The 72089-nt window shown below is 44.5% G+C and overlaps 1 protein-coding gene across 2 annotated transcripts; it reads left to right on the plus strand.

The window, feature by feature from the left end:
- Positions 1 to 21042: 21042 nt before the first annotated feature.
- LOC111068919 lies at positions 21043 to 53066 on the plus strand. Of its 2 annotated transcripts, XM_022358711.2 has the most exons (11): positions 21043 to 22081; positions 25987 to 26714; positions 43681 to 43809; positions 43905 to 44257; positions 46790 to 47006; positions 48112 to 48261; positions 48360 to 48503; positions 48685 to 48990; positions 49469 to 49749; positions 49815 to 50073; positions 50164 to 53066. In XM_022358711.2, the coding sequence occupies exons 2-11, from the start codon at positions 26579 to 26581 to the stop codon at positions 50547 to 50549; spliced, it is 2361 nt and encodes a 786-aa protein (XP_022214403.2). In that variant the 5' UTR covers positions 21043 to 22081; positions 25987 to 26578; the 3' UTR covers positions 50550 to 53066. The 2 variants fall into 2 exon arrangements, with proteins under 2 accessions (XP_022214403.2, XP_022214404.2); XM_022358712.2 differs by lacking the exons at positions 21043 to 22081; positions 25987 to 26714 and adding an exon at positions 38037 to 38439.
- Positions 53067 to 72089: the final 19023 nt, after the last annotated feature.

Raw genomic sequence — 72089 nt, forward strand, 5'->3', positions numbered from 1 at the left:
AGGAAGAAGGAAGGCCCTTTAAAAGCAACACTCTGTTGAACAAACAATCAACCAATTTATTTTAGTTTAATAATAATAATAATAAATGGCAAAAATGAATTGAAGTGCAAGGAAACTGAACCCCCAGCTCCCCAGGACCCTCACAACGTTCAGAAGTCCCTCCAGCTGCAATCGTCTTCAATGGAGAACGGTACTTGCTCTCATTGGCCTGGCCAATTATGGAAAACACTGCACATATGTGTACATATACGGTACGAATGTGCACATACACACTACATATACACTTAGTATACCCTTTGGTTCCTAGGAAATACTGTAGTTTATTAAAATGTGCGCAAACACCAAAAAGGGCAACACAAGGACTCAACTCTCAATTCGATTTGAAGTTAATAAAAATTTTAACGCAGAATTGATTCTTATTTGCAAACTTCCGCACTCAGAGAACCCGGAGCAGTACCTCGACCATTGTGTGCCTTGCAAATTATTCGAATCACTGGATAAAGGGCTGCGGATTGATTGGGTTTCGAATTGGCTGTCAGCTTGGGAGAGCTACTTTTATGACACCATACAAAGACATTCCTCAATTTGGTACCCAGTACTTGATGCGGAAAAGGGTACAGGTATATTTCACTCGTGTATTTTCTTGATCTTGATCATCATCGTTAGCCAAATCGATAAATCATGCCTGTCTGGCTGTTTGTATTTCACACTTTATCTCGGTGTATACCCAGAACATGTTTTCCACAGTCCCATAATAACTATCCCCACATCCGATACGATCAGTCCCTCGGACAAAGAGACAAATAAATGCATTTTTAATTAAAACTTTTGTAAACATACTCGAACATACATACATACGAGTATACGTATGTGGGGGAATCAGGTGCCATGTATATGTATGTGTGTGTATAAGACACAATTTATTTTCGTCGCTTAGCATTTTTCTATGCCACTTGCGATGCCTCTCGAGCGATTTCGATCTAAATTTACACATGCCCACTGGTATTCGTTAGTATGTACTGCTAGACACAAATGAATTGACACAGCTGGCCCCATAGTAGATTCGCGAATAATCGACTTAATGCTTACACTCGTATGGCATGAAAATTGTACTGAAATTCCCACTCAGTCGAACAAAGAAGAGTCGATCTCAAAAGAGGCTATTCAAAGTGAATACCTCTCAGCACGCTTGATACGCTTATTATGCGAGTATTCCATCGCTGGGTATTACAAAACTTGCCTGCCGGGCTCATTCGTACACATGTACATCCGTATGTACAATGTACATACAAAGAGGTGGTTTCTTGCTCATTCACATGCACATACTCGCACTCGTTTATCCAGCTTGATGCTATTAAAAGTTCTTATCTATTGTTGCAGCCATTTTGAATAATTGAAAAGGGCCCATCAGTTCCTTGCGTTTTTTCTGTTTCTTTCGTTCTTTGAAAGGGAGTTCTGGCCCTTCAAACCCTTCAGAGTAGACAGATTGTTGTTGGCAGCTGGCTGGCTCCTTCCTGCCTTCCGTTGCCGTTGCCTCTGGCTGAGCTCAAGAATGTGCACTTACACGGTCAGGAGCGCTTGGAAAAGGAAAAGTTTGCATCAGGAGGCGTGTAATAATTAACTTAAAGTTGCTGGGGCTCTAGCCGAGTAATTAACTCGAATTGAGATTCCGCTATTGCGAATATTCCGCCATTTTGGGGTTAGTGGCGACCCACTTGCCACATCTTCTATCTCATCTAGCACGATAAGCCAGCGATAATTTAATTATACGCGCAACGCCAATCTGAAGTTGCCAACAAACCCGGCTGCGAATTTGGTGCTGGGGGAAGTGGGAAGTGGGAATGGGGGTGTGGATGGGGATGGGGATGGGGAAGACAGAGACTGTGACAAGACTGAGAGTGCTTCGAGCGCCACAGAAGGCTGAGACAGAGCCGAAGGCGGAGGCGGAGGCTGCGGTTGTCCCTGCTGCCGTCGATGTAAGTGGCACAAATGTAAATTACGCGTATTAATATCAATTTATAATCCGAATCCGAAACCAAAAAAATGCTTCTGCACAGTCAGGATGGTTGACGATGATGCGGCAAATCCCTGATAAATCCTTAAAAATTACTTTTAATTTCGTGACGGAAACGCCAAAGCCTTGAGCTGATGCGGACGCCGGTCACATCTTCGGTCCTCAGACGCCGTCTCCACTCCCAACCAGAACTGACTGCACTGTATTCAGAGGTCGGTGGCAGAGACGGCGGAGCGTGGATTGTGCCTCTCACATCCAGCTGACTTTGCCAGCTATGCTGCCTCAATCTTGTGCTTCTCGGAGGGCAGCATCTAGATTAAAGTAAGTCAAGCGATGAAAATAGATTAGGCGTATATTGCGAATGCTGCGGCCAGACCAGACCCCATTCCGCAGCGCCCAACTGCCAGCCATCCCAAGGCCCAACCCAACCCCGAGCGATAAAGCACGGGCAGAGCAACGCAGGCGCCATCCTGGTAGTCGCCGGCAGCAGAGGCGTGAAAAAAATGCCCCCAATTTAATTTGAGTTCTGCGCCGTCCGTGCGTCTATTTGTTTGATTAGTCGATTTTGTGGACTTTGCCGGTAATTGTGCGCCCCCCCTTCTCCACACGCAGTGGGCTGCTGCCGCTGTGCCATGTACTATACATATATTGATGCACATGTGTACATATGTACGTATGCGCATATCTACATACATACATATATGTACATATATGAAGGTACAAGAGTATGTGTGTATTGACCAGGAACAGGAATAAAAATATGAGAGCAGAGCCGGGCTCTGGGCCAGAGCCAGAGCCGGAGCCGAGCACCGCCTCCGTTTATGCTAATGAATTCGAGTTGGCAACGGGCGAACCACATTCGCGGACACAGGCCGGACCGGACCCTCCTCGCACCATGAAATCTCACTCGCACTCGAACACACTGTTGCCGTTATTTTTGCAATATTTGCATAATTGCTTTTGTTGCTTTCATTTGGTTGGCTTTGGCTTTCGATGGCATGGCGCTCAGCGCTCGGCACGGGCAAATATTTGCACAGCCTCCGCCTCAGCCTCAGCCTGCGCTCAATTTTTGGCCAATTTCACAAGCTGCATTCGCCGCCTCGGCGCTCAGTCACACAGATGCACACACGTAAACGAGAACAGGCAGGAAAATTAACGTATTCTAATTAGCACGTTGCCGCTGGCCGAGCTGTAAATTTATGTGCATTGGGCACAGAATTCGCGTATAACTGTGGCGTTGGCAGAAGCTTGAACTGCAACTGGAACAGAAACAGAAACGGAAACGAGCGCAGGCAACGAGACGAGACAAAGACACCGCTGCGCGATCATTGGAAGCTCTACGGACGGATTCGGTGCTCTACTTTTTCAAATTCGCGCGACCGCAACGGCTTCAACGACTGCTTGCCGAGGGAGGCGACTCTTGACGCGGGTATGGCCTTCCAAAGTGTCAACAGCATTTGCGGTGATGCTGATGTCACGCCGACGGCGATGGCCACCGACGGAGACAGACAGAGAGACGCAAGAGACACAAACACAGAGCGAACACAGGAACAACTCACAAGTCGAACGAACGGTTGGGATTGAGATTTTTTCCGACTCTTCTCGACTCGACTCCGCGGCTGCGATGTTAACGTATCCACTGGGCCCGATAGAGTGTCGGAAAATGTTTGCTCATGTTCATTTCCTTCTAGTTTCCTGCAGCTGCGCTTTCCATCGCTCACTCTCTCTCTCATACACACTCTCTCTCTCTCTTTTTCCTCGTGTAGAAGTTAGACGCTCTCTCGTTTCCCTTGCTCGTGTGCACTTCGGGTTTCTACCACTCGTGGTATATTTTGAATATTTTTTTATTTTTAGAATTTTTATTCATTATATTTTGTAATATTTTATGAATATTTTCTGCCTTTGTATGTGAGTTTCTTATTGCTAATATTTTATGTTTGATTCGTTTTGTTTGTTTACATTGTGCATTCATTGGGTTTCTTTTATTTTACCTTATTTATTTATTTATTTTCTACTTAATTCTTCGTTTTATTTATCTTGTTAAATTGTTTTATGTACATACATATGTATTTTATTCAACAATTTTTTTATTAACTTTAGCTAGTGTGGGACACTATTGCACTTGCAACGCACTGCAACGCAGTCCAAATTGCACGCTTTTGCAAGTTATTTGGGAGAGCGTGTACTGGACCGCATACCCCACACGCGAGTGCGCAACACATGGGCCATGGACTGGCAGCGCGCTTTCGTCCACTCTTTGATGCCGAAATTGCTGCTCTGAAGACCTAATTTGAATCTAATTTATGTAACTATTGACATCAGCTGAGTGCGGACAAGCACTTGTGACCGCTTTTTGTTTTGGGAAATTGCTAGCCATCGTCCCGATGCACATACGATTCCGTATACATACTATCTATAAACATAAGTATGACCACTGGTATAATTTCGGAAGTGCCTGGTCCTCGCTGGTAAAAAGTTTTTATAAATCAAAAAGTACCTATAGGCCAGCCATCATTAAAAAATAATAAATATCCAATACACTTACCTCCAATTTTTATTAAATTTGATTTAATTTGATTCACATTTCAGATCCCGAATGGAAATCATTACAGAGCAGGTACTACTATCCTACAAATCCCCTACAAAACCCTACAAATCCTTAATATTGTTGCCATAAAAATATTCCAATCTGACGACTACTTAACATGGTAACAAAAATTACAGAAAAATAGATATGATCATATGGAAACGTTTTTGGGGATATTTTCAGAATTCTTTGACAATAGAAGATGCTTAACCCTGCTTAACGAATCCAGGCTGTTCGTCTGGGATGTGATTTGGTTTTCAGAAGGCTGCCTTGCCATCTTTTACTTCATTGGAATGTACTTGGTGCCGTATGTATGACTAAAACTTTAAATGAAATGAAATGAAATGAATTACTATGTGGATTAAAGCAGCTGAAAATCAGATTGAGATTCCATATGCCACGGACCATTTTACTCAGCAATCAATTTGAAACACTTTCCACTTGCTGAAATCCAACAAGGATACTTCAAGTGATATATTATTAGCACATAAGCTCGTATTTGTTCGACATTCTTCTTTCAATGCTCTGCAATTCCAAGGGCTGCTTACGAGTGGGGCATAAGTACATACGTAATCGAGGATCAGACAGTTTCTTGTGTGTGCTTCGAGCAGTGTTAGGTGTATAAATAAACTCTATTTGGCTGACAGTCGAGAGTTTAGTACTTGCTTTTGGTCTGAAGCCAGAAAGAATTCTCAACATGAAACGAAATCATGCTTAAGCACCAGATTCCATGACAATCAACAGCCAGGGGCATTTGCATAAAACGAAGATAAATACATATGTACATCGCACACAGGGAAGGTCGGAGCGGGAGAGTCAGGCAACCACAGGTCGACCGGTTAAAGGTTAACACACTGAAACATGCATGCGTTGAGGTGGATGTGGGTCCTGCCATGGAGGAATGGAGGTCCCCATTCTGGTTGATTATTGCACCCACCCCACGTCACCCCACGCCACCCCACCCATCGCCGAGACATCGAATGAATCGATTTCGACGATGTTTGCCTGATTGAAGTTATCCCATCCGGAAAACGAGCGAAAAGCCACTTGCGGTTTCATGATTTGCAATGGCTGGCGTTTGGTTTGTGTTTGAATTTTAATTGCAATCGAAAGTCCTGGTTTGATTGATGCATACATAATAAATGCAATGGCACCGAAGGATTCGAACGATTCGGGGGAAAGGCTGCAACGGAACCATGCCAATCCGTCCTTTCTACCCTTTGCCACGGCCTGGTTGAGCAGCTGCCTGTGCCATCAAGTTACACCCTAATGGGCGAATGGGAACGTCGATTTCAATTGGACACAGATGCATATTGAATGGCAGGCCTCTATTTAAATATTGATTCCAGATAAATTATGCCCTGTAAACTGCCGCACGTGGACCACACACTCAACATTCACAGGCAGTGGGAGCTGTTGCTGTTGCTGTCGCTGACGCTGTCACTGTCGTTGTTGCTGTTGCTGTTGCTGTCGCTTTCGCTAGAGTCGTTTATCTTGGTGGAGCGGAAATTGCGGTTGGGTTCGCGGCTGAAACTTTGCGAACTGATTATCGCTGACATGCCGCGAGAGATCAGGCCCAAAGGACGCGGAGTGGCGGCAACAACAAGTTTCCAGCGTACAATTTTACACATGGAAAGCACATTGCATGGCCGTGGCATGGGCTGGGCGGGGCGGGGCCATACCATTTTCGACTTGTTGTCTGCTGTCACAGGCTAGCGAAATCAGGCGCGCAACTCTTTATCCGAGTCGTCAGTCCGACAGCTCAGCGACAATTAATCACGACCATCTGCAGGCACTGGGCGTAAAAATGAAATGTCACAATAAAGCCATTTGTGTGAGAGAAGTGTCCTTTCTGGGAAATGCCCCATTCCATGGTTCTCGACGTGCCACGGACCCAAGTGTGCCTTTGGGCCAATCCTGCAGACACACCATACACCCCATACACACTAGCGACAATTAGCTTTTCTGACAAATGGATTAGTCAAACGCCTCAATCATTCCTTTACAAAACTCCCAGGAGACCCCAGGAGACCCCCGGAGAGGTACGGCGAATGAATGGCAGGAACTTGGACTGGGTTGGGTGTGTACACTTCCGTATAAAAGTCGCATGAGCTCTGCTATCACATAGATTTAGTTCAGTAATTATGAAATGGGCGGTACATTCGGGCGGTTGGTCATTGGGAAATGATGAATCCCTCATACCCCGCGAACTTCAGCCGCATAGACCGCTGGTTGTACGACACTTGTAAAATTGTCACAACATTAATCAAATCGAGCACACAACCAAATGCGTGCCATAAATTTTCAGTCGCGCTTGGTGGCCAGATGCCAGCTGTGGCCTGGAGTACGAGTGACGTGACCGCCCCTGTGGCCTGCCAGTGAAAGTGTCGGTGAAAGTGCGGCGTGACAAGCCAGGGACCCCAGGCCGAGCCCGGAGCTCTTACCAACAAATATGTATGTACAATGTACATATATGTATGTACGTTTGTATGTACATTTTTAGCACTGCTACTGTTCGAGTAGTCCTGTACGGACGTATGATTGTGTACGCAAATTCTGTTTAACCAGGCGACTGTAATCACAGACACGCGCCTGAAATATTTCCGCTTTCTCCGAATGCCCCTAATGCCAATCGCTGGTGCAGTGGCGCAGCATCGCGACACACATATGTATGCACATCTGCATATATGTACTATAGTGTATTGGCGCACTGACTTGGGCAATGCCGATGACTGGGATGACGATGTTACAAGAGAGTACGGGAAGAGCACTGCTGGTACAAGCTTCGGACACGTCAAAGCTGTAGTTTGGATCTAGGATGGAAATTGTTCTGTCTGTTCTACTACTCTAGCCAGCAAGCGGGTAGAGTACACAACGAATAATGGCAGCCAAATATACTTGAGACAGGAAACGGAGTTCCCTTCTGAGGGGGAGTGACTGTGTGACGAATCGCCGAGGGGGGTCTGAAATCAGCGGTGTCGAAATCAAAACGAAAGTGAGCCCCGACAGTCAGATGAGATACCGGAAGGAAAGATCCCACTGGCTGATTGACACACTCGACAAATAAATCATGCTTATTCAGTGGCTTAGCGCACGCCGATTTTTTCCTTGGTGCGTGAACAAATTGGTTGCAGCTGGAATCTCAAAATACACTCAGAGAAGTGTGTACATATACATACATACATATGTATATACAATCCCTTATACAAGAATCCCTATCCAAATGGTTGGGTGCTAATTTGAATGTACGGGGTACCGGTACCGTGGTTACATAATTATAAAAAAAAGCTTTAATGGTGGATGATGTAGAACCATATGTGGTGTTAATAAATTATTGCAGCTCAGTAGATTCCACGAAAAGTAGATGCAGATTCCAGGAAAATCATTCAAAACACTGGTGCATAGGCGTAGGCACCCTTCGCCCTTAGTACAGCATTATTATCGTTCATTCGACATATGTAACTAAAAGTTAAAATTACACATACTTAAATGTACATACATACATATGTATATCGATAAGTGTGATACACATATGTTTGTTGGACAGCGACTATAATGACTGAGGATTATAATAAGCTGCCTGCTGAAAATTAACCTGGAAGATCAGCAACCTTGTCGTTAAAGGCATGAACGAATTTAAATGAAGTGAAAAAAATTTAGTCTGAAATGAGTTCAAGTTAATTATTCGAATTTCGTAGTCCAGCGGGATTAATAATTAAATTTAAACCTTTCGTTTTAGCACGATATATATATTTATATCCGAGAATGTATGTACATATTAGGGTTTATATTATATTATTATCCTTTTAAGACTTTTTACAAATTTACCCTAATGTTCATTCCCGTTTAGATAATATGTACATAAAAAACATAAACTGAGCGGTTCCAGCCACCAGATTCAATGGAGGAAATTTCTATAGAGGAAATAATCTGTTGTCACAAACATTATTTATCTGCATTTAAAATGTTGACATATATATGAACATACCTACAAATACATAAATATTTTCATTATAATGCGAAATTGCATCGACGGCGAATTATTATCAATTTTTGGATCAACATGATCTTCTAATTGCCAAGACTGTTTACATTAATAAATCGCTTTTGCGAATCTCCTACACGTTGTCACTGCTTGCAAAGATAAACCTACTTAGGAGATCTGTGAGATACATATGTACCGTGAGCCTGTATACTCTGTTCATCCGACACAACGGGGCGAAGCCTGTCAGCGGTGTCTACCTATCCGGCCTGCACCCTGTTTACATCTGTTTATCTGTATAAAAATCTCGTATACTCGTACTGGTACCCCCACATGTGCTCCGTAAATTGGTTATGATTATGACATTGACATTGTGACTCGTTGACATCGTTTGCTCTGGACTTGCGGCTGACGTTGGGAAGAGAAGCGCTGAAATTCCGCTGCAAGTGATTTCGCTTTGATCCAGGTTAAACACTTAACACGCTGTAAGCCATCGCGAATCTCGGCAAATCCACTCATGTGGAATACACTCAATTCCAGCGCATGTTAACGCAAACACACAAGCACCGCCAATAGCTACAGGGTACAGTGTCGTGTCCATGCGCCACGCGGTAAGCCTGGGAGCATTGCGGCGCGGCAGGAGCTGGCTTCCAGTCTCTCCTTATCTCTGCACAAGTGCCCCAAAAATAAATTACACGGCTCAAACAGACACACATTTTGCACATGCTTGTGTACGAACATACATATTTACCATGTATGTTGCATGCCCTTCCAGGACGAATCCTGCCGATCGACATGGCGCCGGATGCCGGCAAACTCCACCGCGCCTCGACATGGCTGCTGTCAGTTGGCTCTGCCTGCGCCGAAGCCTCCCTCATGTCGCCTAATTTGAGTTCCTCGCCGCCTGAGTTTTCCCCATTTTCATCACAACATCCAGTACTCGTAGACTGCATTCGCATGTAACGTATACATATGGAAAAGAAGTGTTTCTATCCCATAATAATATATTTTCGTGTATATTCTTGGCCAGCGAGTAGAGATACTACGAGATCCTAAGAGTTTGAGAAAACTATGCAACGCTTTGTGTGTATGTAGGTATTATCCACCTATCCGACCCACCTATAATAATCAGATTCAGATTAAAGAAAACAATTAAATAAGAAGAATATTGATTTTTTAGTGGTATAGCTGTAAATGTACACATGGAATATAGTCCGATTGGCAACTGTTACACCGTCTCTTATTTTATCTGCTCTGATGCCTGTTGATGGGGCGTCACTTGGGGAACCGTGATCCATCTTGAGGCTGCAACATGTCGGGTAGTTTTTCATTCAAAACAACAAACCTTTCGAACAAAAAGAAACTTTCCATATGTATGTACATATATGTATAGACGTGAGTATCCCTCCTACCCTACACACAAAAGGGAGCACTTTCACTATACTTAGCGCTGAACACTAGGCGGCGACTTGCCGACAGTCCTTGTATTCTATTCTTTGCTTCGACGGAGTGTCGTGTGTCTTTTCGGGATTTCCTCTTTTCGTTGTTGCCCCTTGCGCCGCGTGCGACAAACCTTCCACTTCCCCATCCATTTCCTGGCCTGCCACACGTGCGGCTGCGGTTAGTTTTCTGTCTCTGGATGACACCACGGCGTCACTGTCGCGTCGCCGCCTCTAAGTAACCCCCGGGTGTCTATACGAGTGCTTCGGGTGTGGGTGCAATACCATACCCGACTGACTGCCGGGGTCTGCCGGGGAGTGCCGGGGAGTGTCGGGGAGTGCAGTGCGGTTTCTTTGTCGCCCCAGCAAATGCGGTTGCACATTGGCGGAACAGATTGGTTTCGATGTGGTTTGCTTCGCGCTGGTCTCGTATCGTCAGTTCTGTCGGAGCGAGTTGTGTGGACAGTGGAAGGGAGTTTCAGGATTCAAAAGAAATTATACTCGGTTCACAAGCATTGTAATTTATTCCCACAATTGGCTGTTTAAATGCGAAGCTACTGGCTTGAAAATTCACATGACTTACCAGAGAATGCACAATGCTCATATTTAAAAGGCGAAATTTTTTAATGAACATCGTATCAGAAAAGAGCAAGCGGAGCTCTTCCGTTTCTTGCTGTCAGATTTCATTAATGTTTTATTGATCTCAAAGCCACAGAATTCGTCAAAAATCAGCCAAACGGTCGGCCAATTAGCATGCTGAGGCGTCTCTGTCACCCGTTCTTTGGTCTTAATACTACAGAGGGTGCAGTATTTTTCTGCGCTGGGTGGTGGGTGACTCTTTGGAGAGAGATCTGCTTATTATAGTCATTGTGTCCGGTGAAGAACGATCCCCAGCTGGGCCCCACAACAAGGGACAGAAGCCCCAATGCCTCATTGTGCCAGTGTCGCATAACATCTTCTGCTCTTCATTATGGTCTGACTTCAACAGGGGCCCGGGACCCACTCCCAGCCTCCTGGGCCCACGTGGCGGCAGCCACCCGATGGGGCTTACGTCACGCAGCGAAAGTGGCGAATGGTTGTGTACTCGTGTACTCCTACTCGCACACGAGCTGTGTATGTTGGTATGTATGTGCCAAGGCGGGTGTGGTGTGCACTCTAAGTGTGAGGACATGTTTGTGCTCCTGGTCTGGATGTTCACTCAGTCATTAGGAGCATGTAACGAATAAATTGCGTCTAATAGCCTTCTGCATTTAAATGTGGCGCTGGAACAATATCTCGTCGTCTCTTTTCTGGCGCAGTGGCTCTTGGGCAGGAAGCAAACGCCTAATTTTCTTATTTTCTGTCAGGCGAGTTGTGACTGAGCGCATGACTGAAATAACCATAAAACATAACACTGTCCCTATAAAACAGTCCTCGGCACCAGCTAGCTCGAAGACCATATAATGCGTACGAAAACTTAGCAGCCCGTAATCGGTAGAGATTTTCTTGTTATACCCTAGCAGAGGGTATCATGTTTTGGGTCGGATTTTAGCAATGCACAACCATAAAAAAAAGAATGTGGATTCTATCATTGGAATGATCGGGCGAAGATCAATTCTTTGGGAAAAAAAATTGTTTGCCTCCGAAGGTAATTCAAAGAATTGCCGGAAATTTCTGCTTGAATCTTTGCCATGTGATTATGATTGAATAAAAATCGAATGAAAATATATTTAGTGCAGCAATAGAGCCGAATCAGGTTGTACTAGATTTTTCCCAAGAGCAAGGACTATAGTTTAAAATATAAATTGTGCGGGAATCCTAATTGGGGAATTTTACAAAATGTCTTCTCTTATCATATTATTTTTTCCTATTTTGAATTCATTTGTTGCTTCGCCCTGCAGACTTATTCGAATTTATATTTATTTCAATCTAATACACATACCAGGAGTACACATACATATGTATGCACAATTTACTCCTAAGGATGTGCTGGTGTTTTTTTTTTGTTGAAAATATATACATTCGTTTTTTCCCTATTTACATACGTATGCAATACACCCGCATTCTGAAGGGAGGCCTCGTTGCTTTCATCTGACTTGTATCTCCCAGATCGCCTAATGCTCTAGTTAATTCTTTGCATCCAACGAATCTGCTCCCTCATGGATAGTCACTGTGAATGGGAATGCAACCCCAGGGCGACACCGCTCGAATTCAACCTTTCGGCGTAGTACACCTTGATGAAACATACATATGCATGTATGTATGTGTGTATATACAATTTTGTATGCTCATGTGCTTATGGGTACGAGTATATGTATATGAGTATGTAAGTATGAGTAGATACATACATATGGATCCGTAGGAAAGTGCAAATGCTGGGGCTGGCAGGAACTGAAGCCCGCCTAAGGGTTCAGGATGATTGCGGGCTATTTTTGTTTTTGTTTTTCCCCACTGGTGTTAAATTGGATTTATCGCTTGACCAACATGATTTTCCGCCTTTGCTGTTCCGGCTAGGCTGCCTTAATTAAATTTCACAATTTAGTTTATTTTTAAACGAAGTTGACAACGAAAACAGGTCATTAGGAGCATTATCGCATCATAATTCTGTCAGGGCGATAACAAAGCTCTCAATTCAATTTAACTTCCTCGCTGGGGCCCACAGGCGTCCGACGAGTGCTGCTCTGCTCCCCGTGTGGACTTTGGGGCCGTTATTTCTATCTAGGAAAGAGTGTGGCAACGAAAGGGATGGGAGCGTACTATACACGTGTCCCTGGTCGGGTGTCCCTGCTTCTACTGGGCGAGATTTGTTGTATCTGTACTACAAAGGCTGTTTTCCTCTGGGAATGTTGTGCGGTGCGGTGCGGTGCGGTGCGGCGGGGCTATTGGGGGAGTGGAAGTCCGCATTTAAATGCAGGCACAAAACGATATTGTGTCATGCTGGGACTGGGACCTTGCCTGGCGTTGGCACTGTTGCTATTGCTGTTGCAATGTTAACAGAAACTGAATCAAACATCTGTCAAGTGTTTTACTAAATTGGGGTTTTTGTTTGCATTTTTATCATCGTTGCCATAAATGAACCCTCCCGGACTGGCGAATATGTTTCCTCGCATACTCGCACCCGTACTCGTAAATGGCAACTTTTGAATATATTAGTGGCATCGTTGGGAGCAATCAGTGTTGCGGCTGCCACTCTCAGTGTCTGTCTGCCCGTCTGTCTGTGTGTCCGCCTAGCCCCCCATTGTCCACGGCCCCTGTCTGTCTCTCCCTGTCACTTGCTTGTCTCCTTGCCGTCCTTGTCCGATTTCTGGTTCGTTTGCAGCGTTCACATTTCAAATGTAAACTGCCAAGTAGGCATTCGGTCCTAGGAATTTGCATAATTTACTTACGAGTATGTCGCCCCGCCCCGCCTCTCCGCCCCCTGCAGATGGCAACACCACTGAGCTCGATTCACTTTCAAGTTGTTTTCGAGGGTGTCTGCGGCGGCCACTCTGCTGATGAAGTTGTCAAACTTAAAGTTTCGTTCTAGCCGCCGAAATCGGGTCGCCCTTCTATTCCCCCCGAAAAACCTTTAGATTTATTCGGTATCCATTCCCTAAATATCCAATTGTGCAGGACAGTTTTTATATGTACCTACAAATATGAAATATTAGATAGTATGCATAAAGAATCAAAGTTACTGTGACTCTATTGCCATTTCCTTTGCACTAAGTGAATGCTCGAAAGTTGTTTAAGAAACAAATCTCAGAGACAGGTATAGTATAGTCGGAAGGTCGACGAGAGCGCTCTCACTTGCTGGAATTCCCATTAAGCGTGTCAATGCTCCGCCTGCCCCCTGCTGCTTCAACCAATGGTTTTTCAGGGAAAGGGAGCTGGGGTAGTAAGTAATCATTGTGTGTGCTGTCGTGTGTCATATTAGGCTACATTGTCAGGAATTGTCTGCTTTGTTTTTGGACAGTGCAACAATTGATTGCTACTTTTAGACACGTTGCGAACGGTCTGTCCCTGACAATGGGCGGTCTGGCTCGTTTGCCTTGATATATTTACTCTAATTACCTTCCTAATAACAAATCAATTCCGTTTCTCCGTTCTCTGTCAGCAGATTGTGAAATGTGTACGTTTGAAGGTGTTTAGCCCTTCCAGTTATTGATTATCATCAATTTGCCTATGTTCATAATAGGTGCATCAACAGCTGTCGTCTGTGCCACATTTTAATAGTATTTAATCCTCTTAGTTACAACTCTAAGCAAATTAACATCGCAAGGACCCAGTTATCCGGCTTTATTAGACCGGACTCAATTTGGTTTATCTTTATTGGTTTCATTTCTAGTGAGCCGAGCTCGTGGGGCAGGTCGCCAGCTTCCCAATTGTAGCGTGTAGTGTTAATGCATTAGTTGCCTCAACGGATTGCTTTACTTTCTTGGCTTTGTTTGTCGTTTTAATGTGAGCTTCTTATGGGCTGGTTCTCTAGTTTATATTTCAATTTAATTCGGCCCGAGTTTTGACAGTCTGTATGCGTTGATTTATGCCTCCACAGGAACACACCATCTGCCATCTGCCATCTTCCATCGACCGTCCCTAATTGCTGGGGACATTCTTCATGGCCTGGTGTTTGTCTGATGTTCCCGCCTTTGGAGTACACCCCAGCTCGTGTGCGAACGCTTCCTGGGCTCGCCTCGCACTCAGATCAGTGATTGATTTTATGGACTTGAGTGGCGTTGACGCTCGCACGTTCCCCTCTTCTGCTATTTCGCTTCCCGGAATATTTGTTTTCATGACACTTATTTCCAGTATGCGACCCCCTCCCCTCCCGCATGGGCTACCTGGTGCCTTTGAATAATTTGAAAATGAAGCGTACCTAGAATTTCAAGCGATATGGATTGGAGGGAAGTTCTGTTCCTAGAGGAAGAAGCTATCCTATTCCCTTCTCCACTCCGGCCCGCATATGTGCGTAGTCAATAAAAGCGGTGTCATTGCTGTTGCTGGCGACTCATACCATTCGGATGTGGGAGCAGCACTACGACGAAGTGCTATGCGGCATTTTCCGTCCGTCTGTGTTTGCAGCACGTGAGCAGAGTCATTGTCACCATGGAACGCACGGCGCCAGGCAAGCCCATAAATATTATGCAAGGCAACCGGAGACACGTGTAAATGAGGGGACGCGACTAGTCGTGCAAGGGGAGATGCAAATTTTATCTTTGAATGTTCTGAACTCCATTCTAAAAGGTCGAACAAAGCAGCTTGCGCATTTCTTAATAATTAAAAGTCCCCCCGTTTTCACATGATGAATTCAAAGAAACTAAAATCGAAATAGGACTAGCTTGTATTCTGCTTGAATGGTGTTATTGAGTCCAGTTTTATGCTCAGTTCTCGAACCATTCGCAATATAAATTGTACCCATGATTGTATTATATTGTAGCAGCACTCTTCGTATGTTCGTCACTCTAGAATGGATTTGGAAAACTTTAAAGGTAAAAAGTTAAGTAAATAAGGAAAAGTTTTTTTTTCCTTCCACCCGCTACAAACTAAGAACATTGTGTGGTATCCCGAAGATATGCAGCTCCTCTATAATTTATGATATTTATATTTATTTACTTATATAATAGTAATTAGTAATTCAAGTAAATCAAGGAATTCGTTCTTTATTGTTCAGCTTCGTGTTGACAGAAGTTGTTATGGCCATCGAAAATCTGAACTGTTTTGGGTCACCTTTCTTTAAGTTATTCGATACACTACCCCATACATATAAACATAAATGACTCCTTAATGAGCTCGACGCGTGACCATTGAGTGCCCCACATCAGCTATTTCAGGTCCGCTGTTTTGGACTTCTCAGCCAAGTACTAACAGTGTCTTTGGGAAGTTTCTGCAGGATAACAGAAAAGCTTTCCTGTTCGGTTCTACTTACAGTACAGTACTTTTAAGCTTTGAAGCTCTCCATAGCTTTTCATCAGTTTAAATAACGGCAAAATTGAGCAGATTTCACCACCACCCACACATAAAGCTAACCAACAAATTGGGATTCAGGATAGCCATATTGGTACACCTGAAGAAATTAACTATTGTGGTCGTCGAAATGCAAATTCTTTTATATGGAGTACCCACCGGAATAATACACCGGAAATAGAAATGACTTTTTTCTGCTATTAAATTTATATTTTCTACCGAAAAATATTCTTATGATTATTCGATCCTGTTAAATTTTAATTTAAATTAATATCCCAATATAAAAAAAATGTAACTTAGCGACCATAAAGAAGTATTTCTTTGTTGTTGTTGGTATAGTTGTTGAGCTACTGAGATTATTCAGTAGCGTTCAGTAGGCGGGCCGAATCACTCGTTCCCTTAGCGAGACTTCGGCTAGAGCGCGAAAGGACGAGATAGCGTTGGAAAAAGAAAGAATAAAGGCGTGAGATGAAGCCGCGAGGGAGCGGCAGCATATGATGCTGCCATGAATGAACAACAGATGACAAAATGGTACAGTGGGAACTATGATCTACGGATTAAAGGCGAATATTGAGCTGCGTAACCAGACAATATGTTTTAAACAGGATTAAGATATATTAAATGCCTTCGTTATTTAAATAAATAAACTTGTAGGTTCCAGAAATATTTACTTTTTCAGTACAGGAGCTAAACCGACATGCCTATATCGACATACATACATACATATGTATGTATGTAGATATGTAGCCAAAAGGTCGGTAATGTTTCCTAATGGCTGTTATGTAGATCTGAACGAGTCTTTTATTCACCTTTACTCGCGCTAATATGTACTTCTACATATGTAAACTCTACACTTCAATATTGGGTTAAATTATTTCGTAAATGGTAAAAATACATTAAAGAGTCCTTGTTTTTCCCTTAAAACACTTTGCATTATTATACACTAATGAACTTTTGATATGAGATACGATTTGAAGATTCAAAAATTATTCAACGATGGATTTGAGTAAATCATGTATATCTCACCAGTATTTTTGTGGACATATTGAAGCCCAAATGCATTAACGACAGAGAGCCCGCCGATAATCCAAACGAACGTTGACGACATAGTTCTGCCAGAAATTTTTTAAAGGGGTATGATTTAACCGTTTTGATGTCCACCTTTAAATTATATACTTCTATTATTACTCTTCTTGAACAGCCAAATGGCAGGTCTACTCCGTTCGACAGTGACTGAAGAAATGAGCAACTGCACCAGCTTTCCATGGCTGCCCTGTCAAACGCTCTTAGGAGAGTACCGACCTGTATGTTTGCGTGCCGGCACCTGCAGCTATCTTCGTGTCCGCATTTGTGTGAAAGGACAATTGCCCCCGTGATTCGTTCGTCTAGACGAGACCAAGAGGGCCACAGAAGGTTGTCCAACCATGGTAATGGGTGCACACGTGAGCTTTTGCATATGTTTCAAGAGTCTGGTCCTGGTCTGCCACACAACTCCCCTTTTAAATGTCCGAGTCATCAAAGGATACGGCGATTTCGCAGTCGTGAAACGGCAAAGAGTGACAGGAAAAGGTGCAGCAAATTTCGGCCTTTCAATCCCCAGTCTCTAACAAACAAGCCCATATTTTTCAACAAAGGTTATTTTTCCTGTTTAAACCCAAATGAACCGTTTTTCACCACTTGGGTCCCACGAGTTTCATCCCGATAATTACGTATGTATATTTGTGCTGGCAATCACTCTTGTTCGTTACGCCTTGCCTTTGGATTCTGTTCAGATTTATAGGCCCTTCTTTCAATATGCTGGCCTTGGCCTAGCAATAGCTTAAGCAATACAGGCGTGCAAAAAAATGTTTGCGTATTTTATATATAGAAGATCGATTGAGGTGCAATGGCTGCACCATCAAGTGGCTCAAGCGACAAAAATTCGAAGCTTTTCAGAAGGGTTTCTGCGTACCTCCGGCCCAGCAACGCATGGAATAATTAGCCTTATTGAAATTCATTAGGGCATTTAAAGGTTTATTAAATTATTTACAGCATAATGACAAAAATTTTTTTATGTCGGCTCGCAAGTTTGATTGTAATTAATTTGGTAATTTATAAAGAGTGTAAAAAGTACTCCAGAGGTGACTTGAATCCATAATCAAACTAAGCTATGAAGTGTGTGATTCAACTTTTTTATAAAATATTATCGATTGGGTATTTTCCTCGTGATGAATTCAATTGTGGGTCTTGGATGGGAAATAGTAGTAGTACTAATAAACGCCAACAAATACGTGACTGTATCCCGGCGACCTTTGCTGTCTCTTTTGCTTACACAAGTCCAAAGATGTACCGCTCTGTAGGTTCGACTTTCGAGCAAGCGTATTGCGAAAACTATCGTTTCAGATGGACATGCCAAATACTTTAAGCACGTTCAATGCTACGTTGGCCAGGATGCCTTTACCCTTTTCAAGTGTCAAAGTGACAACTCTCTACTTTTTATAATGAGGCGCATATTGGAAGCAAATGTCCAGACGAATAAAAAATGTTTAGAGTACAGCAGACCAGCTGGATCACGATCGGTTGCGGTGGTTTCACTTGTAAGCAGACGATGTCGAGATGCCTCTCAAAAAAATAAATGAAATTTTGAATTAACTATTGGATATTTACTACAGTTAGTACATTTAAATGGACCATCGGCAAATATGATAAATAAAGCATAAATATGTACTTTGGGGATAAAAGAAATCACCCACAGAACTATTTTCCCATGTCAACCAATATATTTGTAAAAAGAGTTTCCAATTTTGGAATAAATTGGTTATTAATTCATTCTTGGTTGATTCTGGATTTGTGGTGTCTGAATATGTCTGAGGGTGCGCGGTTATTGATTAAGTGTGATGTTACAGGAGCCTGCACACACATTCTGGTAAATTTAACTCCTATACTTTCCCTTTGAGACTTAAGCGTAAAACGTGGCTACATTTATGGAATAGGCAATGGATTTATTGTGGCTGTAACATACATTTACACGTATTTATTATTATACCTCAGCACTCCATGAGTTGCTGTTTTTCTGTTCAGTCTGTTTCGGTGTTAGAGTTAAGATTTATCTAATAATTATAATTGATAGAAACTTCTTTTCTTTATATATTGTGTACCAATTTACTTTAATGACTACCCTGTCGTGACCAAAGTGACGGCGCATTGGTAGATAAAATACCAGGATGTAAAAAACAAGATTTGAAGGAAATGAATGGACGCTAACAGGTTTTCGCAGCTAAAATAAATAGACAGAGAAGGACACGAGTATTATTATCATAATCTAAGCAAAGATTCAATAAACACTATACATCGTCAGTTAAATTTCAATTAATTATTGTATGAAGATGATTTCGTTGATGGTAAACTGATTGATTGACAGATTCACTGAACTCAATAAATGATATGTTGATGTGCAAAAAAATACTATGATCGGATTCTTATATTTAAACTAGAGCTTTCGAGGATTTTGAGTTATTTATAAGCAATTAATATTGACAGTTCAATTACCATTAGTCTGGGTGAAAAGCAACCGTTTGCTTAAGTGATTTATGCTGCCTCCCACACTGCCACTGCCAACCCCCATTCGCGATGGCCTTCTTGTAGGCGGCAAAGTATCAAAACGCAATATATTATCTTTGGTCGACCAAAACCTAATCTTGGGCCACGGGAGCAGCTTGCCTTGGGCAGTCAAGTCGATTGTAGGGAGCCTCAAACAATGATGGGGAATCTCAGCAAAGGAGCCGTCGCCGTCATCGCAAATAAAAAATAAACTGTTATTCATGTTATTTTATCTGAGAGGCGAAAAGCGATTTCCCACGCTCTCAGTGATGCCTCGAAGCGGCGCGGCGGTTGCTGTCATTTGCTGTCGGCGGGGAGACGTACGACGAACAGAAAGAAGCCTTGGAACTCCGGGTGTTTCAGGTGGCAGCCCACGGGGAGCTCAAACTCCAGTGCCTATCATTGTCGTCAAATTTGTGTTGCCCCAGTCCAATTATGTTGATTAGGGCTTCGTGCTCGAAATCCGTCATCAATTAAGATATCACGTCAAAATGGCGTCGTGGGGCAACAATAAAAGCGACAGCCCAGTTGATTGTGGTGCGTTTACACCTCCATCCCCCAATGACTATGCCGATGCAACCGCTGCTAATAATTGTGAACTTCTTGGGCGATTCCACTACTTAGAAAATCCAACCTCGTCCGCATATACCGCACTAGCACATACCTACATATGTGCATTTCTATGTAAATATGTACATGTTAGTCACAAGTTATTCCGGAAGAACTTGTTCCTTTACCGTCAGACAATAAAACTTTTGACCAATTGGCCAATTGCCTAAGCTACTTTAAGACCCGACCAACATTTCTGGTCAGAGTTATGCTGCGATTCCTATATCAACATTACCTGAGCAGAGGTGAGAGTTTCTCTGGCTTTGGCCGCGACGTGCACACTTGACTCGGAACGTTGCAAGTTGCTAAGATTTACGCTTACCTGCCCAGGCTTAGGCGACTATTAATGTGACAATTTAACAGATCGCTCCTGCTAATGGGAATAAGTAAATATATGCTACATTACATTACATTTCAAATAGGTGTCTATGCAAGGAACTGTGGGTTGTACTACATACATATCTTCGTTAAACCATAGCTGTGAGTGAAAGTTTGAATGGGGATTCATTTCTTCAAGCTAAATAAAACTGAACGCATCGGGAATAAGTGAGTAGCAGTCCTGAATCGAATATAACCCATGCGTAATTCAAACAAAAGCAACGGTTTGCAGAAAGCGTTTTCAAAAGAGCGCGCTCTCGCTTTGGACATAGGGTCGCACCGCTCTAATCCTCGCTGATTTCAATGAATCCCGTTAGAGCAGTGCGACACTACGACAATAATTGTGCAGAAAAAGCCCTAACGGTAGCTTTGTGTTTCTCTTAAAAGCTTCAACTCCGACACAGCATCTCTCTCTCCAGCATCCATCCCTTCGGGTCCGACATCCCTTCGGGTACTTTCGACGTGCGTAGCCTGACTCAATGCCTAGACTCTGCGATTAGTTAGTTAGTCCAGCATCGTACGGCCCCGCAGCCAGAGCAGACCGCAATCAATTGCAATCCTAAAGAGCCGTACACCATAGTCAACCGAATCCGTAATATTGTCGAGAAATCAAAGTTACAAGCGGAGAGAACGACACCGAACCGAGAACGTACCCATGGTTCCGTTCATGGGTGCGATTAATTGTAGTCGGCTCTAAATTAAACTTACCTATAGACGGGCGATTGTCATCAGCGGGTCGTGCCCACCCTGGTGAACATTACAACGCGATTAATTTGCTCCAATTAAGGCAAATTCACATTATCAGGATTCGACAAACGACTCCAGTGTAAATGGCCACCTAGTGAAAGTGGAAAAGTATTCTACTCAGGGCGATTTAAAAGTGTAATAATCTCCCATGTGTAATTAATAAAACAGAATAAAATAACAGCCTGTGGAAAAAGAATGTTTATCAAATCCGAATTTCCCCCGACACCCACCCTAGTTATCAACGAAGCTTATCAACAAAGCTACATGCAGATGAAAATGTGAAAATTGCTTATGGAATAACTTTCCTCAAAAACAAGCATCGAACTAAATTTGTGTCGCGGCTACATTGCTTGGCGACGATTCAGCACTTTTGTGTCGACTATTTGTATTTGGGGGCAACTCTACCCTTAAATCGTGCCAACCAAGCCACTTGGCTGGAATGGCCAGTGAAAAAGGATAAGGCGACATTGTTCTGAGCGAAAAGAAAAGTGAGTCAAGACAAGCAGACGTGCTCGTGTCTGTGTAAAATTTTTGCGTCGACTTGTTTAGCAATATTCAAACAGAATCGTATACCCAGTGCACAGCGAATCTGTAAATCCTCTAAAGTGATGGAAAATGCCGTGACGGTGACGGGTTTGGATGTTGGATTTGTGAATTTTGGCCCTTAAAAGCGACAGTTTGACAGTGAAGTAAGGGAAAATGAGCACAGTGTTTTCTTTGGAATAAATTCAATTAAAATAAATTGATTGCGAGTAGCAAAATCTGGGCATTGCGGATAATCGTTTCCCCTCCTTTGGATTATACTAACAAACGAACTTTGAATGGTAATAAAAACTCAAACTTTTTGCTTGTATTTTAAATTATTATAAATGCATTTGTATAATTGAATTGGAGATAATGTCATCCGGACCTTTCTTACTTACTGAAATTCATTGATATACGTATTGGATATTATTTGATATTAGAAGATTAATTAAGTTTGTTGCTGCTACCCCCAAGTTAGATTTATTTTTGGACCAAAGCGAAGTGAGTTAGTTGAAACTATTAAAATAATTGGAATTCAACAAAAGCAGTCCCTTGGCTACAGCGCATAGGATGTTTACTTATAATATTAGAAGCAACTTATTAGCCATGGTATTGAATTGTATCCGAGGCTAATACTTTTATTATTCAGCAGATATATAAAAGATTATTTCTGTAGGATAGTGTTATTACACTCCCTGCTGAAATGGGTCATTTATGGTCAGTTTTTGTAACATAGTATGAAATAATATTGAAATTACTGTATGAAAAATACATATACTTGTATGTAAATCAGGTTTGGGCTCCCCTTTTTGCTTTTGGTAGCAGTCCAACAACAATAAGACACTTCCTCTTCATGCATTGCATGTATTATGTTTTTGCTTGCTCGGGTCCGAAAAGCGTTGTCACCCGTTGCCGAAAAATAAATCTCGGAGCAACGGGAGCATGAAATGATTGATCTGCAATCTGTTGATCTATTGTAGCACTCGGTTTCTGCACCTCCAAAAGACGCCATGATATCTGGTAGGGATTCGTTCCGTAAGGATGGTTTGTCCCCAAAAAGTACATACATGTATGTATGTGGGTGAAGTTGTGTGTTCCATCAACCCTAATAGACAAGTAGTTTTTCGCATGCCCGTCTTTACGTCTGACTGAATGTTACCTGCACCCAAAAAGATAATTAGAGATGCCATTTTTTAATCTCAACGATCCTTTTTTTGATTATTTAAACCACATATCCTTATAAACTCCCTGCTGTTCATATTTACTCGTAGTATGTTGCGGCAACAAGTCAAACATTTTATTTGTATAATCCCTTAACGCAGAGAACGAAAAGTATCTGACATATACGGTACATGCATACATATGTACATACATATATGTATGTATATACTATTTTTTCGTTACATCCATAATATCCGTCAGTTTTAAAGCTATCCGGTTGACTTTAAGCAAAGACCAAACTTTTTGCTGAAAATGATTCGGAACCCACTAGATAAGCTTTCATATGATCAATAAACAGGAACATATTTTCCTTCGTTTTGTTTTTGAAAACATTAATCAGCAAAGCTTATGAATGCAACTATTAATAGGTTTTTAAGACTTTTTAGCTGAAGCTTACCTTCTGAGGAATGTTAGACTTACAAATGCAATAATAATTATGCCCTGCGTAATGTTTTGTATCGAAAAAATCACCTTAAAATCAAATGAATAGTCGAAGAAAAATTAAATTCTTGCAACATCCGTTCCTCTGCCACAGTATATTTTTCTTTCCTTGTAAAAGAACCGTTTTGTTTATACTTATTTTGTATTTTCAACGTACTGAACGGAAGTATATGCATTTGGGAAGTTTGTTCAAGTAGCTGCAGCCTATCCGTTTTACAAAATAATATTAGCTTTAACCGTTTTAAACGATTGATAGTTGCACTCATTAGCTTTTCAAAATCGTAAAGTTCAACACTTGGTGTAGAATACACAAGTTACATTATGTGTATATGTATAGATATATATATATTTTTTCCTACACCAACACAAACCATAAGAAATTAGTAAAAGCTCATTTGAAATAGTTCTTTGACGATCTACTTGTTTATTATGAGCTAAAGTTGAATTTTTTATTATTTTTATGGTCATGTTTTCTTTTATTTTTATTTACCATATGAAAGACTATTTTTGATCATATTTGTTCACCAAAGAACATAAAATAAAGAAAATAAAATTCGTATCGTAACGCCAGTAACGTACATATGTATGTAAGTTGCCCCCACGGACTTAATACATATAAACAGAAAAAGATTTACTCTCAATATATAATATATTAGTACACAAAATGTTATACAGACAGTCCTACCCGATTTTCAGAGTTTTGCAATTTATTAAAACAAGCTTAAAAACCACATCTGTTTTTGGTTATGCAATGTCAGTTCATATTTTAATTGATATCTATATAAAACCAGTACGTTCGATTATTGCAATTTTTTTTGAATATGGGGCTACTTAATTTCATTAATTTTTTGGTCTATAGAAATAAAACTTGTTTTATAATTTAAATTTTAAATTTCTTTTAACATGACCATATGAAACGCAAGCTTAAATCTGAAGAACTCATTGAAAACATTTTTTTTAATTAAAACGAGTAGAAACGTGTGATTCGCTGACTCTACTTTTATACCCGTACTCAGTCAGCTGCCCAGGACCATAGGACCGAAAAATAAAATGTTCATAATCATCGTATTTTTTGTGCATACTTATAACAGAAATGTCAAAATTTGCATAATACAATGGTTCCAAAGCATATCTCATTTGTTTTCAAGGGGAAATTTGTCTGAAAATAAAAAAATGTGATTTCCCCACTAGCTACTTTTAAAGGCATTTTTATTTTTAATTATTTCACATGAAAAATATGTTATATTTGTTATGTTTGCATATCACAACGGGCCGAGACCGGCCTAAGTATGTCGGGTTCCTGACGATCCCGACAGCCGCCGCAACCTAACCTAACCTATGTTTGCACTCTGCACTCTGAAGAGAAAAATACAAAGAGACCGAAAAAAAGTTCTATTAACAGTTAACTAAAAGTTTCAGTTTTCAGTTCGCGACCGAAAACATGATTTTATTGTAATTGCTTCGCATTGAATGCAATACGGTTGCTGAAACTACATGTGCTAAGTAAGTTTGGTGTAACTAATTTAATTATAAAAAACTTTTGGGTTACGATTAATTTTAATTTTAATTTTGATTTTCAAAGTAGCGTATGTTTGCAACCGTAATTGTTTTTATACCCGTACTCAAAAAGTGTTAAGGGGTATATAAGATTCGTGGTAAAAGTGGATGTGTGTAACGCAGAGAAGGAAACGTTTCCGACCCCATAAAGTATATATATTCTTGATCAGCATCAATAGCCGAGTCGATAGAGCCATGTCTGTCTGTCAGTCTGTCCGTCCGTCCGTCTTGTTTGACGCCTGGATCTCAGAGACTATAAAGCTGGAGCAACCATATTTTGTTTTCAGACTCATGTGATATCACACTTTCGCCCCGCTCCCTTCCGACCAGACAAAGGACGAAAGTCTGTTACAGGCCCATCTACCAGATTGTCGAATCTGAATCAAACTAACAAAGCGATGCACGGAAGTCAAAAGAATTGCCCGAAAAAGCAGAGAGAATGAAGATTTTCTATTCTTGTTATAAATGTTATTACACACATAAAATTGAGTAATACGTTGTTTTTAAGTAAATATGAAGTGATTCATGGGAAAACGTGAGGAGGAACGTTCGCGACCGGTAAATTATTCAATTAAAAAAAAAAAAACTAAGGATAATTTTATGTAAATATACTTTTTAGAAATCTACGGTAATCCTCTTAAAAATAAATTTATCGCTTTAAAATATTCTGTTCCGATTCGCAGATTTTTGCATTTGACTAGATTAAGCCAAAGTCGACTTCTGCTTTTCGTACGTTCGCGACCGCATGTTTTTTGCAATTATTATGAAAACTAAAACTCTGACACTTTATATCAGAGCACCTTTTTTTAACGCTGCTCTGATTTTGTACGAGGATGTATCGTGTGAGATTCTAAAAATTATTACAAAGTAGTATTGGTTGTGTTTTGTTGTTAGCCAACACACAACACTAAAGACATGGTTGCCAATTGATATTCAGATGGCATGCAAAAGCACTCAATTAATATATTTTTTACTTGTATTCTAGGTACATCCGGACATTTTTACTTAACAAGCGAATGAAAGTTTGATCTGTAAAGCAGAAACGAAAAGAATGTTCAACGACTCGTAAAGAGCCTAACAGAAGCAGCATGTATCCCCAATTCCCCTTAATTTGAGAAAAGGAATTTGTGCAAAGTGCAAACTGGAGAGGAGAATTCCTTTCGTAGTATTTGAACCACAATTACTCAGTAGGCGTGGGAATAGCTGTGGGGCCAAGTTGTAGCTTCCTGAGACGACCGCAACGTGTCACCGTATGACACGCTTATTTGGGCTCCTTGCTAAAGTAAAATCTTTATATTCCTCACCGCAATTGTTGGCTGATATTGGGTAGCGAAGCGTGAGGAAAACACTGCCGAAGAGGACGACAATTCCAAGAGCAGAGCTCATTCGAGCAGAAGCCTCATCCCACGTCTAATTGCCAATGAAAGCGGCGACTGCGTAAACCACAACGAATCGTGAATAAACGGAAAAATCACTGTGCGAGTGCGAGTAATAGAGGAATCCTTTGCCTGACTAGAGGATATAGAGCCACCTCGCTCTCGCTGGCCACTTCTGTGTCCCTCGGCGGCAGCTTTGCGATGGAGCCGCGCCAGAGCTGGAGGCGACAGCGCTCTCGCTCCAGCTCCCGTCCCGTGCATCTTGGAGCGGCAGTTCTTGCGTTAGCCTTGGTGTGGACACAGTCACCCAGCTCCGTGCTCTGTGGCGAGAAGTTGGGTAAGTGGCTATATCGCTCTTCTTATTTACAGCTCGTTCCATATTGCCCTCTGCCTTGACGAAGCCCAGCGTAAATGCTCTTCTCGTTCCTTCGGTGCCAATGCCCCTGCCTTTGTTTGACTGTTGGCTTCATGGCTCTTATCTTTTATTTATTCGAGTTGTTATTTGACATTTTCTCCGCCGCTGATTCCTTCGTCGCTAGAGGGAGGAGTTCATTAAGATGGTTCCCCATTTGCATTTTCTGCCAAATCGATGAAAATGCGAAATGTTGACTTTCCAAATTACCGTTCGCTCTTTTCCTACGCAGTAGCAGAATAGGACATTACGGCTGGTCTACCTGCTCGACGTGAAGCATCGACACAGAGCTGTATGGGTTTTAGAATATCCCATACTCATTCAAACCATCTACCCTTAGAGGCTGAGTTAAGAGATGGCCTGCCCTAAAATGCACACAAAAAATCAATTAAACAGCAATCTAGTAATTACAACTCGTTCGCTTGCATAGGAATTTAGCTGACACAAGGATATTCTTTCAGGCATCCAAAGAGCATCCATCGGTTCTATCAGTTCTATCGGTTCTATCGGTTCAGGCTGGAGACCTGCTTTGGCACGAGCGCACAAGGCATTTGGCATCCCATCTGTATAGAATGTTATTGACACACGCAAGTTGGTAAATAAAAATGGAAAATGTTCAGCCTTACTGTATGTCCTTGTCGTACTGAAGAGGTTTCCGTTTCCATCACTGTCTTCCATTTCATCTTCCCGAAGTTCGATTTTACACTCTGCCTTTGCCAGTCCGCTTTATTAATTGGTTCGGTTTGAGTTATATACCTTAACTGTTAGTGCTAGTAATGAGAATAGCAGAGTGGCTTAACGTAAGCCAGTAACCACTTTAGTTCAGTAATATTTTCGCAGGAAGAGTCCTCCTTTAAATTAAAATTAGGCGATTCTTCGGACATGATGCAGCCATGTAGTATACTCTCTTTGTAAGTATGTACAGAGTACATACATATTGTACATATTTATTTGTGTATGCGAGTATTTCAGTGAGTGGTTGGACGTGTGAGCTGGAGCGATTGAGGGGATCAAATTTAATAAAAATAATCGTGACACTCACAACGTTAGCGTTTCCCCAAAAAACGCGCTCGTGATTGCTGTGTGCGGCGGCATTAGATAAAACCACCATTTGAATGTACACATGTAAATACATATACATATGTACATATGTATGAATGCAGTATGTTTATATGTATGCTGAAGTCAATAGCGGACTGAAGACGACACTCACCTTTTACACAACATGCTGAACCACACATACAAGCATACATACATACAGACAGAAAGCAGGCAAGCATTTTTGAAGCTGAGGAGTTAGCATAAGTGCGTGCATTACATACGCACACGGGATGGGATGGGGGATGGGGCTTCCGGGGCGAACTGGAAGTGGAAATCATGAACCCGCGCCAAGGCTATGAATAAACATGTTTCCTTAGATATTTGTATGTATACTATACATGTATTACCATACGATGATGAGTGTACCCACTTTTTGTCAACCCGCAATGACCCACAATATTCACAGGGTAGATGGGCATACTGTACTGGTGTACCAATATGCAACGTACTTCATCTGAAATACGGAAATGTAGGAGTCAAAATAAGTAGGAGTAGCATTTTGTGGGATAATAGAAATATTGGAACGGAGATTCTGATCACTAGAATATATCTTATATATAGATTGAGCATTTGTAAAATTGATGTTGTTCCTTTTTTTTTTACTATTTCGCTCTTCAGCCGCAGCAAATTAAAAATCTATTTTATGGTCGGAATATCGAGTGAAAAATGTATATTTTATTTTTTTTTGACGCGAGATGAGCCTGCCTGTATTAAAAAGTTATGTGCGTTAATAAAAGCAGACACAATGGAGATGCCGGCGCCCCCAAATTCTCAACTCGGCGATTGACAGAAAGACTCCTGGCCATTCGGGAAGCATTCATACTGAGAACAGAACACACCCGCACATAGCAATTCAAATTCGATTCTCTTTTTCGTTTTCTCGAGCTGGCACAGCGACCTGACTGCCACACATTTAACTAATACTAATTGTATAATATCATTGTATCGTCTGAAACGGTCGCCAATATTTGGGGCAAAAAACAATCTTATTTACTGCAAGCCCTTTCACGATATAAAAGCGCAAACCGAAGCATAATTTTCTGTTTTTTAAGTAATTTTTGTGTAATATAAAATATAAAATGATTTGGTTATCCTTTGGTGACATTCTTGTCGCTACAAGAAGCAGATTGGAAAGGAGATACTAATATTCTTTAGCAAGATATTCAGAGTTTAATGGTGAATTTCTAAATTCCACTGTGTTTTTCAATCGCTTGGTAATACATCTGTTGGGATTGTGCTGTGTTATGGGTCTTTTGGAATACCGCATGGTATGTGCACAGCCCATGCAGTCGGCCCTACTCCAAAAGCACCTGTTGAAGATCTTAGTGAAGCAGCTGGATTTAAGTTTGGAACTTTTTTAAGCCCACCCTCTTTTCCCGAAAGCTATTCTGGGAAATTGTATTGGCGTTTCCATGCTACACTAATGTATTAGTTTCAAATGAAAAACTCATCAGTGTAAAAATAAACAAATACCGCCCCTCCATCTGCAATTAGTTGGCATTTTGACAGGCCATTTTCAATGAATCATCGCCGAACATCTAATCTGCTCCGACCCGACAGACCTCAACATAACACGCCACGAGAGGGGAATGCATGCACACGAGGCATTAACAAATTTTGAGGTCTTTGACTTGACAATACATAATGTCAATGTCGCCCTACGCGCTCAGCGCACAGTGATCCGTGCTCAGCTGGGAAATACACTAGTAATAATTTCCTTCTTCAAGAATTTACTTACATATGCATGTGTACGTATCTTTCTGGTCTGCATAGCGACCTACTTACAATACAAATCTCGACTCTTGGTGATTTTCGTCTTCCAGTCGGACCGCTGAAAAGGGTTGGTTGGTTGGTTTCTTTTGCTTGCTTGCTTTTCCGCAGGCCCTCTGGAAAAATGTTTGCGTTTCTTTGTTTTCCCCGCGATCACCAATCATCATGTCAGCAAAATTCCCGATGACAGGCAGCGTCCCGTCTGCACACTCTTCCTCGCCATTGTCTCCAGTTTGCTTTGCGCCAACAAATTTCGAAAAAGTTTGTACCTGCCACAGTAGAGTGGGAGTGCCCGAGGCAGTGAGACTAAGTGAGTGAGGCCTGTTTGACACTTCCTGTCGGTGGCATCGGGACGGGACGCAAAAAGTTGCAGGCATGTAAGCGCCACACGCTGACAGGCAGCTCTAATATTCCGGTTAGGCGTGGAAGAAACACATTTCTGGGAAATGCCCAGCCAAAGTTTTCCATCAGGGCGGGGAGCGTAGCCAGTCCCAGTCGCAGTCCCAGTCCCAGTCCAGGATCCGTATGTCTACTAACTACCTCCGTTGCTGTCAGTGCTGCAGTTCATCGTTCTGATTGGCACAACTATAAAGGTCGTAGCTCAGAGGTGAATCGCCGGCGGATATGGCGCATCGCATGTGGATTTAAAAGCAGCCAGCAACGGCAGACGGTCAACAGGACTAAATACTGAAACTCGATTCACAGACAGGGCTTCAAAAACATACATTTTCAGTAACAGTAATGTGCGTTATGCACACGTGCTCGTACATACATCCCTGAATGCACTTACATATACACACATATAAACGTTTCACGTGTCCCTGTCCATTTGAGCTCTGCTTTTGGGGTTAAGCCGCGCCCATCGCTGCCTTTTCAATTTGACGTTCATTAGCGGCAATCAGCTACCACAGGGAAGGACAGCACCCGGCACAGTGTGGAACCCAAAGCCGGAAGCGGAGCTGTAGGTGTGTACCACGCGGCCGCCTTTGAAACAACGCGTAAAAACAATTCGCACGCGGAGAAAGAAGCAATTTTCCGCCTGGGTGCAGTAATAACTTTTCAAGTTCGGGTGTAGGTAGAGCCGAAGAAGAGATGTCGGTGAGAATTCGAATTGATGGGTGGGATGGGGATAGGGATGGGGCTGGGGATGGGCTTCTCAGCTACTCGCAGGCGCATTTGTTTCGCAGATGAAACGGCGAATGATTATTATGTGTCCATATCTATGGGGTGAGGCAACCAAACGAGTTACGTCTAAGTGACAAAGATTCTCAGCTAGCAAAAGGGCTGGGAGGGAACTAATAAAGATTTTTCGGGCATGTTGTGACGTTAGTAGGGATGTAGCCAGGTGTGAAAACTGGGAGTTACATCTACTGTCAATAACTGAACATGGCAATTTCCCATCGATAATATATAATCTTAACTAGACCAAACAGTTTCTTGAAAGCAAAAATTTAAAATTGGAAATTTGTAACGTAATTTAAATTGTTTGTCGAAATCTTCCCTAGTGCAACAGAGGTTTTGGACGGGATCGATTCGGCTATTGATACTGAACAACAATAAATGTATGGAAATATGTACATATGTAAATACATGTATAAATATATACTCTATGGGGCGGCTGTTGCACACATTCTTACTAAGTTCATATACTCATCCAATATCCGTTTAGTACTGCGTATTAAAGCTTACGTTAAAGCTAAAGTGATCCCAGCCATTTTTGTTGTTGAATTTTTTTATTTTTCAAGGATTGCTTGAACAGTTTTAGCTTCGCCGTTTATCAATAAATTGGTGATACCTTCAGCGACGCCTAATTTAAGCATATACATATACACAACAAAAATAAATTATAAATTTTGCATTTGAAAGCATAATATTTCTCATGCGGTAAGCTGAAACAAGAAAGTGTTGAATCCAACTTTTAGCTGCGTTTATACTTTGTTCAGAATGGCAAAGTTGATTACAACCAGATGTAAGAAGTTTAAGTAAAATGAAAAATCGATGCGCTTACTCTGAAAAAAATCATAGAAAAATATAATTTTTTGTAAAATCTTTAAAAAAAGTTCTGATAATAGAAAAAATCTATTAAACAATTTTAAAGCCCCAAATCTGTCAGAAAATGTTAGTTTGGTTCATTGAAGAAAATCCGTGTTGCTTTTGATTTCGCAAAGAGCAAGCTTAACTGTATATACATACATATAAGTACATATTTATAAAAGTATATATATAAAAGAAAGATGAAAGAAAAAATCTATATACAAACATCGGTAATTTTTGTCAAACTTGTAAAATATTTTATTTGTTTCGAATTTTTGTGCGCTGCAAAAAATTTACAAACTTACAAAATTGCAACGCCATCTAGTGAATTTAATATGAAACCTTTTCGTTAAAATTTAACGATGTTTTTTTCTGTCTACTTTAAAGCAGTGCACTGCTTGCTATGTAAAGCCAACAGCTATAAGCTACAACTGTTAAGCTAACATAATATGTGCCTTTTATTGATGGTGCAACAACAACAGCTTAACATGCTGCCAATGTACTAACAGCACCAGCATGCTGCCAGAAACTTAAGATGCTGTCAACAACTTAACATGTTGCCAAAGTCCTTGTAACATGCTGCTGGCAACAAACTTTCAAATGTTATTTTTGTAACATTTTATAGCGGAAAAAGTGAATGTTAAAACTTTCTTTTACAAAGTTAGTGTTAATTTAACATGAAATCATAAGCAATAAATAAATCATGTTAAGCTATAACATTAAAGAAAGTATTCGTAAGTTAAGGTCGATTGAAGGAGGAGAGAATTATGTTCGTTCAATTTAGTTCTACATTGTGGCCACACATTTTACATTTGTATATATTATACGCCAAGCAGTCTCTCCATAAAACTCTGTTAGTCGAAAGCAGTGCAAACATTTATTTGTTAGCTGTCCCAAAAAAAACTCTGTTAGTCGAAAGCAGTGCAAACATTTATTTGTTATGGCGTCCCAAAAAAACTCTGTTAGTCGAAAGCAGTGCACATATTTATTTGTTAACTGTGGTATTTTTTGGCTTTATAACTTTAAATAAAATTAAGTTAAATGGAAATTAAATACTTATTAAATAAGAGCCAGTTTGTAATATAATTCGATTTATTGCTTGATTTCTGAACTCATTACATTGTAGGATAATTACCACAGCAGGTTTGCAGAAACTGATATTCGCCTTAGCCTTAGCCTTCACATGTGATTGGATTGAATTCATTTGGGCATTCATTTAGTTTCAATTTGTGGCTGAGACGGGAGGGGAATCCGAAAATCAGAACATCCGTAGACTGGCCAAGTCAATAGGGGGAACAACTCCGAAAACAGACATACACCGGACAGGGAGAGTTCCCTTGAGCTATCCGGTAGCCTACACTGATCTGAAAACGTGGAATTTAGGCTTATACACAGATGTCTAGTATGTATGTACATACATATATTAAATGTATGTTTGTCGGCTGGGTCCTCGTTTCGCGGATTGCACCTGCGGATGCCAGTCAATATTATTTTTTTATGTATGTATATGTATTGTTTTGCCGCTGGTTGTCCTTGCAAGGATCCCGCAGATTCGGTCACTTGAATGCTAATGAAAGCTCCGACCGGCTCGGCCTCTTGCCACCTGTATATCTGCGGAGCAAATTAACCAAATTGAACGCTAAATTTTTAAAAGGAGTTTGCTAATTGCATTTTAAAATGTCACAACGGGATGAATGCCGTGACGCTAAAAGTTTTTATGCAGTCTTCACTCAACTTTCCCACCAAGATCCTTGCAGTATTCCCGAAACAAGATACAAACGAACGAAGCGAATGGAGCCTTAGGAGGAGCCCCAGGAAGGAAAAGTGTTTCCACAAAAAATCTTTAAGCAATAAAGTGTCCATAATTAACAATGATTCCGTTTTCGTGTGTAATAAAACCACTTTGCAGGCCGAAATAGACAAGCATTTTAGAACGCGTGTATATCGATGCACCTTCTAGTATGTACGAGCGAGTACGTTCATTTCTCGTAGTCGTGACGGACGGGAGTCGACTTCTGCATTTTTATGGTTCTGAAAAGGTAAATTTGGAGCTATCAACCATAGCTGTGGGTGGCACTTGCCGCTCTCGTGGCCACTCCATCCTTCAACTGTCAGCAGTTAAACCTGTTTCTAAATACCTCGGCTTCATTAATCAAAATTGTAATTTACGAATAGTAAACACCAATGCCGTGTATTAGAACCCCTGATCAAATAATATCATTAGTCTACTGGTTATCGACGACTCCATCAAGAACCTCTTGGTAAACCCTTTCGGAAGATATTACAGAAAAGTAAGAGACCATTCGTCTGTCTGCCTAACTGTTTCATAATTTTAAATACTTATATACACTAGAGTAGCCGCAATCACTGGCGCACCAATTAGCTACCATTCTAATTAGCCATTCTAAGTGTGAAAAAAATTTGTATTTGATAGAGCAATATTGATTTTTTCTAATAATTTGGTTGGCTTTAGCAATAATATTTGTGGCTGGCAGTGCGGCAGCAAACTTAATTAAATGTGTTCGTACCCGCAAATTACAAGCAATAAAGAATTAGAAAAATATTCGGATATTGCCGGGTTATGTTTGTGTACAATGTTCATTTTCGGCTGACTCGTGTCATCACATATTCATTAGCAAAACAATTCTGTTAGCCTTATTCGAACAATCGATTTTGAATATTATATATACAATAATTGTAAAATTTCGAGAGCCTCATACCAATTTTCACATGTCCAATGCAAAAGAAAGGTCTCTGTTCTGATATATGAATATGTTCATATGTAAATATGCATAAATATATGTATGTATGTATCAGTGCTTATAATGCAGTCAGACATTTTTTGTCAGCTATTTCGATTGCATGGATTGTCCAACAGTCCAACAATAATAATAATAATAATACAGGTACCCGCTGCTGGAATGGGGACTCCTAAAATCGAACCGTTGTTTCACATTTCCGACAAACTGTGTTCTGTTCGTCAAATTTTACTGAGTAAAAATAAGTAAGTAAGCAAGTAAGCTAATGCCAACGAGTAAGTCATAATCTGCAGACAATATCCATTGATGCGATGCGATGAATGAATAGCATACCACTCCCATGTAGAGGCAACAAGTCATTCTTTTAGGCCAGAGTGTTTCCCAAGGTGTTGTTATTCGGTACGGTCCGACATTAGCTGGGGATAAGCCCGAATATGAAACGATTCACTAAGTATGCCAATAGAAGGAAGTTCCAAGCGGAATTGACCAGAGACACGCACCTCCTGATACGAGCTAGACGTACGAATTTGACCAATTTACTTGTACGAATAGCAGTCGGGCTCAGATTTAACTACGATAACTACGATGCTGAGTCGATGTGTTAAGTTGACTGTAAACGTTACATTCGATTAAATTCGGCACGCACGCCGCCACTCCTGGCCACGCTCTGAGCGTCGGGTTCCGTTGCCAATGCCACCGATTGTGGCAGAGACAAAACAGAGGCTGGATGCTGGGTGCTGGGGATGGGGCTGAGGATGCGGTGGTCACACTGACCCAGATTCCCAGTTCGTCAGCCCCACGCACGGGTCCGTGTCCGTCCCGATAATGTTGTCGGCGGTCCGGTCGGCTCTCTTGGCAGCCATTCCCTCTCTTCGTTGTTGGCGCATGTTCTGAGCTCGAAGAGAGTATTTCCCCTCGAAGCTCGCACGCGAAGCTGTTCGTTGGGCTCTACCCTGGCCTGTCGGCCGACAGGACTTCGTCCTGCGGTCTACTCGGCCCGAGCCAGAGTCTGCGTCAGCTCGCACAAACCAAAAGACACTCGAACGGCGCGGACGTGTACAGCGGGAGTTTAACTGAAGGAAAGAGCCCATCTGGCACTTTTCGTCCTCGTACCGCTCGGCGGCGTTGCTCTCAGCCGAATCAGAGCCGACCGCGATCCGCCTGCTCCCCCGTGGCCAACTGCGAATTTGCACGTGCTTTTTGCCAGGCCGAACGCGAGCTATTCCTTTGAGTGCGTGTGTGCTTTACATTCCGGCGGCAGTAAAAATTCAAATGTGCATATAAAAACCACCAAAAAGTTTGAAAACCCAACAAACGGCTACCACGTAGCCATGTTCCGAGCCACCCGACACACAAAACAAGGAACTTAACGAGCGCGGAATTTCAATCTGTTGGGGTGGATAGAGCATGATCGTTGCAGGTGCCTCTTAGGTGCCTCTTAGGTAATGCATACGGAATGCCTTTCTCTCCGGAATGCCAGAAAGAAGACGCACCTCTCATCCGCATATGTGCTTTTTGTTCAGAGTTTCAGACGATTTAAATTCTGTCGCCAGCTTAGCCAGCTTAGCCAGCAGGCGAGGCATTCTCAAGTGCCCTCTTCACATAATGCGTGCAAATAAAGCCATTTGTATGACCGCCTATGAAGCCCCACCCCACCCACACCCACACCCATCAGGACTTTGTCCGAACAGACCAGGCCTTAGTTCATACCGCGTTAAATGCCTGGGAAAGAACTGAATTGTTACATATGTATGTATGTATGCACATACATATGTATGTACAATGTACATCCCGCAGCTCACATCGGAAGCAGAGAAAAGTTGGCATGGATCGCATCATTAATCAACTGTCGAGTGCGCTGGTGCGGCTGGTGCTCAAGTTCACTCGCAGCACGGCCCTGATAAGATAATTGAATAATACAGCCAATGCGAAAATACTCGTATCGGGCTGCCCGTCACAATGAAGTCGTTCTACATATTTAGGAATGGGGGTGGCGAGGAGTCTCTCCTAGGAGCGGATGATTTGCAGCGCATAATCATCAAGAAGAATGTCAGAAATTAAGGGATTCCTTGACTTGATACGTTTGTGCATCCATTTCGGATAAACACATGCCCCTACCCCGCCCCGACCTTAGCACAGTCGCAATCCGACTAATTGAGGCTGCTTCTGTGCCAGGAGACTGGAGGCAGTCATTTGCTTAATGCAGCGAGTGACGAATGCCGCAATAATTGCACAATAATTGTTGTTCTAGCCCAAATGCTCACTAGGAGATAAAATACTGTAATTGAATACACCCAAATTGAGTAAGCTCCAGACTCAGAGACGCATTTGATGCGCTCGGCATGGCATGTGTGTGTGAAGTTGACTGCAAACTGTTACCTAATGCATCCAAAATGTTCGAGCGTCGAACAATTCCACATGCCTTTGGCAATCAGACCCACTCTAGCGATCTGGAGCGGCTGTCAGTTGTCGTCCGGGTGACAAGTACATGTGTCATCCAGCGTTAATTAAACATTCCGATACTGAATGGGAATAAACTGCACAGCTCGCTCCCCTTGCAGTTTAGACTCAAGTGCCTTTCATCCTCCCCGAAGGCCCTGGTCATCCGTCTAACTTCGACCCTTTGCCCATTCGACCCGACCATGCAGTCGGACTATATATGTACGTAGTACGTACTCGCCGAAACAAGAAAAGAAAATGGCAAAAGTTCTCAGTTCGCTTGTCAAACAACATTTTAATTAAAAGTTCAGTTGGACTCGTCATCTTTCCAGATGCTGCTGCCCGACGGCGGAGTTACATAATTGCCGTTGATCCGCCGTATGATGGATGCTGTTCGGAGTTTGGATTAGTCGTCCAAGCTCCACTCTTGAGACGCTTCGTGGCTCAGACTGTCCTAACTTGCTGTTCTCTTTTTGAAGCTGCCGTCCAGCGCTTCTGTGAGCCAGTAAATAGATTCATGACCCTTGAATGATTGGGCACTATACATATGTACATGGGGTACGCTAGTACGAAGTACATAGTCATGGATGGGCATGGGCAGGAGCAGCAGCAGGAGCAGGGAAAAGAAAGTGGAACCAATCGAACCAGCTATTACCCGTATATTGCCATGTTGGGCGGCACGAAATGAAATTTAAATGTGTGAAAAATTGCAGCTATCTCGAATTGTCACAAGCCGACAATTGCGAACAGTTTTTCCCGGCGGCGATATTGCTGCCATTTTTTCATTGCTCGTCGCGCGGGCAATGGCTGTTGCCATTTGTATGCCGCTCATTTGCATATGCGTGGGCATGAATTTTGATGGCCATGCTGATGGGTTGAAGTCCAGAGCGGAGCGGGACCCCCAGAGGGAGGTCCGCGCCAGGAGCATCTTCCGCTCTGCTTCGTCTGTGCTGGCCCAAGGTAAATCGATTCAATCGAGGCCGCTACCGGTGGTAAGGGGATGGGGATGGCAAAGGCTTTAGGTCAATTAGATTACCTGCACCGGAATCAGTGTGGAACGGGACCATGAATTGGCGGGATTGCTTGGCGTGGGCCACGCCCTTGCAGTACCATTACTAAAGAGAGTCGTTTCGTTTGCTCCTTTAGCACAGCGGAACAGGTTGAAGTTGCTTATTAAAGGGATCAAGTTCTGCAAGTTCAAAAACCGAAAGTTAACAAGTTGGAAGGAAAGGCTGAAAAACAGTGTAAAGTGAATAAACCTAATCGACTTGCGATCTGCACGAGCTCATGCGAGAGCGAGCGCTCAGCCGCCATCAGCGAGCTTGCTGGACGCCCGATTGTGATGCCACTGCTCCCCTCGCGGACCGCTGACGCCGGCTAACGCTTCTCCAGTTGCCCGCCGATCTTCCCCGCGCTCCGCTCGCATCTCCGCCGGATAATGGATTATTCGCAGGCCCAGAGCTTGATGCTGTCGTTTCTGTTCATCCTCAGTGCGGGTGCTAACGCCAACTCCAATGGGGAAGTCATATTCCGCATTGATCCGCTGGGTAAGAATCATTTCATACTATTCCGCCCTAAGAGTAAAATTTTCATTTTAATGAAGCCTTTTTCATGGTTGTTAAATATCAATTCGAAACTTGAAAATTCATGTTTTACCCTTCAATATTCATTCGATTCATATACGATTCCAAGCATAGCTTGTGCTGCTGTTTATTAGTCAAAATCTGTATGAGCAGAGATAACCCGGGGAGCTATGCGTTTAACAAGCAACAATTAACAATTGTCATGTACTAAAATATTTTTGACAGAATAAAAAGGGCTTCGTTCAGCAAAAGTATGCTTTCAATTACAGACAAAAATTCTTGCAGTGGGTGAGCCGCTGCCTTTGGGCAGTTTCCGGGATGGTTGGATGCTGATTTTTGGCCAGAGGAAAAGCGTGTGATACGGCACCCGGCACGGTCCGAGGACCCCGCCTAATCCCAGCTGTTCACAAGAGCTCTGCTGACGTGTCAAATATTCACAGCCGTCATCGCAGACCTGCGGATTTGCACACGAATACTTACTTGTGAAGCTACAAAAACATTCCTAGGCGACAGCACCGGGAATGCTGTGCTTAGTTATGAGTCCTCTTATGAGTCCTTGGGTGGCAGATAGCCAAAAACTTTGCGTGTGCGCGTATAGGCGTGGAGGAATCCGGGCATCTATATTTGACAAAACACGCTCATAAATTTTGTGCTGGCCTGGCTCCCACAAGTTTCCGAGCACAGAGATGGATAAGTATCTGCAGCCATGGTGGTGGCCGTGGGACCACAGCGCAGCAGCGGGAAGCGCAAAGTTTTAACAAAGTATTAAAAAAGCTCGTAAAATGTCATAAGCTTTGTACCGTAGGATAAGGTCCAGGACTACTACAGAATAAAAACAGACAGCAAGCCCAGCACAAAAGAACGAGTAATGCAGCATGTTCCATCCTGACTACAGTTTTATCCCTTTCTCTTTTGTTCCCTTGCATTTAATACACGAACTCGACACTTGGCTGTGTGATTTCTTTCCCAGGGAGTTCATAGCTCTCGAAACATGTTCATGGTTAGTATTATATAGATGCCCACCACAATGTACGTGAAAGGAGTCTCGCATTGAACCAAAAGAACATTCGGAACTGAACACATACATATCTAATTTCTACAGCAATTATTAACATAATAATTAAAAATGAAAACTATTCTACGTTTCACTGGCGTATTAAGTGAATCTGTTAATCTAGTTGTACGTATGTCCCCACTGCATTAGCCACGATGGAAAGAATAACTTCAATCTGTGGCTGGTCTCAGTGTGAGGCTGCCGGAAAGGAGGTCATTGAGGTCGGATTGTTGAGCCTGCCCCATGCTGACATCCAAAACACACATAAATGAATTGATTCCATTTGTCGATGGCCGAAAAACTGAACATAAATATTAAATTTCGTTTAATTAGATTTATTTGGTCACTGAACAGATTTGGGCGACAGCCGGGCATATCAGTGACATATCAAGTTTTATTGGCTGAAATGGGATGAAGGCAGCCGCCAAACCGACCAAACCGACCAGACGACCAGCCCGACTATGTCAACAGAAGCGAATTGCCATTTATTGTTCGCAGCAAAATGGGTCAATAAAATATGGAAGCAACGCAGCATCCTGAGCACGGTTGCTCTGACGGCGACAGTGACGGGCCAGGCCAGGCCACGAATCGACGGACCCGGGAGGAGCACGACAGGAGCAGCCCCAGAAGAAATCAGTTGAATTTGCTTAGAAGGCAACGACGACATCAAAGTGGCCAGGGCCATGAGAAAGGGGACACAAAGGCAGCGATGCCAGAACGGCAGTGGCAAGGGGGGTAGGTGCGGCACAAAGGGCAAAGTACATGGGGATAAATCAAAACAAATCAATTTCTTCTACGCCATTGACTCGAGAACACCCGATGACAGTTGCTTGCTCGTATTTTGCCCCGTTGCTCTGGTCGGTTGATTGCTGAACATACAATTGAACATCGGTTCCCAGAGCGTTGCCCCGTCCCAAGGAGCCTGCTCGTAGACCAGGAGCAAATCGCAGTGACAGTCAAATTGGGGCTAAGTGGGCCCACTGACGCGGAGACCAAAAGATTTGGTATTAACAAATCGATGAAGATATGCATACACGGGCGGGAAACGCACCGCTCCTATCGTCTTAAATATTGCGCACTCTCGGGACGCTACCCAGACACTGGTTCGGAACTATTCGTAGATAGAATTGACTTTCGCGGCGCTCGGTGTGGGTTGCATCCCAATCTGGTCCTGCGTTGACTGTCCGCGTGTAATGGCACTTAAGTCGAGGCTTCCTGTCGATGGATGCGTCGATGGAGGTGGGTCTGGTATCATGGAGGACGGAGCTTAGCTGGCTCCGGGTTCGACTGAACTCTGCACTTACTGCTCATAAAATATTTATCGTTCGCTTGCCGCTACGCTCGAAAAGTACGCTGCTCGGCTGGATGTATCTATCAAGGATCTGCAGTATGGGCAGCTTGCACTCTGGCGCTGAATTTGTCCGAAAAATCAGCATGATTCCGTTAATTTTTAATAGTGCTTAAAGGCACGCTCAAAGGCCAAGGCATTTATTCGAATTTCACAAGAAATAAATACATTTTTAAAGTAACGCTAACATGATTTGCTTCAATTTCCGCTCCTACTACATAGAGCTGAGCTACAAGTAATTCGACTGATACTCACCTACCCCCCACAGCCCGAAATCATTGCTATAACATCATCAGACTGATTCAGTGTTCAATGATTCAATGTTCAGTGCTCGGCTGTCATCTCTGTGCCTCCCGACTGGCTGAACGAGGAGACACTTTTTTGTACCTCCGTAGACATGCATTATTCATATGGTCGTGTATGTTAAGCGAGAGATACAGATGGAAGCAGAGGCAACTTCAGAGTGTAATGCCATCGCTTACACAAATTTCATGCCCTGACAGTTCGAAACGTAAATGAGGAGTCCATCCCCATCCCCAAGCCCATCCACATCCACATCATCGTTGACACCGCTACCCGCAAAGAGTGCGGTTCGAGGAAACGACCCCATTCCCGCAGCTCGGCGAGGGACTCCTTCTGCGGCGCTTTCAATTTCAAATCAAATAAAAAGTTTTGAACAACCGCCCAAAAGCTTCACGTGCTTGTATGTACTTCCGAACAACAGGCAGACGCACCCACATCCACATGGGATGGGGCGGGATGTGGACGGGAGCAGCAAGGTCAAAGGGACTTTTCCTTTTCGTTATTTTTATTTTTATTGTTTTTCGTTTCTGTTTAAACCTCCGGCGGCAAACACTCTCGCCTTAAAGTGTGCACCTCTCATACGGCAGCTGCGGAACGTGATCTTTGGGGTTGGGAGACAAAGACCAAGACCAAGAACACACAGATTTTATGGCCAAGTGAAGCCAAAAGTTTATGGCGCCTCGTACCAGAGTGATTCGATTACTTTGCTGAAACGGCTTCAATAAAAACTTCGAGGATTTTTACAATACTTGCGACCACCAAGACCTCTAAAAAACTATTTCAAGGACGAGAAAGTTAATTCAAGCCCTTCGGTGCTCGACCAGGCCTGGTTCATGGGCCTAGTTCTAGTTTCCAATGAGGCCTTTTTCCTCTTCTCCGATTAGTTGTGGACATCATCAAGGTACATCTGCCTACAACACCATTCCCTCCTCCGTTTGGTGTCCCTGACTGTCCCTTGAAATTTACTGTCACGGGGCGGTATCCCGTGCTATATACCCGAAGAAATAATTACGAACGGCCCCAAAGTCCCCAGTCCATCCCGCCTTTAGCGGGGGATATCGGAATTTGAATATAATTTATGGCCCACCATATAAATCACACAGACTCCCACAACCCTTACCCGGGCCACAGTCGTTGCCGTCACGCCTCCGCTCGGGGCAGGCTGGCCAGTCGTCAGAAGCAAACCAAATCGTCCGCGCACTCACCGAACTCATTAGGGATAAAACGTTGGCCACGAAGCGAGCGGCTAAATTATATTGCCATGTCCGCCCGGCAGCCATTGTAACTCGGCCCCCAGCTGATGGATGTGTGTGTTCACCCCACACGGGCATTTCCGCCATTTCGGCGGTACTCGTATGTTGTAACGTAACGCAGCAGCAGACGAACTGGACCAGGTTACAGCAGCCTTGCCGCAACCCATTAAATTAGGTGGACATCGATGCTTTAAAAAGGCAATCCGACTGCAGGGCATTAGCGGCTGACACTGACACTGACACAAGAGCAGAGCAGATGAGCGATAATTAAGTCTGCATATGCCCATACATTTCGCATTAATATGAGTAGAAGATTATCGCGCGTGGGTCTGGTACGAGGGGCGGAAAATGTTAAATCGAAAGCAATACCCGACACCTTACTCGGCGTGAAAACGCTTTTGAAGTTATGTTTTAATTCCGGTTGCGGATCCCAGGAAGCAAGGGCTCTCAAACGCTTGTTTCTCGCCTCGTACAATTGTGTTTCCCAGAGTACCGTCTGTGCTTTACATCCCCACCAATGCTGTAGAAGGAAGCGGCTTTCGACAGTCCTATAATTAAAACCATGGCTTTCTATTCCTACGGATAAGGCTAAGAAAACATCAGACATTGCGCATATTTAAAGATTAAATTAAAATTAAAGATTTTCCCTCACATTTCTGCTAGCAGACTAGCTTAGGACTTAACTGGTTGATAGCTTTAAGTCGAGGGAACCGTCCACAGCCCCTACTTACTTTTAATTGCGAAAATGTGTTTCGCTCTTTCCTGCAATGGCATTGGACCTCAGTCGGTTCATACTCCTCGTTCACCAAGGCAGACCGGAAGAAGGCGGGTGGAAGGTGGGCCTCTGAATAAAGCTATCTTAATTTACCCCTGCTCCAATATAAGCCACACCTCCCACACCTACGAGTACTGTACTTCGCGTTGTTTGCTCAGGTGGAGAGAGCTTTGGCGACTGCGGGTTTATTACGGGCCAGGACGCTTGCTTTCATTGTAATTGGTGAAAAGTTCTGGCATGCAAGGACGGGTCCTTTTCAATTTGGTCTTTTGTTTTTCATATCATCAGACTCACAACGAAGGACAAGGGAACCGGGAACCCTGCAAAAGGCCGTCCATGTTCTCCCAAATGGAGCTGACTTGCACTTATTCGGTTATTTATTTTTCTTTCATATCCCCATCAGATGATGTCGACATCGGAGCCGTTAAAATTAGGCTATAACGATATTTTATGTAAATCACTTTTTTTACAGCGCTACTCTCCGCCACGCTGCGCACATATCAGAAAGCGGCCTGCGACTCGGACCAGGTGGTCATTGCCTGCCCACGCGGCACCAGCATTTCAATTGAGTTTGCCCAGTACAACAAGTTCGTGGCGAAAGGTAAGTAAACATACTGATACCCTGGACACAGGTGCCACCTTTGCGTTTTATTCATTGTAATGCACATTTCTGTGTGGCCCTTCAATTTTTCCCAGATGGCTATAGCATTGAGGAGCTGTGTCCAATTTCTGGAGCCGCTGCCTCCGAGATTCGTGGCAAGGCAAAACACCTGCTACGGGGATCCATCTTTGGCTCATCCTCACAGAAAGTTCCTGCCAATCGCTACGTAAATGGTGGCTACGGCGGCTATGGCTACGGAATGGCAGTGCCATCGGCAGTGGATGCTCTCACCAGTACTGGGGCAAGTGCAAGTGGTTCTGAGCTGGAATCTAGGAGCACTGTCCACTCTGGAAGTCCTGGCAAGTCCCTCACTGGTGGCGAGGTGCTAAGCCCCGCTGATACTGGCGATGATTCGCCAGAAAATTGCATGTGGCCGAATGCTCTACAGGTACGCTACTTAATTATGTGATAGCCAATTTGATTTATTCCTGGTCTGTGATGTAATTTAAAGGTTTCTTCTTACTCAGTTACTTTCCCCGTTTATCACATTCGGGAATCTTTGAAAAATGACCCCGAATCTTAAAGGGTGGATAATCAGGTCGCCTCAGATACGCTACATCTTTTGTGTGCTGCACGTGTCAATGCGCCAGTCTAGCAGGCCTTTTAGGCAATTTTCTACATTCCGAATTTCACTTCCAATTCATTAAACATTTCGGGTTCCTTTTCGCCCATTCGATTGGGTTCTCTGCTGATTCGCTGACTAGTCAGCAGACAATACGAATTTAAGTTCGGGGAAAATTCCACAACAGGAAAAACAATGGAGGATAGCTTGAAACTCTTTAGGTTTAATTTTAGTTAGCTACGCAGGATGGCAAAGGGGTTGGGTTGGGCAGGAGAGTGTGGTGCTGTGAAACCCTTACGATTTGACGAAGGCCAAATGTTGCCTTTCTGTCGAGCCAAGCCAAGTCAGGGCCACCCACGTCATCTCCCGCTGTGCCTGCAGGAATTCCATCATGTCGCTTGGGCTGTCATTAGACGGACAGCCTACAGAAACAAAATCTTTCGAGTCCCGAGCCCGGATTCAACATACGTCACTTAATATGACTACCACAGCAAATCATTTGTCGCATCTTTTTGTTACATGGCGCCCATTGTTGGGAGCTTATTTTACGAATCCTGCTGTGGCGTTGTTTTTCCTCGATTGTATACTGTATCTCCCTTGCTTTTTATCGACTTTCATTGCCTGCTGTCGATATTCGTATGTACGTATTTGTTGGCTATTCTGGAGCTCTGACAATACTTTTCTTACAAGGTAGTGTCAATGGGCCTCCCACAATACATTTAAATAATTCTAAGGAAAACGAGAAGGAACGTGTGAGTCGCTTCTGGGACGCGACTCTCCTTATACCCGTACTCAGTCAGTATATACATTTTTGAGCTTATGATTTTTTAGAATTTTTAAATTAAAAAAAAAATTGTACATTTTAAATTTGTTTGCTACATCTGGTATCTACATATACATCTGCCATTTAAATTATACATCTAACATGTAGATTATACATGTACCATTTAGATTCTACAACTCCTCCGCTAGCTGTTGCTCGCGCACTGACCGCGGCAGAGTGTGCGAGCGAGAAAGAGATTTGTAGTGGGTCTCTGGCAGGAGGGGGCGGAAGAACCAACAGAAAATTAATTTCTTCATTTTGGCTATAATTATGATCCGATCTAATTCAGATTCGGCAGTCTGGTAGATATGAGTATTCTCTACGATAATGCTTTTTTAGTTTTATCGTATCTTTAACTATGTGCCTGCCACAAATTTTCGTTCTTTGTGGGGGCGGAAGGGGGCGGACGAAATTTTGAAATACACTTGTAGCAGTGTGATATCACATGAGTCTGGAAACCAAATTTGGTTGCTCTAGCTTTTATAGTCTCTGAGATCCAGGCGTCAAACAAGACGGACGGACGGACAGACTGACAGACAGACATGGCTCTATCGACTCGGCTATTGATGCTGATCAAGAATATATATACTTTATGGGGTCGGAAACGTTTCCTTCTCTGCGTTACACACATCCACTTTTACCACAAATCTAATATACCTTTTAACTCTTTTTGAGTACGGGTATAAAAAGGCGCGAGCTTAACGAAATAAACAAAGACATAGAAGTAGAATGACAATGCCATTATTTACATCGATCAGCTACATCCGTTTCGTTTCTTCGTCTCGTATTCGAGTACGAGCCAAATGTTGAATATTCCGCTCATCAGACAGAAGTGAACATGTATGCTCGTTCTATTCGTAATTACGCGTAGCAAAAACGTAGCATCTGACGTCAGTAGTGGGATTGAAAAATGGTTAAATTCAAAGGTTTACAAATTGAACAGTTAAAGACAAATGACGAAAAAGATTGTGTGAAAAAGAGAGAAAGCGAGCTCGTAGCATTAGGTCAGAACCTGGAAATGGCTTGGTTTATTCGGGCTATAATAATAATCCGATCTGACTCAAATTCAGATTTCCCGTAGATATTTTATCATCGATTTGGCTTTATGAGGTCGGAAACGTCCCCTTCTGGCCCCCTTCTTATTAAGCTTCACGAATCTAATCTACCCCTATGTTGGTACTCTTTGAGTACTGGGTAAGTGGGGTCAAGTGGCTTTAGCTAGACTAACGCTCGTTTGTGACACGTTTTATTTCATTGTAAGTTTCCGTTAAGGGCGAGCGGAAGAGGAAGAAAAAAAAAAATAAAATAAAAAAGGTAACACTTCCATTACGTTTCTGGGGCAAATATTTTATTTCAATTTGCAAAGTTTGCAATTCAGCGCAGAGTTCTGCAGCCCTCGTTGACTTTTCGGCGTTTTCTGTTTGCACCTTAATGTGGAGCAGACAGAGCCTGGGCTGGGTGGGCTAGGTAAGGTAAGGTAAGGTAGGGAGTGGAATGCAACTAATGCACGGATTGGTCTTGCTCCTTACTTTCAGTACTCCCTGCTCCAGACGGTGGTCGAGGCATGCCAGAAGAAGAAGCACTGCAAGTTCCACGGGTCCCCGCAATTCTACGGACTGGGAGCCAGCGGAGTAGGCGACTCGTCCGGCACCAGCAGCTATCACAGCAGCACGGCTAGCTCCAATGCAATCAGCAACGACCCCTGCCCCAAGCGTCGGAAAATCGTCGAAGTTGCCTACAAATGCCGCCCATGTAAGTCAGCCAACAAACCCATGAAACCGTCCCAAGTTTTGTTCAATTCGCCCGAATTTATTTGGCGCACAAGGGATATGAGGGGACAGGAGGGGACACGACACGTAAATGGGCAGAAAATGCGAACACGATATACCGATACACCGATACACCAATACCCATGTACCCGGGAGTTTCTGGGCTACCTATTGATTCCGGGGGTGGAATACCCTCGACAGCCGGAATCGACACATAAACGTCCAACCGAAAAAGTTAAATAAAAGTTCGCTGGGGTCAGGCTACGGGCTGCGCCCTGAGCAAAGCTTCCCCTACTCGCCAGCTGACAGCCAGGGTCGGAGGTAAGAATGGGGAGCCGGGTGCGGTCCCGTTGGCGAAATTCGTGAGGAGCACAGCATGCAAGTTGCCTGGCGCTGGCACATTTACTTTTATGTACGGGTACTCGTACATGTACGAGTATAACAAGTTTAGCGCTCTGTCGTGCGTTCCAAAAATCCAGTGAGGTGGAAGGCCGTCCTGGGTCGGTAGGGTATCGCGGGCTTTGTTAGCGTGGAGCGGCAGAGGAGGCGTCTATGGCGACAGACGGGCCTGGGGCCGGCTGCAAACGGGATAGTCAGTAGGAAGACTTCGCTCCCAGGACCGGGACTTGGCAGTCCATTCGCCATTGGACGTGCCTCGTGGAACACGGAAGAACTTCGATGACACAAAATTAACTTCCATCGGTGAGCAGCGCCCAGAGGAAGCAGGGCAGGGGCGCTCGCAATTGCAGTGAATGTTGCGCTCTTATTGTACGAGCATTTGAATTTCAGACCTATTATCGGATGGCTGGATGGAGCGGCAGGCACATTTAAGCCAGCTGCAGCGCGAGCTCCGTGTCTTTCAATTACAAAATCGTCGAAATCGTTGATTGCTCTGCAGTGACTGGCATTGTCGTAACGTCCCTGCCCACTCCCCCCGTCGCGATTAAATGGCTTAACGTCAAGCAAATAAAGAGAAGTTCGCTGTGAATCAAAGTTGGTTCCTCCAGTTAATGAGTTGGCAAAGAAATTGAACATTTCTTGTGTCCATGATGTCTTTATAAGTATTGTCACTTCTGTACCGATTTCAGATGAGTTCCGCAGCAAGGTTGCCTGTCACAACGATGTGGCCCAGCTGGAGTGCAACCCGTACTCTCGGATAGCAGTGTACAGCGCCAGTTTCGGTAGGACCGAGTACGAGAGCATCCAGTGCCCCCAGCCGCAGGGGGTTCGGGAGGAAAGTAAGTTCGAGTTTGGGAGGTCATCTGAGGCCCTGACTCTCATCAGTCATGGCTCCGACAGCACACTGACACTGATTCTTGACTCTTTCCGCGTGTAGCGTGCCTCGCCTCATACGCGACAGAGACCGTCATGCAAATTTGCCACGGACGACGGCGTTGCAACCTGGCAGCTGACGCGAACACCTTCGGCACTCCGTGTCAGGCCAACTCGCGGATGTATCTGAAGGTTGTTTACACATGTGGTAAGTAGGACACTAGAACAATATGGGCGGGGCTGATCTGGGAGCTTGGTGCGTCCCTTCGCATCGCATCGCATCGGGGCACAAGATTGATGCCTGGAGCTTCCCGTTCGATGCCCGACTTGGCCGCTTGATTTATGTACATCACTTATGCCGCTGCCTCCCCCACCGTGCTTTTGTCTAGTGCCGAAGCAAGTGCTCAAGGAGAGCAACGACTCTGAAGTCGAGCCGGACGAGTCCGACGACTTTGAGGGCGACATCAACGACCTCTACGACGACGAGCTGATCTATAAGGAGTCGGAGGCGATACCAAAGCTATACGGCAACACAACAGCACTCGGAAGGCGCAACAGCACCAACGGGCCTGGACCAGGAGCCACTGCTAGTCCGGCTGGCAATCAGACCATGACGAACGGCACCCTGGTCACAGATGTGGATGGCAGTGGCGTGAATCCTGTAATGACACATAGTGCCGACTTGAGTCTAGAGGGTAAGCCATCTCATCTCCTCTTTAACAACAAGACACATCACTGCTTACCAGTCAGACCTTATTTTTGTAAAAGAAAATCGTAGATGCGAGTAAACACAGCCTCCGCCTTGCCACTGGCTATTGAACTGCAGCTGTCCTTCGGACAGACCTCCAAGCAGCACGAACTAAATCCCACAAAAGCTTTTCCCCACCCCGTGTTTTTTTCTCATACTGTCAGTAAGGGCGTCGCAGACGTTCGTAATGTCGAAGTCTGATTTGCAAATGATATCCAACGGCGGAGTATGAAGATCCCTCGAGGGCTCCATACCATACCATTGTACTTCTACCGTATTCTTTTTTTTGTGGGAATAGCTTTAAGTAGAAGCTGTGAGCCCAAGTCCCAAGTGCCCTCAATGCTGGTCGGAGGTCTGCTCGTAGTACGCTGAGCATTCGCGGCATTTGTATGATCTTTAAAATTGAGTTTTCTATTCTCCCGCAGATGACCAGGAGCGGCTGTACTTTTACCTGCTTATCGTCGGGTCCCTTGGGGTGCTCTTCTGCATCGTTATCGTTGCCACTAGACTCGTGTTGCAGAAGCGTCGGGATCTGGGTCTGGCAACCAATACGCACTCCAACTCTTCCAGCAAAGGCGGCGGGGGCGGAGGAGGCCTAGTCGAAGAGACGACCATCCCGAGCGGCTTTAACGACACCATTTCCGAAATAGATGCAGACATCGACCTAACCACTCCAATACCTGTACCAAGTGTGTCCAAGAACGAGGTGAGTGACCCAGAATGAATGTGGTGGTGGCTCTTTCCTCATTCCTCACGCCGATGCTCCTGCAGAACTATTTGACCTACGCGCCAGCCAGCAACTTGTATGCTAGTCTAGCTCCCGGCTCTGGGCCTGCAACTGGGCTGATGACGAATCCCCTTCTGGTGGGAGCGCGGCAGTCGCCCGACCTTATCGGCATATCCCCAGGCACCTTCGTGGCGACGAGCAGCGCCAGCCCCGGGCCAGGCACAGTGGCGGGAATTCTGACGCCAGCCATTGTGATTGGAGCCAATGGACACGGAGCTGGCATTCCGGGCAGCAGCGCCATAAGTAAGTAACCGCCCGACCCGCCCCGCTGCCCCTATCCTATCCTCTCAATCCACGCATATCTGCATATATCCATTTGTTCACCCTCGAAAGGCACAATGGTACCAATCACTTCGCTGGCTCAGTACACAACGGCGCCGACAATCAGGGGCGGCTACATCATAAACGCTGAGGGCATGGGCATGGGCATGGGCATGGGCATGGGAATGGGCATGGGAATGGGCGTCCTGCAACGTCAAACCAATACGCCCACGCCGCCAGCCTCGCTGGCAGGCGGCTCGCCGGCGCACCCTCCATCACAGCAGTCCATTCAGTCGCCGTTAAGTATGACGACGCTGAGCCATGTACCCGGGCCAGGTACCTCCACGCTGCGCCGCTCCAAGCCACCCATGCTCCAGCCACAACTCTCCTACGACGGCACTGCCCCGCGCACTCTGTCCACCGGGGTAGCCGTCGGATCGCAGTTCTACTACGGATGACAGAGCACGCTGGACTGCGAGCCGCATGTGTATACCACATCAGTGAGCGTCGCTGTCGCTCCTCCCATTGTCAGCGCCAAGACAACTACGGACACGCCGGGACATCGGTCGCTCGAACCCTTCGAACGTGCAACAACTGTGGATGCGCTGGCTGGACCCTAGCCACTCGTGGATGCGAGTATTTCTGTGCGAGGCATCAACGACAATACAAACAAAATCCTAGCCAGCTCCTCACGTTTGCAGCGGAACTCCGATCCGGACTGAGGAGTGCTCTCCTGTCCGGCGTTTCGGAATTACATAACTGGAGAGGACTGAGGCGAGCTGTTTTTAAATATGGACGAGCTTCCGGTAACTGTAAATACCTAATGAATGAATGAATGAATTTTGAGATTATAGCCAAAGATACATAAGTGAATATATACGTGTAGGTACATAGCCCGAGGTAGAAAAGGTCTTAAGCCACCTTGTAGGTTGTCTGTCTGCCATCGTGGCTGTCGTCCGACGTATCTGCAAAGTGATGAATGTACATATGGGTGTGTGCTGGTGTAGGGGAGTAGGGTGAACTTTGTCTGTGTTTCTGTCTTATGTTTGTGCTCCTGCAGGGAAATTAAACGACTGAAGGGTAATTTTTGATCGGTAGGTGGTCCCGCCCCTCTTTCTGTGAGGTGGTGTGCTGCCGAAATCCCCCCACCCTTTCACGCATTCACGCATCAAATTATTTGTACCAAATAAGTGAAAGTAAATTGCGCGGGGTTCATTTGGCGCTATCAATAATGTAGCGACAGGCAAAAGCATAAACATATTGCCTACAAATAGGCAGACACAGCCTCAGAGTACCCACCCGCACCGCCATCACATCCATCAAGCCAGCGGGGAGGCAGCGTACGTGTGGGAGGACCGAGAACTAATGGCTGCCGCTTAGGGGCGACGTCTAACCCAAATACTGCCGCACACTCGCACTCGTAAGCCATCGCACATCCGGACAGATAACGACGCAGCTCCCCGCAGAGTTGCGTAAACAAAACACGACTCCTCATAAATGTCGAGGCCTATGCCGGAGCCCTGCCGGAGTACGAGCCGAGTATGCATGTAAATTTTCGGGGGTACGTACGTTCAATTACCAGTAGTATGTGTGTGGGGGGGGAGGCTCTTGAAGCGCTGAGACATGTAAATGCTTTATTCAGCTAGTCGAGGGAGTCCGTACGTACATCTTGTGTGTGTCTGTGGCCCATTGTGAGTCTCAGATTAATGCGATACAAGTGTATGAGCGTAATTAATATCCGGCATTACTGACCGACCTTAGACGAGGCTGGGCCAGGCAAACGAGCTAATGGATTGCTCATACGTGCCAAGGTGACTGGGTCTTCCTCGCGGAAGGGTGCTGGGTCGGGGGGGTCACATGCGCGCCACCGGAAGTGGGGTGGCTTCAATGAATTGCGTGCCACACTGGTAGAGGGTAGAGACAGCATTATAGCCCATAGCCGTAGACTTTTATTTAGAGATAGACCTATAACGTAGGCAATTTGCTTAGCTGCGTTGTCTTGGACGCTGCTGGCATGCATCCTCAACGACGAACCAGTGCTGTTTCTGCGGGAGCTCAACTGCGAAAACTGTGGGGTATGGTTTACTCGTACATGGGTGTACACTGTACGTACATCATAGATGCAGCCACAAAGCATGCACCCACGAGTGTATTGTCCAGCATTTGCGAGTTTATCTACTCGCACTCGTGCGAATCTCATCGTGTTGTTCGGTTTGGGGGTTTTATTTCGAATGTCAAGTGCCTTCCTAACTAGCATTTAAGTGTGTGTACTCTCTATCTACGAGTACTTTAAATCGTAGGCCGAAGACGAAGGACGAACGACGAACGACGAAGGAGCCTGCACTTAGTGAAATGTAAATACATATGTAGCCCGCAGCCAAACTGAAATAACTAACCGGATGGATGGGGATGGTCACATTAAAATAGCTCAATTTAGCCAATATGTAAATACCACTATCACTAGAGTAGTAGGCATAGAAAGGGGAGATGCAACTACAAGCATTAAGTACTCTGGATCTGCATCTCCGTCAGACTCCACTAAGTATGTAGCACCTAGGGGATGTGGTTCTCAACAGGACAGCAATTAATCAAATCAAATCAAATCAAATCATATGTAAATAAATATTCCTGTTAGCTCAGACGTACATATGTACATAAGCTAAGCCACAATGAATAACTCGTATTCGTGTATGGAAATGTTCAAAGGGAAAATACAAAGTTGAATCATCAAAAATACATTCATTCATACATAAATAGATACATACATACATTCCTCTGTTGCTGTGGCGAGGCATTGACCACTGAATATGGGCACAGTACATGGGGATACTTTGCATAAATATCTATTTAAAGTTGATCAGAAAGTTGAATGAAGCAACTCAAATATGTTTAGTCTAAGAGTAAACTGTAGGTAAACTGTGAAAAGATTTTGGTTGCCATTCCTTCTTATGTACTGTACATTTTATACGTTTCTTTTTAACGAAATAAATAAATGAAATATTAACTTACCTAAGTGCACTCTTGTTCGGGGGAAAGGTTCCATCTCTATTTCAGGGCCTGCAACCTTATCAAGTAAATTTTCTGTTCAGAATTTCATCATTAAATATTAGCAATCAGAAATCTAATTTGGTAGGTTCTCTGAATTAATGGCTGTTGCAGCACTGCTGGCTCGGCGCTTGATTTGGCCATGAAATAATCGTAAACAATCACACATAATGTGTATTGGAATTTGTTTATTGTGTATTGGTGCTGGAATTCTCGGCCCAATTCATATCCTGGACTATGGAGACATCGATTTTAAGTAAGTATACATCACGAATAATAAGCATTTTGCTCTTGGAAATTTCGCTACACACTCCGAGAGTGCACAGAAAGGGGGCTATAGACAACACTAAATCTGCTGGAGCGCTTCAGAGAGAAGAGGCACTTCCCAAACTATTTGATTAAATTTGTTGGGAGCGAATATTTATGGGCATTGCATGAGCTTCGCCTGCTAATTGGTTTATAAATTAGAATTTCAACGGAACATTAAGCCAGCCATCTCAACCAAATAAACCCCCACAGCAGTTTCGAACAGCAGGGTAATCAATATTTATTGCGCCCCAACTAAGCAGCCAATGTGGGAGGACGGGACGACCCTGCGGTCCCTTCATTACCATGGAAAATCCAAACAATTAGATGTTAAAAAGGAGACTAGAATTTCCGTAAGCCATCTCAGTTCGATGGGCAAGAGAATGCTCGGAGATACGTAAGTCGAGCAAATCTAGACCAAGGTTTTATATTTTAAAGCCTGCTGGAAATGAACTACGTTTGAAATTAAAAGTTTCCATAGCGCACACAGGGAAAGAAGGCTATCTTAGGGGACCGAAGTTCTTTGGAGTCTAATTAGTGATACAGTGACTAGGTTTTCCATCAAATAGTGTGCATGCATGCGAGTATGTATACATATATGTATGTATACAGACCGGGCGCTGCCAAACATTAGATGAAATTCAATTAGAGATAATGTTACAACTATTATTAATTAATTTGCGACGACTAGAACAAAGTCTTCTCCCTTTCTTCTCTCTAGCTCACGTTTTCCGCCAGCAAAGTTTCCACCACCCCCGAGACTGCGCCGCTCCCCTTTCGCAAACTCTCTCAGCCCCCGAGCACATGTGGATGTAATTACTCTCGAGTGGCAAGTGCTCTGATTGCACCTTGTGAATGAGAGTTCCATTGGGGAGCTTCAGCACGCAATCTTGGGGAAGACTGTTGCGTGTGTTGATGGCGACAGAAGTCCTTCAAATGGGCCAGGCTCATGTTCAAGGCCGTGGACTGACCACACGCAACTTTCCCCCCAGCACGAAAACATTTTCAGCTACTTCTGATGGGTCTTTATCGTTGTTCAGGAACTGTCACTAGCCCACAAAGCCAAAGCTTGAAGCACGCTGTGTTAATGTAATTAACTTGGCTTTTGGCACAGCCATATCGCGACTAGTTTCCATCTTCTTTAGACCAGGTCGTGATCATCTGCTCATGGCAACTGATGGCTGATGGCCTTTGGCTTTTGGTGTGACAACCTGCCGTCGACGTCTCACAAGCATATTTTGGCACTCAGCTGAGGCGACCAAAAACGCCTTGCACCTTGGAGGAATTTCATTACATCAGGAAGGTCGATGCCGAGGCGTGTAGTTTTTTCTACGTCCTTATCTTGGGCACCCTGGCTGCTTTCCTTAGCAATGGCCCTAGCTTAGTCGTCGCTCGCTTTAATATATTCTTAAATGAAAATCGATAATTCAGAAGACACTTTTCACATAGATCCCACTGTTCATACTCCTACGCGTGTGTCTCGTGTTTTCCTCGTCATTCTTTGCCTTCTTACAAAATTTATGATAATTTCCGTTCCTTTGTTAAACTTTCGGGTAATGCAGCAGCAAACTCTTGGCTTGCCATGCACGGAAGTGGCGGCAAAATTGTTCTCATTCCTTTTAGGACATGGCCGAGTTGGTAAATTGATTATTTTCACTGTGACCTGACCTTCTCTAGCTTGAGGCGATAAAGATTGTAGATGTACCAGTGCCAGATGTGCCCTTTGAATGCTCCTGCATCCAGCTCATGCACTGCCATTGTCAAAACTGTTCCGCCTTTCCACTCTACGCACAAGTTTTTACTAGCACTTTCATACATTTCTGTTGCGTCCGAGCTCTGACTAAGCTACATATTTCACAAGGGCTGATATGCAATGACTCCCGGAGCCTGTTACGCGCGGAGCCCAGGCAACAACGCAGCCCTCCTCCCGCCCAACCGACCGAGAGGCGCTGCCGCATGACGCGCGACGTGTGATACCGAACCGATTATATGGTAGAGGGCATTAAAATCCGAGCATAAAAGGAAGGAATAATTCAATCTACTAAAGTTTCTAGTGGATCTAATAGGAATCGTAAAGCTTGTGCTGCTCAACAAGTCAGGGCTATGTACGTCACCCTTGATCAGGTTGTGCACAAAAATCCCACCAAGAATTTTTGTACGACTGACAAAGGTTGGAAGGTTTATTAATATCAATCTACGAGGGTAAGATAGCAGTCTCACACCTGCATCCCAGTTAAGACCCCGCAGAGCAAAAAGTAAAAAGTTTTTCTGGACTGATTCTATACGGTCCTGGTGTGATTTGTACTGGGACCACCCTACACAAGATCCGTACTCTCCGAGTCTTCTTTACATAGGAGCCATCAAATTCCTCTGACCACCTCTTTACAAACCCAAGCACGCCCAAGGCCTTATTTACCATGGTAGAAATGTGTTCAGAAAACTTTAAGTTGGGGTTTATTTCAGGCACTGTAATTCTCTCAGGAGAACCACCGCAGAGCCTGTAAGGGGCTGGAGCGATGAAATGTCATTACTTTGCATTTCGAGGCATTAAGGTGCAACACATTTGCACAAAACCATGACTGAAAGTTATTGACATCGGATTGTAAGCGAGATTCGAATGAAATGTCCTCATACTGTGCACAGAGTTTAACATGAGTACTCGAGAGTTTGTTGATACTGAAGGGAGGTCATTAATACAGAGTGTGAAAAGAAGTGGGCCTAGATGGCTGCTCTGCAGTACTCCAGAAGTAACCTTAACAGGCGAAGAGAAGGTTTTTTGAAGAGGACTCTTTGAGGCCTAGAACAAAGGTAGCTAGAAATCCATCTTAAAAGATTGGGCGGTCAAGTTTTTTGCTAGAAGGGAATGGCTGACAGAGTCGAATGCTTTCTTTACATCCATGGAGGCTCTCCTACAGTGCGATCGTTTGTACGGAGGCAACATGAACTTATTCTTCCTCTTTAAATATGACCAAGTGACTTAAAAACTGATGGACAATGGATAATGACTGACGATTGTATGCCAGTACAATAAATGCACAGTTTTGGGCATGCAAATTGAAATCGCAATGGTTTTATAGCCATCTTACAATTAGAGCAATTCTTGGGGGACTTGATATTAATTAGGACACAGAGTAATCCTCATAAGCCAGTGGCCAGGCGAGGGCGAGGACGAGCAGGGCATTGTGTATACGCAGGGTTTTATGCAAATAGGTAAAATACGCCACTGAGACTGTGTAGTGGGGCAGTGGCAGTGGCAGTGGGCTGTAAATTTGCACTTTATTCTCATCATTTTTTTCACTCTCGCCAGTATTCTACGTGGCCAAATCTTGGCGAAAAAACAAGAAAAATGGCGGCAGCTCAGCTGCAGAAGTTGGTCCAGTCCGTCTGGCTTGCGACAGATCTACTTCAGACCCAGAGAACTCTTGTGTTGTCCCTTGGACCTGCTGAATAAAATATGAGCTGAAGCCAAAGTTCTGAGCGCTCTTTTCGTGCTGGCCATCGCTGGCCAGGGCCAACCTTTACCTCTCTACTGCATCAGACTTGGCTGCTTGTTCTTGGTCCCGAGTGGAGGTCCTAAATTTGACTGTTTAGGTTTCTGTGTGCACCTCCCACTTCCCCTCCCCACCCCCTCCCCTGCCACAAATTGAATGCTGTTCAAATAATTTATCTAATTTTTTCTCGCCGCCCTCCCTCCGGCGAGAAGTTAACGTGTGGGTCGGACGATTGTTGGCTTCCTCCTAGGGTCCCACATTCCCACTACCTGCTGACAGAACGATGTGCTTTTTGCTTCTCTTTCACTTTTAATACCCAAAGAAATGCAGCGCTCCCAACTCGAGAACAAAGCGAATTGTACGAATTCTCTTTAGCACCTTGCGAGCGAGTTTCGAGCAAATGCGACCAATTAAAGTTGTCCCTTCAGAAGGCAGCCAAAGGAAACTCTGCTCCTCGGCCCAGGTTCAAAGGTTGCTGCTACCACTCTGCTGCTCGGTGGATATGGATTTTGATGAGGGTCGGGTCCCAATATGTACAATGTACGTCTCTTCAGATGATTAGGGAAATAATGCGGACAGCGACTCTATAAGGAAGGTCGGATAATTAAAATATATTTGATTTAAACGATCTTTTTGCTTGAAGCAAAGCTCTGAAGTACACCCTGAAGTGTGCACCCAATTGGCTCAATTTAACTCTCTCCACCCAAAGCATCCATCCTTCCACCAGCTCATAGACGACTTAAGAAATAGGTTCTTACTGGTACAGTTAAAGTTAAACAGGCAGCCCTATTGTATTTCAGTGTTAATTCCATTCCAATTCGGAATGTTATCATGCGAGTATATTTGATGATTTGGTAATCACGAGAACTCTCTTACGCACATTTTACAAAGAATCTCATTATCACTCTCAGTATTTCTAAGCAGAGAGAATCCCAAAGAAACTACATACATACACATATGTAGGATAAAGAACAAGAATGGTAGCGCCAAAGAATATACAAAGGCAATGGGGTATGCATGTTGTTTTTGCGTCTCTGAGGCATTATTACTTTGACATTGTTGTCCCTGTTTGTGCAAGAGTCACAAAAGCCAGAGAGTGAGAGTGTAGAGAGAGAGAGAGAGAGAGAGAGACCAAGAACCGCTTTCTCCGTGGAACGAAACAAAAGACAAAGCCAACTGAATGAAATAAACGACTTTGTTTATCAGGATGGGATCTGGATGCCCGAGGGGTTTCGGTAGTGGTAACAAACGCTAGCTTTTGTCTGCAAACACTTCATGAAAGGGACTCGCCATAAATTAACGCACTCTTTTCTTTATTATCTGCTTGAAAATATTCGCAATAATTTGTATATGTGCACGGGGAGCATGCCCCCATATTGTACATATGAGTATGATGGATGATATCAGTAGTAGATTCCGATACATCAGAACAGCAATCAATAGCGGAATTTGTTCGATTGGTCAGTGCATCACTTCTGTACACAGAGACACTCAAAATAAGTAAGTATCGAAGAAGTATCTAAAGAAATCAGTGTACAGTAACACCTTGGAAGTTTGAATTGTGACTCTGAGCAGCGTACGCAAGGAACCATTTTTCCTACATGAAGGGAGAGCCAGACTAAGACAGAAGCCCACTAGCAGCATTCAGTTGGGAACAGCATTTGGATGCACTCCGAGCATGAAAATTACAAATATTTAATGCTTAAATAAAGTTTAAGTGTAAATAAATGTATGAATATTTATAACTATTGTTGATAAGGCTGATCCTGTTGCTTAGTTCTAATTGCTCTGACATTAAAGAGATTAGCCAAAATGTTTGTGCCAGTGTGCCAGGTTTGAATGGATTACTTTACCAATTAGAAGATGGGGGAAATAGTTTACACCGGCTTACAGTGTTTCCTTTGGTGCACAAACGTGGTCAGATTTGTCTTCACCAATTAGGGGTATACAAAGGAAACGTCTGGCCAGTTATCTCTGCTCTGCAACATGCGAAGGGCTCGTCAGGTGAACTCTCATTTTCAAAGGAGTGGAGTGGAGGCAGAGAGTGATGTAGCTCCGTGATGATTGTTTCCATCCATAAAGAAACAACGAAACTCAGCACCTGTGCAGAGAGCCCCTGAGTATACGCTCCTTTGAGTTTTTTGCCTGGTTTGGGCTTGGTTTTGCTCGCTTTGATGTGCTTCTCGTTCATGCTCCTCCCCCGATTTCCTTACTATACTCGGCGATTGTCGGTCAGAGCCCTTTTTTGGCAAGGGCCACCATATAGCCAAATGCATATTTGGACCGTCCAATAACAGGGTCGAGATGTGGTCATAACAACTGGATTTAAACTGGAACCGGATCGGAATCTGCTGCAAGAAACTTTCTTAAGCGCTGTGCAATCTGCCGCCCAGATGAAACTGCGTGCACTGCACCGCTTGCCTGCGTGCAAGGACAGTGGGAAATGAGTGCACAAGTGCCTTTAATTTGTTTTCCGGCATAATTGGGCAACTTCTGAGTACCAGCACACGCACAAGCAGACGCACATTAGCCCCACATGCACATGTGGCGACCGGCAGTGCCCCAAACGAGCGGCACACTTCGTCGAAGTGGAAGATACGTTCTGCACTCAGCAGCGGACTATATAGCACGTACCTCGCATACGTAGACGCAGGTCCTGGCTGTCCTTTCCAATCCCACGCCCACTCGAAATGCTTACCCTCGGATAATTACTTCAAATGTCACAATAAGTTCCACGCTTGGCTGCTGCCGTTAGCATAATTAATAATAGAGGCGTGACCCGGCAGAAGTCCAGCAGTCTGCCGCTGCTCTCCGGGTCTCGGGACTCGGGGCTCGGGTCTCAGAGAGCGTTCTTGGCTGGGTCTGGGAGCTCAGGCGTGTGTGTTTGGCGCCACTGCATTATTTATGAACTGTCTGGCGTCCGAGGTCGCCATTGACAACTTGTCGTCTCCTCAGCCATGACTTTGATGTGCTGGTAATGGGGCTGCGGCTGTCCGTCGTGGAGGGTGAGGTGGGGGAGGCACCGTCGGCATGACAGGCCCATGCCTCATTCGACACTTCAGTTCGCATTAGCTGTGGCAAACGCAGATTGAGTCAATCATCGGTGGACCGCTGACTCCACGCTGCCGAGCGGGGAGGGAGCGGGGGAAGCGTGCCTAGCCGCAGCTCTTATGGCAGTCCGTCGAGGTCATCAATCAACTTTGCGATGCCAGGAGCTACGGCCGCACTCACCGACTGAGATGGAGCAACAAATGCCCCGAAAGTTATGGCCGACGATAGGTTGAAAGTGCTACAAGGCAATAAACACAGAATTGCGCATACGACATGTTGCACCAGAATCGCCACCGGGAATGTGCCGAGCACCGAACAGAATGGGATGGAACGAAACGTAACGTAACGTAACGGTACGGAACGAAACGAAATGGTCACACGGCTACTGTAAGTCTACCCTGAAATTCAACAATAAAAAAAAATGTTTATTTAACATTATGCTGGCTGCGAAGGAGGCTGCGGCTGAGCCGGGAAAGAGGTCATATCGTTTAGCTTTTATTAGTGTTTTTGTTCATGTTTTATTGGATTTCTTTTTTATTTCTGCTTTTATATCTGCAGTGCAAAAGCCAGGCAGGACCAGGCAAGACGCCCCGTCCCTTGCTGTATAGTAAAGGTCAAAGCGGTCAAAACGTTCGCGTTTCCGGCCTGCCAGCACCCCACATTTTAGGACTTTATTCGCACTTTAAAGTGAGCTTTCTGCAAAGCAATGCTGTATCTGGATCCCCCAAAGTCAAGAGCCAAATGAATTTCTATCGCATCGCGAATGGACCAGGAAAATGAAGAGAGATATTTCATACGCAAACTCGTACACAGGCACATACATATGTATGTAAGTATGTAAAATGTATACTAGTTGTCGGTGTGTCTGCGAGGAACGCACGCAATTTGCATCCTGAAATGTGCACCAAAACTTTGGGATGCAACAAATGAAACTTTGATTTGTTGCCGGGAGCTCTGGTTTATGCACTTGTGTGGTGAAGCAGTTCAGTCACGTAATCCCTGTAGAGGAGGGCTTTTTGTTCCTTCAGCCGGTGCCAGCGGCTGCGGTTAGCCATTAAATTCCAACCACGATTCAAAATATGTACAAACAATTCACATTTCATCGTTTACATATTCATACGAAATAAAAATCCAAAAATCCGACTCTTTTACAAGAACTAAAGCCGAAAAAGAGTGGCAGACATCTTGGTTGGCTATTCAGGTGGGGTGGTAATTGTGAGTGCTTGGTTGGGACATTCGAACCATCAATCAGGATCATTTTCGAAATGTCAATGCGAAATTTAGGCAGTGTAATTAACCACACGGAGGTCTCGTTGGGGCCGTAATGAAATTGTCGTGTTCTGAACTGGTTCACCAGGGCAAATACTCGTACAATGATCGCTTGCCAATGCGCAAACGAATGTGACCATAATGTGTCATCAGGGAAACTTTTCTGCTGGCCAACTTTCGAGCAAGTTTCTTGTACACTTAAGGCCGAACAAAGCGGTGAGTCTGGGAGGAGATGGAATTAAATTAACACAGAACTGTTGGGAAACTTTGCCAAGAGCCGCTGCTCTTGAGGAGAAGAAGCAACGAATTCTGGCTGGTTGAGCGTGACAGCGGACTCCAATCTATTGCCAAGAACCCGAAACTTTTGAAAACTCTTCTCGGCGTGGGCTAATTTGATCGACTAAAGGACATCCAAACCCTATTTAGAATGTGTGCAGATACAGGAACGGGGTCTTTAGTTTCATTGCACTCTTAAATCTTGATATCTAACGTCTGGCCAGGCAGGAACCGCAGCCTTGATTCATAGTCTCTTTACGCTAGATTTCTGATACCCTCTCGTACTTGGGCCGTGTGTGGGCCTTGCCTTCGCCTGGCAGTACCTTACAGATCTGGAGGGCAAGAAGACCACTCGCTTGTAATAAAATCAGAAATATACTCGCCTGGCACTTAGCATAACAAAGCCCGCCCTCAAGCGCTGCTATACCCGTTTGCTTGGGCTGTGGGGGAGGGGTGTCCGCATATTGTTTTGCATATTTTGTGTGTCACATTTTCATATATTGGCTCAAAATCCTGCAGCCTTCATTTGGCTCAAACCCATGCCACAGAGGACCCCTGCCTTGCACGAATAAATTAAATTCTCAATGCAATTCGAGCGCTCGTCCATCCGGCGTGTCCACAAAGTTGCGTTATTTTAATGAAATCGATTTCTGGGAAATCACAAAAAACAAACCCCAGGCCAGACATGGCCAGCACTGACTTTACTTTGTATGCAGATGGGCACTGTATTTTTTAATGGAAAAATAAAATAAAAACATTGTTCGAATATGTTTGAACACAGCAAATCGCTAGGTGACATCCACTTTGAAATGCTTTCAAATGCATAAAAATCTGATTGAAGGCTGGTCCTTGGTCAGTGGAGAGCGTAGCGTGGCCATTAAAGTGATTCACGAATATAAAAATCCTGCTGCGGAAATCATTTTTGGCTTTATTTTGTTCGCGATAAGCAAAATGCCATCTCCAATAAAAAAGAATATAAAATTGTCATAAAGAGCATGGCGGCATGATGCCAGAACTCGCGAAGGTGCGCACAGTCCCCCAGGCCTCAGGACCCCCACAGCAGCGCCAAATCAAATCAATAACGGTGTCCGGGCGCTGTCGCTGCTGCTTTTATGATGCCTTTTACAGCGAGCACGCGTGCCACAATTCGAGTATAATGCCCCACACGCCGTATACGCAATATTTCAATTACCTTCTGTCTCTTAATTGCGCTTTGTCGACCACTGCCACTGCCACTCAGCAAACGAAGTTGGCCCACTCCACTCCACTCCAGAATGTTTCCCAAGGTCTCTCCTGACAGGAAATATACCAAAATCAACATCCTGAACACTTCTCCACCCAAAGGACAACTACATAGAAAGAGCTCTCGCTTTGGCCCTCGGCCTCGAGCTAAATGACCAACCGTTGGCACATGCACATGCACATGCCACATACGACGACAGTCATTTCCACCGAACCCTTCTTCTCGTGCGTGACAGGTCTGCAGGGGGCTTATCACAGCTGTCGACTTAAAGCGTGGAAGAAACTATTTAGTTTATGAGCTGGCACGTCGCGCCGTGGATTCGTTCAGAGCGAAACCTTAATAAATTACAAAATGTATGCGCACTTCACGAGCGGGACAGGCGGGAATCTGAGAGGACCTGGCACCTTCACCCGAAACATTCGCCCGTGAGAAAATAGTCATTTACATGCTGAAGTTTTCGCTCCGATAAACACTGAACACAAACATGGGGCCAGGGGGCATGGGCGGGGTCGGGGGCGTTGGCAACGGGCGTGAGAGCAAATGCGCAGCGTTGCAACCGCTAAAAATGGCTAAAAATATTCGTTTGCATATGCAAAAATGCTTTGAAGGACCTTTTTCCACCCCACCGTCACACCGTCGCACCGTCGCACCGTCACCCGCACTGCACAGCCAAGGTGCTGGGCCCCCAAAGACCGTTGCGAGCTCTGAGGCCGTTGGCATTCTCACCTGGCTGGGTATGGATGATGCTACTGCTGCTGGGGAGGACAGGACTCGCACTCACACATGTATCTCTGGGCTAGCAATTAGCACTACGTGTGCACTGGGGTAATGCCAGCAAGAAAGTCGCAAATAATCATAAGACCCCTCTTGAATGCAGCCATATTTAGATATTTTTTATCCCCGAACCAGCACTCGAGTACCGCAGACTCGCCCGAATCCCGTTCTAAGAGATTCCCCAATAAATTAACTACATATTCAATATACAATATGCAACATACATACGAGGATGTTGGCTATTCCCGTATGCTTTTTTTAATCTAATGGACAGAGCATTGATTTTCCCTTCATTGAGATTGGTGGCTATGCCAAAAAAGACAAAAAATACCATGAATATGAACTGGATTCTCGCATAAGACTCTCTACTTGGATGGATCTTACTGCCACCCCCAACTGGTCGGGCTCTGCGGAGCGGCGGGTGAGAATGTTATTTATATAAAGTGAGTGGGGGGGTGTTGTTGTCATGCTTTGGCACTTCGGTGGATGCATCTGCGTCTGCTTCTGCTTCTGTCGTTATGATGGAGCTGTCGATGATGGCTGATGATGTTTCAGCCAGGGTGCAGACACTCTCTGGCTACGGCTGCTCCACGAGCCACTGCATGCCATCAACTGCACGCCCGCATCTGCACACATGCCGGGCCAGTGCTTCATAAAGGCGCATCCACAAGATGTCGTTAGTTTGCAAATAATGTTTTTGGCATCCGCAGTGTTGCCTTTGACGCTGCTGCTGTCAATGCCACTCAGGGGGCCGCAGAGTGTTGGAACGATGATGGCGGCGGCGGCGGTGCAGTGAAGGGATGACCAAGTCACGATGCATGATGAGTGATGAGCGGTTTATCCATCCCGTGTCCTGTTCTGTGTTTACTTTGTGCTTGCCTCCCCCAATTAGGGCGATCAATACCGACGCCTTCCCCAGCCAGAGGGCGGATCGTCTTAAATTAGTCCTTTCACATTTATCTATTAAATCGGGATATGTAGCTCTATCTTACCACCAATTTAATCAGAACTGAAGTAAATTCTAGTCGGATTCTTGCAGACTTTAGGTAAACTGCAGCCCTGCACTGGAGTGCTGCGTGATGGTACGAGGATTGCAAATCGCTGGTTGAGAGGGTCTGAAGTCTTGTCAAACGCTTGCCATTGGAGAAGGAGGTGGCGGAGGCGAAGCCTTGGGCTGGACTCAAAGGCGCTGGGAAGACAGCCGCCCACGGAATGCGGGCGCGCACATTGCTTGAAGGCATTCAAGGCTCAAAATGAGGATCCAGTGGGGCCTGTCAGCAGGATGTGGGGATGTGCACCGTGTTCTGTGTGAAGTCGCCATAAAATGCACAAAACAGACGGTCCCAGCGCCGCCACAGTTGGCCAAGTTCGCCAGTTGTCTGATTACCGCTCGCGGTTGGCGGGGTGCATGTGCATGGCTTGGCAGGGCCCCGCGTCTTGCGTCCTGCGTTCTGCCCCGGGCGAGAGTCCGTGTCTGTGTCGTCGACGGCATCCGCGTCGCGGAGTTGTCACCGCCGAGCATATGGCTGCATTTCCTTAAACACATAAAACTGTTTTAGCGCTTCCCTTTCAGCCGTCCTTGAGAGGCGTTAATGGGCATAAAAAACCCATACAGAGCAGATATACAGGAGCTGAGAGCGAGAAATACGCCAGTCACGAACCGCACAAGCAGCACCAGCACAAAAACCAGATACGGAGCTTTGTCTCTGCTACTTCTGCCATTGCCTGTGCCTCCCTCTCCATCTCCATCTCCATCTCCCTCTCCCACTCCTTCTCCGTCCCCTTATCCGGTTGGGCCAGTGGACGTGGACGAGCCCGCTTTGTCGCCTGCACCCGACAACTGCAGCACTTACGCAAGCGAGGAGCATTATCGTGCCAGCCAGGCTCCTCATTTGCAGTCATTTGTAGTCCTTGCAATTGGCCCGGGGGACAGTGCTGTGCCTGGTACTGGGCATGGGACGGGAACCGCGAGGCGGATGGTGGAAGGCGGAAGACGGAAGACGGGAACCTCTTCGCCGCGGCAAGTGGCAGCAAGAAGTGGCAATTCACTTCACTCCAGTGGTGGTCGCTTTTTGTGCCTTTATGTTGTAGCCGTCTTTTAGGGCGTCCCGCTTTTGTGGCCATGCACGTGGCACGATGGCGACAGTGGTTGCTCCAGCCGCGCTCTTCCGGCCTTTGTTCAGCCCGAGTCTTAGCATGCGATAACTTTAGGCGTCAAAGAAAAAAGCGCCAGCCGACCAACACCCAGAGGAGAAGAACAGCTGCATATTCTGTCGCCTTGGCTGCAATACCCGTAGTCCTACTCGCACTCGCTCTCCTACCCTACGAATGCCACTCAAGACGGGCACGCATATTTATGGGGTCCGGAATTGTTTAGTGTCATCGGATTGAGCCGGGCTTGCCGAGAAGGTGTGATGTAGGGACTACCTTTAAAAGTTGGATATGAACGAGTACAATGTCGGTTGTCGCAATTTGTATGTATCCCTATGTATGTATGTTTGCCTTGTGCACTTTTTTCAACAGGCTGTGGCCGCGAAAGGAACGGCTCTCAAAAGTTCAAAAGCCCACGAGTCGAATCGAATTTCATTTAATAATTGCTTTCATAAATTACTTAGCATTCACTTCATTATTTCTGCAGCAATAAACTTCATGCCGGTAGCACACCCCGTGCCGTCCGCAAGGACCGCTGCCTACCGCTACCAATGGTAGGAGACAAATTGCCAAGAACAATTCTGCGCAGAAATTTCGAGTTTGTCGTGCAGCACAGCGTGGTCCCTGGTTCGCCGTCTTTGTCTGCGTCTCTGTCCTCTCCAGTTCTGGTCCTGGTCTTTGTTATTACTGCCTTCTGTGTCGAACAATTGCTGGAAATTAATTTCGTATTTGACTCCTGGTGCCAATGCAGCTCCAAGGACGGGCACGAGGACGATCTCGGCGACGGACTGCACTTATGTACAAAGGCACTTATCGTGAGTGGGGTACTTGCATCCGCTTCCGCGTTCGTTCTCCTAATGCACACCCATCGTGAGTGCCTCACTGCCGGCTCCGAGTGGGGCGTCTAGGTAATAAAGTGGCGGGGCCTCTGCCGTATGTTGGCACAGAGTGCACGGCCGGGAAATGAGCTGCAAGCAGTTCCGATGCCTGGATAACGTCGCCTCCCACTCTCACTGCCCTACGGAACATCTCCATTGGAAATTACATCACAATTCGCCCCATCTACAGTTCATAAGGTCGTTATTTAAACAAGGAAGAAAGCTGTAGACTTTAAATACAGAGGTATGTGCTTTCTCTCTCTTTATTGCAGATACTCAAGGAGTATATGGTGGTGGATGTGTATCTGTTGAGCACAGAAGGAAGCGTTAAGTATTAATATTCTTGATACGCATCAATAGTCGAGACGAAATCCATCCTATTTTCAATGAGATAAGTCTACAAGTTATGCAAATATGCAGTGCAGTGTACCTAAATCACTCGAAAATCACTCTAGTTCTTTATGGATTATAAGCAACAAGTACTTGCAGCTATAGTCATAAAATAAATATCTTCAAATGCTTAAATGCTCTTAATTGAAATTTAATTTATAATTTTAAATAAGTAACATAGCTTGCAAACGTACTTCGACTACCAGCTATCTGGTACTCTGTTTCTGTATTTATGCATTTATGTATCTGTTGGGCAACGCCTGGTGTCTACAGCCGCAGGTGTGTGCTGCAGCATTTATCAAGCAGATTGGGGCTCCGTCAAGGCACAGCCGTGTCCAACAGTATCTCAAGGAGTCTGTTGAGCTCTCACGCCTTTTTAAGCACGTATGTATATAGTATATGTATGAATGAGGTTCCATCAAAGACTATGCAATATCAAGATGTTGCATGAGCGACAAAAAATCTATTCTATGGCGGGATTTTTCGCTACGCTCCACAGACAGAGGGAGCGCGCGGTGTTTTAATTTTCTTTTCATCAGTGCTTTGACCCCTCGCACAGCCGAATGGTTTCAAGCGGAATGTCCAATAATACAAGAACAAATTGTATGTCTTGGGCATGACGAGGCGTATCTTCTCCGGGACTCGGACCGACTGCGCTTCGCCAGAGGCAAAGGATAGCCTAAATGGGAATTTCAGCAGCAGTACCCTGCGCGTCCGTACCAGGAAGCGACGAACGAAAATTGAAGTGTAATTTGTTTCTGATGCAATATCTTGGAATGTAATGGTATAGTCTGTGGCTCTATACGAGGGCTGAAACCAGTTTGGAAATCCAGTTTCTTTTGCTTTTCTAGTCCCTGGGATCTATGAGTTGCACGAGATGACAAGAGCGCTCTTCTCTTTTTAAAAAATAGTTATGTGCTGACACTATTAGAGGAAATCCGATCTCCTCTGCTCAGGACTACGGGTTCCCTTCCTTGTTGAGGCAATTTCGCCTTGCAAACGAAAATACGATTTAGTTACGGCATTGAGGTACCTACTGTTCTTCCGACATCAACCGAAATCCCGGACTCACTGACAGCCAATACCATTCTGAGAATGGGAAACTGTCACACCAACGGTAAGGAAATATCAATGTAGCTTTCTCTTTGTCAGAACTGGTGCATACATACACATATACATATACATATACATATACATACATACATACACGACCGAAACGTCCTTGTTCTTATTTTTCTCCCATCACCATTAACAAGTCAGTCGCCGCTGCCTTTTTCCTGCCCTTGCCTACCTCTTGGGGCCTACCTCCCACCCCTCCTATTGCAGTGCTCTCCCAAGAATCAACAAGAAAAGCGAGAAACATCAGCATTAATTTCTTATGTTTGCTTTTGGCATTTATGTGAGCCAACCAAATCCCAACATCTGAAACGAACCATTTCGGAAAGTGTAGGAAAGCCTCCCCCCCTCAACCATAAACCCTCCCCCATCCAACTCACCAAACGAGCAGCTTGAAGTTGAGCGATAAAGTGCTGCCGCAGACGTCTCCAGCGCCATGCTGGTCGCCATTACAAAGTCGATCTAATTATATACCAGAGCGTGTTATTGTTGCCTAAGCCAGGCCCATACACAACGAAAAAGGAGCAAAATGCAAAGTAAATCTATTTGTATGCGAGTTTTTGTGGTTTGTTTTTGTCCCGAAAAGTCGGCGAAGCGAAGCGGCGGCACCAATCGCTTGCTTTGGCAAATGAAATTTGCATTTTGAGCCGAATCTGCCAGTGATACCGCTTCTCCCAGCGCCCCTGCCTCGCCGTCCAGTCCCGTCCCTCGTGGGCGTAAATGGAGGAAGACATGGGCGTACTGCCAAAGTGCAAAGCGAGCGAAGAAGTGGCAGAGCAATATACGTTCCGGGCCCGTAGACGGTTCGGTTCCACTTCCGGGGCGCCCACACCTAATTCCCATTCACATGCAACAGATTTGTGTGTGACTTTCAGTTAAAACTCCCTGGCTGGAAACTAGCGACTGGTCTCTGTTTAATGCGAGGTGGCAGGGCAGGGAAGGGCAGGGCTGGGAAGTCAATTTCGCCCCTGAGGCGGCGTGCATTATACGAGCATGCTGCATGCCCTGTGGATCCTTTGTTGGCCTCAATCACAGCAGCGGCAGTGCCGCATGTCCCTCAGTCAAAGGACAAATCCATGCCCACAGCTGACTCTGATTGAGAGTGTGCCTTGCATCTGTTTTTATGAAGCCATCTCCGTCAGGAGCCGCGTCACCTCCCCGCCAGGCAGCCGAAGTCAGCCCGTAACAGCCAGATTAATGCGGAGCATTCATCACTCGGTCGGAGGCGGACAGCCAGTGACGTATGACGGTGGCGGCAGAGCTAAAATGAAATTGCGAATGCCGAGCATCAGAAGTGCAGTTAAATTGAATTCTGAACTTTGCCCTTGCCAGGTCGGCACCTTCCCTCCCTCCACTCCATCCCATCCAAGGGAACCCCCTTAAAGACAAAATTCAATAAGTGTAAGCGCTCCTCCTAGAGGTGGGTGCGTGCGTCATGCGATATCCTCGTGGAACGAGATCCTTTATGCGGGGATTTATCCTGCAATGCAATTAGCTTTTTGAATGCAACATTAGAAACATATTTTCTCTTATTAAATTAAAAATTTAACGATACTAGCTCAAACCCATTGATGATTGAAAAATGATGACATCTTTCGTGAGTAAAGTATTCACCGTTCTCTTCTCCCATCCGCACGAGGGACTGTTGGACAAGGTGGAGCCTTGGGCCATATACTGAACATATACATACACATGTATGCCTGTACGTATGTAGGTTGTCGGTTTGTCGGTAACTGCGAACAGCTCATCGTTTAGCAGCTTACTGGATTCAAACTTTATGTTAAATAATATATGTCCAGTGCTTTCCCGACACTAGTGCGTACGAGTGTGCTCGCATGCACATACGAGAGAGTGTATGCGTAATGGCACAATTAAAACGGAATCGAGCACTTTCGCTTACGAGTATTTGCTCAAATAACCAGAATATATGCACTCGGGCACGGAGCTAGCCCTTGTACAAATGCACACGCCCAGACCAGACCCAGCGCCCGTCCCAGCGCCCGTCGCGACTGTTTGCACTAACTTTTGCATTGTTACAGTCGTAAATATTTGCAAACCGTTTAATGCTCGTTAAGCGATGCCAATAACTGCACACAGACTCCCAGCCAGTCCCTCCCAGACGAGCATGGACTCCTCCAACGGCAGTGGGCCACGCCTACACCATGCCTGTGACCACATCTCCGCTGCATGTACGCAGCATGGATGAACCAGAGTGTGCAAGTGCACGGACTCAGTTCCGAGCGACTGCGTCCGCCGTAGTCCGTGCACTCACACTGCCTCTGCTGCTCCTGCCGCTGTTGCTGTGGCTGTGTGCACTGCCGGCGCCGCCTGAATTTGCGGCCTTTAAACGTGGCCGCCTGCAGGCCAATTCACCAACATTTCGTTTCGTTTAACTTCTGACATGCCAAATACCACCTGACCACGAGAGGTTCGCGCCCACCAACCCATCTAAACTGCTTTCGTATCAGTCATGGGTGTCCAACGTACATGTGAGTGAATGTATTTAGAGAGGCAGGCAAAAGCACAAAAGCACAATAGCACAAATCAAAACTTTGAGCATGGTGCAAAATCTAGCAATGGTTAATTTTTCGGGCTTGCTAGCTACGGCGCTCCTGATCAATACGAGTATAATTTAGTGAAGAAAAACGCGGCTTTGTATTCACAGACATTGTGTTTCTGTTTCTGTTTCTGCAATTAATGATTTATGCTGTTCAGCTTTTGTAATGGCTTTGCATAGTACCTACATATGTATATGCAGGACTCATACTTAGATATGCACATATTTCCAGTGCAACCAAAACGGAGTAAGCCGGACTCATAAATATGCTCTTTTCAGCACTAGCAATTGTTTGTTTGTGTTTCGAATTTCCCTTTTTAACTGTTTTATCTGTTTCCATTTGCTTTGAATCTGTAACTGCAACATTACATGCATATGTATGTAAAATGTATATGTATGTACAATGTATATATGTATGTACATATAGCATTCAAAAGAACCAAACAAGTTACGATTCTGTATCAAACAAAGGAATACAACGTTCAAGGGGCATTGCAAAACAATTAATAAAACGCGTTGGAGCTTGGCAGAGTATTAATTGGAATACACATGGAACGTGCATTGAAAAATGTATATAAAATTACGACCAATGTTGAATGCATACATTTCTGCTTAAATTCCTTAAATTTACAGATAAGATCGCTATTCGCGAGTAGGAGATATACGTACAGTCCCTAGCTCTAGGGGAAAGATGAGAAAATTCAACGTAACCGACAAGCAAAGTGGCTTCTTGACAACTATGTATGTATATAAGATATCAAAAAATACCCTTATAGCATATGAGCAGACTGATAAAGGCAACGCGTCAGAGGGAACATATTCCGGTCACACGAAACACATAAACGCATAAACGTGGCTGAGTTTCAATGGGCTTCAATAATACGTATTTAAAATAATATATAATTGAGCTGACTCAAAGATGCAACCTACGGATCCCTCCTACCTAAGGGAATCTACCTAAGTTTCCAAGCACGGGAAGGAAGTAAGGCGAAGGCGCAATGCAAGTTTCCAATGCCATTCCTCGTGGGAAATGGCAAGTCTTCGCCCAGGTGCGCTCCTTTACCAGTAGGAAGAAAGTTCGCCGTAGCCGTAGCCGTCGCCGTCGAGCAACTAATCCTTTGGAAGTTCGAGGAGGCGTAAGTTGATGCCGGCGTCGGTACTTCTGCACAGGTCGGTGCTAATGCGTCGATGAGTATTATCAGTTTTCAAATTTCGTGGTGTTAATAAATTTTGCTTAAATTATTTTCAAACTTTGGTAGCGCGAAAACAAAGTTCAAAGCTAAGGCGAAATGAACAGTTTTCCAAACTCTCTCTAGTCTCTATGGCTTAAATCGTTTTAATCGACTTGGGCTTTTGTTTAATGCCAGCAAGGCGCTCCAAGTATATGTATGTACATTGTACAAGTGGAATTACAACACAGCAAAGGAATATACATAGTTAGAAATATGTTC

Source organism: Drosophila obscura, unplaced genomic scaffold, assembly GCF_018151105.1.
Source record: "Drosophila obscura isolate BZ-5 IFL unplaced genomic scaffold, ASM1815110v1 contig_109, whole genome shotgun sequence".
Classification (NCBI taxonomy): Eukaryota; Metazoa; Arthropoda; class Insecta; order Diptera; family Drosophilidae; genus Drosophila; species Drosophila obscura.

Coding starts and splice junctions, on each gene's coding strand:
- LOC111068919 (XM_022358711.2), top strand. CDS start 26,579: ATGGAGCCGCGCCAGAGCTGGAGGCGACAGCGCTCTCGCTCCAGCTCC. Junction 48,262..48,359: donor GCAGGGGGTTCGGGAGGAAA/GTAAGTTCGAGT, acceptor TTCCGCGTGTAG/CGTGCCTCGCCTCATACGCG. Junction 48,504..48,684: donor GAAGGTTGTTTACACATGTG/GTAAGTAGGACA, acceptor GCTTTTGTCTAG/TGCCGAAGCAAGTGCTCAAG.